This window comes from Oryza sativa, chromosome 5 (assembly GCF_034140825.1).
Source record: "Oryza sativa Japonica Group chromosome 5, ASM3414082v1".
In the NCBI taxonomy this organism is placed as follows: domain Eukaryota; kingdom Viridiplantae; phylum Streptophyta; class Magnoliopsida; order Poales; family Poaceae; genus Oryza; species Oryza sativa.
Window position 1 is genome coordinate 18,671,013 of NC_089039.1, and position 72,089 is coordinate 18,743,101.

Genomic DNA, 72,089 nt, shown 5'->3' on the forward strand with positions numbered 1-72,089 from the left:
CTTAACCGTAGATGATATTTGGCTATAATAAGGTTTTTGAATTATTGACAATATAAGGAAATCACCTTAATATTTGATGTAGAAAATAAGAGAGTAAATCATAACGATGTAAATTTAAATTATGATAGCGTAAATCAATAAACGATGTACTCTCAACAACAGGAATATGAAAAAAAAACATGATATCAGTGTAAACCATGAAAATAGGCATATCTAACTCATTTGCGCATATGAAAGGAACCAACAGAGAAGGGAAGAAGAGAACAATAGCATACAGTGATACAATAGTGGTTGCAATGGTAGCAGAAGGAGAACCGTTGCCGTTCCCACCGTTGTCATTGCCATTCTTGCCATTGCCATTGCTGTTGCCTTTACTGTTCTTGTTCTCGCCACCAGCCATGATTAAAAGGAAGTAGTCGATGTAGTCGCACTCAAGCACAAGCGGGCAGTCGTGCAATGTGCTTGCAAAAAGCCTGATTCGCCTCCTCTCGGTGCAAGATCAAGGATGTGAGGTTTCGGAGCCTTGTTCTCCTAGTGCATATGCACACACACTCGCCAGGATGGAATCACCATAGAAGCAACAGAAGTGGAAGTGGATGGAAAATGTATGTTCTCTCTCATGCGTAGGAGATCAAATCCATTCTCGTTTTATAGGAGAAAAGAAAAATGAAGGGTAAGAGACTCATGGAATAGGAAGAAAAATAGAGTAACTGATTGTCATCAACTAGCCATCAACCTTCCTCCACTGCACTACTATCAACCAACTATCAATTAGATGTAATCAATGAATGGATTAATTCTCAGAACTCTTCATCTTTACCATTGATAACTCATGAGAGAATGAATACACATAAATACTAGCATATGAGCCTTGGAATTTATTTGATATCATTGATTTAAATGGATCAATTGTCCAAGTAAATTTAACAATCTCCACCAAATTTCAAAGCTTACGAAAATGCTCTTTATTCCAATGCAACTTTGATATACCAGTGTTTCGGTGGAGACCGATTAATGAACATCCACCTATAACAAGAGCTACATCTATCCACATCTGAACAATGAACTATACCTTGAATTCAGAATTTCATGTGAATAGGTTTCACTCAAGTCCTTGATTGATACCTTTTCTCATATACTGTGATTAGCAGTTAGGCTCATATCAGTTTATTCTTCAAAAGATACTATGTAGACCAACAGCTTTGCTTAAACAAGCCACTTAGAACACATATATATAGTAATCTCAAGCCAGCGGTAATCCCGACTTTTGATTGGGCCACGTGGCACCCATATCTTCTCAAATAAATCCTGGATTTCATCTAAAAAAATTATAGAAAATCAAGAGAAACAAAAATGGCCGAAGCGTTGGTCTCATTCAAATGCTTGAGTGATCATTCTAGAAACAAATAGGGGGTTGATCTTTTTTTTTTTTGCGGGGGCTGATCATTTGTGATTGCTGCTGCACAAAAAGTAGGGTTTTGCCCCCCCCCCCCCCCCTTTTTTTTTCATATTGCATACATTATGTTACAGGATACATGTATATTTACAGCACAAAAAGACAATCAAAGGCTACAAAGATACGGGCAACATCAAGCAGGCTGTCTAGCCGGCTCACCGGAAGAGGAGCTTATTGGTCTCTGCCTCTCAGCAGAAGTGCGTGCACCGGCATCATCCGCGTTAAGGAACATTGTGTTCCAGTGGCTGAGGATCATGAACGTCACGTAGTCTCTGGCCAACTTGCCCAAGAATCCATAGCCGTCCCAGCAAACATGCCAATCTTCCATGTCGAAGGCCTGATGACAACAACAAAGCCATGAATATGGCCAAAATGATCAGCTTAGACCATACGGCCGGTGTCTTTAAACAATGGTTCAGCCATCTGCATTTGTCTAATCACTTGTCAAAGGTAGCAATACCATAGTTCATGCAGATCCTTTTGGCTGATGTGATCAAAAGTTTCAGGAATGCTGTTAAAAGTATCATAATGCAGCATAAAGTTAAATAAATGAAGCAACAATCTCATAGCTAAATTCAACTAAGCTGGTTCAAAAAGTTTTCTGACAATATAGCAAAAAATCATGTTTCAAGTCATAGAATTCCACTCTATTGGTCAAGCACACGATGGAGAACTAACCTTAAAGCTAAAAAAATCCACCATAATTATTGCCTTTTGTTGCAGCTCAACGATCCTCTTAGATCACTCCCTGGAAGGAAAATTTAAACAAATAAGTACAAGAGTAACAAGACCACAATTTTAGTTGACATACTGGAATGTAAGAGTAGGGCGCTACACCGTTCCAGCAAATATGCTACGAACAAAACAAAGTTCCAAAATATTCCACTTTACACGGTACAGAACAGTAAGATCAAGATCAACTCAAACCTCTTTTCTATGAGTTCCCAACCCATCTCCCTCGTTTTCTGCATACATGTTTTTTAAACTAGTAAATGGTACGCGTTTTGCAAAAAAAGTTATATAGAAAAGTTACTTTAAAAATCATATTAATCTATTTTTTCAAGTTTTTTATAGCTAATACTTAATTAATTACGTGTTAATCTATCGTTCCGTTTTTCGTGCGGAGGGAAGGGGTCTCCAACCCCTCCAAAAGAACACAGCCTTAGGGCCCCTTTGAATCAAAGGATTTATGTAGGAATTTTATAGGATTCAAATCCTATAGGAAATTTTCCTATTTGGCCCTTTGATTCAAAGGATTGAAGCTTTCCAAATCCTATGAAATTCCTATGGAATGACACATTGCATGTAGATTTTGGAGGAAATTTAGCAAGAGCTCCAACCTCTTGGAAAATTTCCTTTGAGTCTATCTCTCTCATCCGATTCCTGCGTTTTTCCTGCGCTCCAATCAAACGACCATTCCTGTGTTTTTCCTGTGTTTTGCAATCCTCTGTTTTACACTTCAATTCCTGTCAGAATCCTATGTTTTTCCTATTCCTCCGTTTTTTCTACCCTGCGATTCAAAGGGGCCCTTAATATGCCATTGTACAGTGAACTTAGCTTGGTCCTTCATAGTTAGAGCAGCACAGAAAGAAACTAAAAGCAATTAGCGCTCGGATACAGGCATCTTAAAATTGAAAGTTCAACAAAGCTTAGATGGATTTACTCTAGCAAACCCCTCTTATTGAGAGCCATAAGTAATTTTCACAGCAAATGTGCTACTTTTACACCTAAATTTTGTAAGTAGTACGTACCTGATAGTAATCACCATCTATTTTTGCATGTAGCACACCAGATCCCTGCAATCTGCTGCAGCAGTAGCACACATAAAACATAATAGTAGGGCCAAAACCTAATGGAACCATTTTCCATTAGTATGCAGGCAACACAAAGATTAGCCATATTTTGCAAGTCACAAGCATAGCAAAATTTCACATTCATAACCATCTTTCAGTCACGGAACCATACGGTCACCTAATCCATAATATGTCAGCCTTAATAAACCAAGTGATTACAATGGGCCAAGCGAACCAATCAGCTGACACCAAAACGTAAGTAGGCATAACAACCTTCCAATTGTGAGGAACCATGGATTCACTGGAGCACTAATATGCCCTGTAACACAAATTTGGTGAAAATTTTAACCCTGTTAGTGGAGTGTGTATACTACACTACAGAACAAGACTTTCAAATTAACTAGGGCTATCACAGAACAATAACTGCTGACTCCTACATCACGAACGATATTGTGCACTGCAAAATCAATCAAACACAAACATAGCTTCAGTATATTCAATTGGAACGAGAAGATCAAAATAATTTATATTGTTACATTCTACTACTTCCCACCATGCAGCTGATGTTACATACCAACTCATTAAGAGGAATTTTACAGTCCAACAGGAGGAGGTACCAAATCCTATTTGTCCATTGAGCATGATCCGACGGCTGATAAACGTTGGTACCGCAAGGTACCGTAATCCCGTTTGGCGGTACCTCCCCTGGGTCCGCGTTGTGGAAGGGCAAATAAGAAACTTCGCATCATACATCTATTTGCGCTGAGGCATGAGGGCTGAAGCTCTTCCTCCTCCCGATCCACTAACCCGAAGGTGCCTCCTCTGCATGAGATTTACTCCCATCCAGCCAAGGGAGGCGGTACTAAATCCTAGCCATCAATTGGGACAAATCAAACGATTGAGATTTCTCGATACCATGCGGTACCATTTTAGCCCATATGGTGGTACCGTCTTTTGAAGAGAGGTGGAAGGGTAGTATAGACTTTTCGCATGTAAGGGCTCTGGGGTGGGCGGTGAGGCCATTGTTGACGGCGGCATTAGCGGACGACGAGGTTCAGGGCCGGTGTTGATGGTGGCGGCGGCGAGCTGCGGGGTTCAAGGGTTCGGGGTGGCATGCGGCCTGCGTTGTTCGGCCCCGGCTTCGACGGCGGCGGCGAGCAGCGCGGTGCGTTGCAGGGCCAGCGTTTGACGGCGACGTGCGGCGAGATCCAATCCCAGCGTCGACGGCACGGGCTGCGGGGTCCACGGCAGCATGCGGCATGTGTGGCCCACGACTCTGCGAGGTCTGGTCTAGGCATAGCCATTGCGAGCAGCGGGGTGAGACACGAGGTGGTCGTGGAGAGATCAGACACCAAGCTATGCGGCGGCGGTGGCATTAGGAGCATTGCCGGCCATGACGTCGAGGTGGCCGAGGCAGCGAGGTGGTCGTGGAGTTGTCGGAACAGGCACCACGACCACTCTACAACCACATCGCTGCCTCGCACCACGACCACCTGTGAATGTTATCGTGGTCAACATAGACAGCTCGTCATGGATGGTCATGTACATCAACTTGAAAAAATGAAGACGTCGAGGTCGCAGTGGTGCGCCTCGTCGGCGCGGATGACGGTGACGACGTCCTCGACGGGATGATTCGTCGCCGCGTGTCAGTGAATCGGAGTCGGGGCCTCCTCCTCCTCCCTTGCGTCACCGCGCGTCAATGAATTGGAGCGGTCGCCGGCTTCGACGCCGGCTTCTACGAGATGAGCTTGCGGCGCTGCATGTCGACGTGACGACGTGTGGGCAGCGGCTCCTAATGCCTGAGGCGCGTTGCGGGCTGCGCTTCCGCCGTTTTCCCCATCGTGCCCCTTGATAGCGAACGGTTAGATGCATTTCTGTACCGCGAGGTACAAGTACCGTGAGGTACGAGCTGATGGACCGGAACAACGCTCTACCATTTAACAAAACACTTACCAATTCATGCCAAACCATATAGTCCAGCTTGGCTGTCGCCGCTAACCAATCGTGGGCAGAGCCAATTTGTTGACCTGACCTGCAAAGGTACTTGTTCTCACCAAACACATTGTGCACATCCATGTCAGGTTCTTTGTTGTCCATTGCAAAATTGTGCAACACGAAGCATGCTACGATAATCTTTGATTGCTTCTCCATACGATAAAACAGTATGCCCTTCAGAATCCACCACTTACTCTTTCAGAACCCCAAATGAGCGTTCAACTACATTCCGTAGACAAGAATGCTGGTAGTTAAAAATCTCGTGCAAATTTTCAGGACCTTTGGTATCAAGCTGCTTCAAATGATATCTTGTCTTGCGATATGGGGACATATAGCCTTCACGTAGAGGGTAACCAGAATCCACCAGATAATAGTTACCTACAAAATAAGTAAAGTCATATCGAGTAATTTAGAATGCTAAGCCTAAATGTTATGCATGATAGATCCTTAAACTACACTTACATGGTGGTGGGTGAGGGAAATGGTCAGCATTGTTCACCGTCTCTCTGAAAACAACCATGTCATGGTGCCTTCTTTTTTCTATACCATTATAATATGAGTCCACTATGATCTAATGGTTAAGTTTTTTTCTTCTTTTTTTATTAATGTGTGAATTTCTAGACTTCACAATGATTATGGTGCCTTCTTTCAAAGGTATCTTATAGTAATGTATAATAGATGGAATAGTACAATATATGTGTTTCACACTTTTATTATCAAACAATTTAAGCGACCAATTCTTTGATCTTCACCTCATTTCTGTAAGGCAAAATTTGCTACATAACACTCAAAGTTTGTGATCTTTGCTGTGAGACACTCAAAAAACGTGTATCTTCTCGTGGATACTATAAAAATATAGTAATTAGTTGTTGGACACCCGCCGCATTATTTTATTATATCTGGTGAAAACAGAGAGAGAAACAACAACAAAAGTAAGAATCTGGCACTATCCATACATCACAAATTCACAATCCACCCTTCTAGTGAGTGGCAAGCTGAGGAACTCCATTGATCACAATCCTCCTTCTTGTCGTCATCGGAGGGCATTGGCTCTTCTTTTATCAAATTCTTCCAACCCAATCCCATCGTTGCCGTCGTCATCGTCCTTGCCCAGCCCACCGCCAAAGCGACAGCGACTAGGACTGGGATGGATCCAACCATGAACCTGAGCCCGTGCCTCATCTCCTCGGCCGGCAATGGGCGACCTCCCGCGGCTGCCACTCTGTTGGCCCGACGACCCCGCCTAGCCCGCCGCCAAAGCGACAGCGACTAGGACTGGGATGGATCCAGCCGCAAGGGCTCCTCGACCCCATCTCTGCCTCTATCGTCTGCTACGTTGCCCGCTGCTGGCCCAACGACCACGCCTAGATCTTGCACGACTAGGTCCACATGGCCGCACGGGACCTCGACCACAATGATGACCTGCCCCCTGACCACGCCCGCCTCTAGATCCGCTGCCACTAAGCGCACCTCGAGCTTGTCATGCGCATGGCCGCCGACCGACACGCCGAGCTCCAGTGCCTCTCGCACCACCGTGCCATCTCCGACTTCCCCCCACAGCAACCGTCATCCACATGGCCACTGCCGTTCCACCTCCACCCACGGCGGCTGCAAGGGCAAACTTGTCTTTCATTGAAGTTTCTTGATCTGTTTTCACCGGAAATAATAAAATAATGAAACGGGTTTCCAGCCGTTAACCACCATATTTTTGCAGTGTTTATGAGAAGATATATGTTCTTTAGGTGTCTCATAGTAAAAGCCACAAATTTTAAATGTCCTATAGCAAATTTTGCCTTTTTTAAAAATGTTAAGGACACGTGAACAGAAAATAGGGGAGCTACACATCTTTGGATTTCAACAAACAAGACTGCTAGGAACAGTATATCTCAGCTCTCTAGTGGATCGGACGTCCGACGCGTAGTCACGTCCCATTTCCCATATACGAGTACTACTTACAACACACACTTATGTGAAAAATCACAGCGTGGTCTTGGCTGCCCTCCTGACCAGCACAGCCCAGCACATGACCCTGTACAAGACGAAGAACCCTAGCATGACCCCGACATTGACCCACCTCATCCCCTCGTCGATCCCTCTCCCCCTCAGCACATCACCCCCCTTCCTCAAGCACACGCCTCCCGCCCACGCCACGCACCTGCCGCTGCTGCTGCCGCCGTACTCGTTGATCAGCAGCAGGTCCAGCGGGTACCTGTACATGGACACGTAGTACATGAACGCCCAGTACCTCGGGATGCTCTCCCTCGGGATGAAGTAGCCGGAGAAGAGGAAGAACACGCCCAGCGACATGCAGATCAGCGAGTTCCCCAGCACGAAGTCGGGGGAGACGGCGCTGAGGAAGAGCACCAGGGAGCTCGCCATGAGCACGATGAGCCACACGGCGAGCGCGAAGCAGGCGAAGGCCTGGGTCGTGGCGCGGAGCCCCGCGAGGAAGTAGACGGGCGCCGAGAAGAGGAGGGACACGGCGAGGAGGCACGGCGCGAAGACGAGGGCGTTGGCCACCACGTAGGAGGAGAGGCGGTAGGCGCGGCGGGACGCCTCGCGCATCAGGACGCGCCGCTCGTGGAGGAGGATCGGGAGGGCCTCCACGGTGGAGGAGAGGAGGAAGCTGAGGCTGAAGGCGAAGAGGCCCAGGCGGAGCGCGACGCCCTCCGGGTCCGGGCGGATGCGGAAGTAGACGCTGCCGAGCCCCAGCCCGGCGATCACCGCCTGCGCCGCGCGCGCCGCGAAGAGCTCCTTGGTGCGGTGCATCGTGCGCCAGCAGCGCACCGCCAGCGCCCCCACCTCCACCGCGCGGCTGCAGTAGTAGCCGTGCTCGTGCTCGTGCTCGCCAGCGCCGCTGCTTTCGTCCTCGTCGTCGATGACCTTGTTGTGTTGGTGTTGATGGATGGTGGTGGCGAGCGCGGCGCCGAACCTGGCGTGGTCGGCCTCGAGCTGCTCGGTGACCTCCATGGCGAGCTCGAGCGGGTTGAGCTGCATGGGGATCTCGTGGCCGAGGCGGGACAGGGAGTGCTCCAGCGACTTGAGCGTGCCGAAGTGCGCGACGGCGCCGCGGGAGAGGAGCAGCATCGAGGAGATGTAGGCGAGCATGCGGTAGCTGGGCTGGTGGATGCTGAGCACCACCACCTGCCGCCGCGCGCGCGCCACGTCGCGGAGCAGCGACAGCACGTCCATGGCGGACCGGCTGTCCAGCCCGGACGTCGGCTCGTCGAGCAGCAGCACCGGCGGGTCGTGCACGATGTCCACCGCGATGGACACCCGCTTCCGCTCGCCGCCGGACACCCCGCGCGGCGCGCCGCCGGCGCCGCCGCACCCGCCGACGTAGCTGTCCGCCACCTCCGACAGACGCAGCTCCTGCATCAGCGCCTCCACCCGCTCGCCGCGCTCCCGCGCCGTCACGGCGGACCGGAGCCTGAACCGCGCCGCGAACAGGATCGTCTCCCGCACGGTGAGCAGCGGGAGGAGGTTGTCGTCCTGCGTCACGAACCCGCACATCCGGCGGAGCCGCGCGCGGGAGGTCACCGCGCGCCCGTTGACGGACACCACCGCGTGCGGCCTGGCGGCGATCTCGCCGCCGGTGCCGCGGCCGGAGAGGATGCGGAGCAGCGTCGACTTGCCGGCGCCGCTGGGGCCGACGACGGCCAGGATCTGCGAGCTGGAGGCCGTGAACGACACGTTGTTCAGGAGGCCCGCGCCGCCGGTGGCCGGCGGCGAGCTGGTCGAGAAAGAACCCAACAACCACGAGAGCAACCCGGCGCCGCCGGAGCCGCGGCGAGGGTCCCGGCATGAGAGGTTGGACACGGCGAGGGTGTAGTTGGGAGGCGAAGGGTGGTAGAAGGAGAAGGACGGCGAGGCGGAGTCCGGCGGCGACGACGACGACGTCGACGTCGAGAGGAGCGCCGGGTCGAGCTCCGACGACAGCGACAGGTCCTCCATGGCTAGCTAGCTATAGCAAATGGGAACGACGATCAAGAATTACGGCCGCTCAAGAGGAGCTTGGAATTAAACACAAGATCGATCAACTCGAAACGAACGTGACGAATATATGCATGGTTGGCTAGCTAAGCTAAGCTAACACACTTTTCTTGAGCGTGTAACGCACTCACGCATGCTCGTCACGACACACCATGCACAGCTTTGTCTGTGATGCACGCACGGTTTCTAGAACAGAGGCTGGCTCTTACTACTGAGATTGTGAGAGAGAGAGAGAGAAAAAGAAGACTCGGTTTAGTGTGAAGATTAATTACTTGGTGAATTGGTGATGATGAAATTGGGGGCCGGAGAAAAAACCATTAGCTGCTAATAAGATTGGAGCAAGTAGCTAGTCATCAGTATTGGGTGTAAGAGTTAAGCTAAGAGTAAGGGCAAAATCGTTGTTTGGGTGAGGGGCGTTGCGACCTGTGAGCTACTGGAACCTAACTGAACGTTGTGTGTGTCGCGGCGGTTGGACCTAACCATCGGACAAATCTATTGCTTGCGTTTCGTGGCGTGTTGTTGGGGTCTTGTTCGTCTGCTGCCGTGTGTATTTTGGAAGGGTGACTATCTCGTGATGTGTTCAAAAACATCTGGTGGGCAGTTAATTCGTTTATTATTATTATTTTTTGTTTTTTATTATGTTGGATGCGCGTAAATTAGTGAACAATTTGACATCACGCAACTCTGTTAAATTCAGTGCAAAATATCAAGGTCAAAGGTAGAGTAAATTGCATATATGTTATATATGATAGGTGCAAATAGTTGTAACAACTTACAAAAAATGTTCATATATACTATTAATACAAACTAGGGTTTCATTTACGTCTAATCCATATCGAGTGACTTAGCACCAGCATATATATCTTATAGGCTTCCACGCTACATTAATATGACCATGGTTTGATATCCCCCTCCCCCCCCCCCCCCCCTCCAAGATAAACCCATGTGTATAGAGATGTTATTTTGCATATCCTATCACCGTCAACCTCCCAAGGTCATCCAACACCAGATATTTTGTCAAAGATAAAAAATAATGATTACTAAAAAAAAGACCATCTGAAACACATGACGAGATTAATTAAGTAACATGCCTATAAAGGAGTATATTGGTGGTGGTTGATGGGACATCTAAAAACTATTAATAAAGACATCTAAAAACTATTAATAAAACACAAAATAGAATCCTAATGACGACTAAAAAGAATTACAAACGGGCAAGTCGTGAAGCAATCGGTCAAGGCGTTTAGCAGGACTTCTAGAAAGTAAAAAAAAAAAACCCAGCGATAATCATATTTGATTTTTACGTTCGCTGTGGGGGCTAAAAATTCCCCTCATTAATTGGAGAAAAAAAAAGAAGAGTCTAAGTAGAAATACAATATAAGAATAGCTGAAATTCCGAATTAAAAGTAAGCAATATTGAAAGAAGAGATCATATAGGAACGCAATACGAGATTAATCAAAATTCGGAATAAAAATAAAATAAAATCCGAAATTAGCAAAAAAAAGAGTCTAAGTAGAAATATAATCTAAAAATAGCTGAAACTCGGAATTAAAAATAAGAAATATTGAAAGAAGAGTCCATATAGGAACCCAATACGAGATTAATCAAAATTCGGAATAAAAATAAAATAAAATCTGAAATTACCCAAAAAAAAGAGTCCAAGTAGGATTACAATTTAAAAATAGCAGAAATTCGGAATTAAAAATAAAAAATATTGAAAGAAGAGTCCATATAAGAATCCAATACGAGATTAATTAAAATTCGAAATAAAAAAACAAAAAAAATCGAAATTAGAAAAAAGAAAAGAAAAGAAGAGTTCAAGTAGGAATATAATTTAAAATTAACTAAAACTCGGAATTAAATATAAGCAATATTAAAATAAGAGTCCATATAAGAACCCAATAGTAGATTAACTATAATTGGAAATAAAAAATTAAATAAATTAAAAAGAGAGTTAAAGTAGGAATACAATTTTAAACAACTGAAATTGAAAATAAAAAAAATATCAAAAGAACACAATACAGAAACTAAAATAAATTCTGAAATTAGAAAAAGAAAAATAAGATATCAGCTAGGAATACAATTTATAAATAACTAAAATTGGTGATAAAAAAATAAAGATTACTAAAAAGAAAAGACCATCTGAAACACATGAAAAGATTAATTAAGTAACATGCCTACAAAGGAGCAGAGTAGTGGCGGTTGATGGGACATCTAAAAACTATTAATAAAACACCAAATAGAATCCTAATGACGACTAAAAAGAAGTACAACGGGCAGGTTGTGAAGCAATCGGTTAAGGCGGGTGACAGGACTTCTAGAAAGTAAAAAAAAATAAACCCAATGATAATCATATTTGATTTTTAAAATCTTAATAATAATAAAAATGAGAGGCAGCAGGTGGGTCGTATAGGGGTACAATGGCAAAGTCGCCGATGGTTGGTGGGTCTTCTAGAAAGTAAAAAAAAAAATGAATTCCAATGATAGTTATGTTTGACTTTTACAATCCTAATGACAACAAAAAGTATGCGGCGGACGGGTCATAGAGGAGTATAGTGGCAGCGTTTGACGGGATTTCTAAAAATTATAAAAGAAAATAAAACCCAACAAGACAATAAACTCCAATTTTTAAAGGTTTGGGCTTCTAAAAAGTAAAAAAAATAAACCGCAATGATAATCCTGTTTGATTTTAAAATCTCAATGACAATAAAGAAGGGCGACAGCAGGTGAGCCGTAGAGGAGTACAGTGACAAAGTCGCTGACGTTTTGGCGGAACTTCTAGAAAGTAAAAAAAAATAAACCTAAATGACAATTATGTTCGATTTTTAAAATAGCAATGACAAAAAAGAGAAGATGCAGTGGACGGTCATGGATGAGTATAATGACAGTGTTTGACGGGACTTCTAGAAATTATAAAAAAGATGTCCAACAGGATAATAAACTCTAAAACTTATAGTTTTTAGATCCAATTTTTAAAGATTCCAAGGAGAATGAATAGAAAACAGTGGTAGATCGAGCAAGCAAATAAATAATAATATGACAGAAGTAAGGGGTAGCAACTGTTGTAACTTTAGAAACTAAAGAAATTAGAAACATGAGGATAATAAGGTTTAGTATTTAAAAATCTTAAGACAACGAGATAACTATTTAATAAATTTGAAGTAAAATCATATTAAAAATATATAATTTTATATGGGTGCTAGCCGCGCAATTGCGTGGGCCACCCAGCTAGTTATATTATTAAAACAGCTTTGAAAGAAGGCATCACATTCGCTGTGGGGGTTAGAAATTCCCACATTAATCGGAGAAAAAGAAAAGGAGAGTCCAAATAGAAATACAATCTAAAAATAGCTGAAATTCGGAATTAAAAATAAGCAATATTGAAAGAAGTTTCCATATAAGAACCCAATACGAGATGAATCAAAATTCAAAATAAAAATAAAATAAAATCCAAAATTAGAAAAGAAAAGGATAGTCCAAGTAGGAATACAATTTTAAAATAGCTAAAATTCGGAATTAAAAATAAGGAATACTAAAAGAAGGGTCTATATAAGAACCCAATACGAGATTAATTAAAATTGGGAATAAAAATAAAAATAAAATCCAAAATTAGCAAAAAAAAAAGTTCAACTAGGAATACAATTTAAAATTAGCTAAAATTCGGAATTAAAAATAAGCAATATTGAAAGAAGAATCCATATAACAACCCAATATGAGATTAATTAAAATTCAGAATAAAAATAAAATAATATCCAAAATTAGAAAAAAATAAAAGAGAGTTCAAGTAGAAATAAAATTTTGAAACAACTGAAATAAGAGTTCAACTAGAAATACAATTTAAAATTAGCTGAAATTCGGAATTAAAAATAAGCAATATTGAAAGAATAATCCATATAAGAACCCAATACGAGATTAATTAAAACTCAGAATAAAAAATAAAATAATGTCCAAAATTAGAAAAACTAAAAGAGAGTTCAAGTAGGAATACAGTTTTGAAACAACTGAAATTGAAAATAAAAAATAAAAATATTTAAAGAACACAATAAGATATGAATTAATTTTTTTTAAAAAAAACTAAATTCTGAAATTAGAAAAAGAAAAATAAGATTTCAATTAGGAATACAATTTATAAATAGCTAAAATTTGTGATAAAAAAATATTGAAAGAAAAGACCATCTAAAACACATGACGAGATAAATTAAGTAACATGCCCGATGATAGTTGATACGACATATAAAAACTGTTAATAAAACACATAATAGAATCGTAATGACGATTAAAAGAGGGACGGCAGGCAGGCCATGAAGCAAATGAGCAAAAAAAAATAAATCCCATTGATAATCATATTCGATTTTTAAAATCTCAATAACAATAAAAAGGAGAAGCAGTGGGCGTGGTGTATAGGAGTGTAGTTGCAGAGCCGCCGACGGTTGACGAGACTTTTAGAAAATAAAAAAATAATTCCAACGATAGTTATGTTTGATTTTTAGAATCACAATGACAATAAAGAGTAGGCGGCGGACGAGCCGTAGAGGAGCATAGTGGCATCATTTGACGAGATAATAAACTCTAAAAACTAGAAGGTCCAATTTTTAAAGGTTCGGAACTTCTAAAAAGTAAAAATAAAACAATGATAATCATGTTCGATTTTAAAATCTCAATGACAATAAAGAAGGGAGACAGCGGGCGAGCCATAGAGAAGTACAATGGCAAAACCGCTGACGGTTTGGCGGGACTTCTAAAAAGTAAAAATGAATCCAAACGATAATTATGTTCGATTTTTAAAATCTCAATGACAATAAAGAGAAGAGACAGTGGACGGGCCATAGAGGAGTATAATGGCAACGTTTGACGGGACGCCTAGAAATTATAAAAACGAAACCCAACGTGACAATAAACTCTAAAAACTATAAGGTCCAATTTTTAAAGGTTACAAGGAGAATAAATAGAAATAGTGGTAGATCGAGCAAGCAAATAATGAAAGAGATGACACAAGGGGTAGCAACTGGTGCGACTTTTAAAAAATTATATAATTAGAAACACGGGGATGATAAGTTTTGTTCTTTCAAAGTTTTAAGACATTGAGATAGCTATTTAATAAATTTTAAGTAAAACCATACTTAAAAAAATATATGATTTTGTTTAGGTGCTAGCCGTGCAATTGCGCGGGCCACCCAACTAGTTAGCTCGACAAAAATAAAGAATACTGAAAAAAGAAGTCTAGAGTACATATAAGAATACAATTTAGAAATAACGAAATTTAAAAATTTAAAAATTATTAAATAACTATCACATATATATACACTACAATATGAATATTGATCAGTTTGGTCAAGTTAGTACAAAATTTATTGTCACTTTTAATATATTTTAATAATAAAATGTGAAAATATATATTTTAGTATGTGAGGAAAAAAAGATAATGATGTAGACACGCAATCTGCGCGGGCCCACCATGCTAGTTTCTATAAAAAAAACATTTCATCCTGATTGTTACCTAAAGTGCCCGTAGCAACACATGGCCACGTGGGAGTTTCACCTAGCTAGTCGTGTATATATGAGTGTATACATCTACTGTGTGCTTGCTCGTACGAATCAGCATCAAAATGATTGGAGCAGTACTGCAGTGCTACGTTTATCGTGGTAAATCTTGCTGCCAGTCGAATGGCTTGAGTTTGAGACCTCTAAAGCTCGTAGACTCTAATTTAGTGATTGCTTCATGCCACGAATTATATTGGTGTTGTGATTTATATATTGAGAATTCGATGTTCCATCACTCTTAAGTTTAGGTTTTTCTCTTTAAAAAAATGTAATTTGGTTCTCATGGTGTGATCTCAGTAGTTTCTTGGTCTTATTTGTGGTAAAAAAAATATTTATGCTAAAATATCTACCATGTAACCTACATAACATTTAAGTCCTGATAATGATGATGAGTTCAGCATCGAGTTAGCTCTCAATGCCAAATGGTTTTTCTGTTTTGAAAAATGAAGAAAATTGTGGCCAAACTATACTGGCTTTCCATGGCATCCATGTCAACGTCATATCATTTGATTGTATGGACCATTTAGCCAAGTTTGCACATAATAAACAAGTTGGTTCGAAATGAGTAATTTACAGGGCACATCATTTTGATTGGACTATTTAGCCTAGTTTGCACATAATAAACAAGTTGTTTTCGAAATAAGTAATTTACAGGGCTTTCTCTCTCTCGCTCACGTCAAGGTGGTCAGGGCGCCGGCGAGACGGAGCTCAGGGCAAGGCGCCGACGCTCACTGTGGAAAAGCCACCGGCGGTGTCCAAATCCGGCGCTGGCATGCACGGATCTAGTCTCCCCATGCTCGGATCTGTTGCTCTGGGCGGCGGAGAGCAGGGTCGGCGACGGCTGCGTGGAGATTGGCGACGACGACTGCGTGTAGGTGGTGGCATTGGCGGCGGGGCTGGACGAAGCGGCCGACCGGCGGCGGGGCTGAGGTTGCGTCGGCGTGGAGTGGGCGGCTTCGGCCGCAACGGCCTCGAGCGGAGCCACCAGATCCGGCGGCCGGCGCAATAGGGCGCCGTGGGCGGCGGTGACAGCTGCTAGTGTGGTGTGGAGGCGCGGCCGGCGGTGTAGAGGCCGACGCAGGAGCGGCTGGCGTGGTGGAGGCGCGGCGGGTGGCGCGGAGGCCGGCACTGCTCGGGCTGGTGGCGCGAAAGCCAGAGCAGCGGTGGCCCGACCGGTGATGCTGGGTGGCCCGGGTGGCTGTTGGTGAGCTTCGAGGTGGCAGCGGTGCGGAGGCATCAGCGAGGCCGCCGGTGAGCTTGGCGACGGGGTCGTCTTCCTTGTGGTTGGCCAGGCTACCACTGTGTTTGGGAAGCTCCTCCCCTTCTTTGTGGGGAGCTTTTAGGCACGATGGAGGCGATGGCCGGCCTACAGGGAAGACTCAGGTTGCCAAGGCTAGGTTCCCGATCCGGTCCCATAGATCGGATTCAACGTGGAGGCCGGCGAGCAGCGTGGCAGAGGCGGCCTGGGTCAGCGCGCTAGGGAGTGGTGGCAGGTCGTCTTCCTTGTGGTTGGCCAGGCTAACCCTGCTAGGGAACTCCTCCCCTTCTTTGTGGAGAGCTTCTTGGCAGGCTGGAGGCGGTGGTCGGTCAACAAGGAAAACTCAGATTGCCGAGGCAATGTTGTTCCTTGTGCGGGCTCCCATAGGTCGGATTCAACGGGGAAGCCGGCAGGCAGCGTGGTGAAAGCGGCCTGGGTCAGCGCGCTGGCCAAGGTGACTGGTGTTGTGGCAGTCTTGTCGTTGGCAGGACTGGAAGCCGGCTGGCGGAGGGGCGTCGGTCGGGTGTGTTGGAGGCCATGTGCCACCGATGTTTGGATGGTGGTTTCGGATTGGGCGACGGACCACGACGGTAGGGTTGTAGGGGTTCCGAGCGAAATCTTAGCCCAAGGTTTCTTTGGGCCAACAGTGACTACTATTTTGAGCATGATAACTCTCCTGAGGGTACTGTTGAGGTACCCCTCCTCCCTTAGCAAGGAGCTCTGGGTGAAAACCTTGTTCAGTCTTTGGATGGATGACGACGGCGTCATTTGGCGTGGCGACCCTCATGAGGGTGTCGTTTTTTAGAGTCTTCGCTCCGTGGTGGTGTTGTTGGCCTGATGACGGCCGGTTCGGTACTCGGCTTCCCTCTCTATAGCGTGTGTTTGGGCAGTTGGCACATGGTTCGAGGCGTGTGCTCTGGTGCACATCCTTCCTCGACAGCTATCTGTTGATGTAAAACTTTTCTCGTAACATTTTCTCCCTATCTTAATTACATTGGATGACCTCCTTCAATCATTCCAGCAAAAAAAAAAAGTAAGTTACAAGTTATTGTGCCTATTTGCACCTACTATGTAAGTTTGTTTACCATTCATGCAATTTAGCCTCAGAAGGATAACTTCCCCTATACATTTTCATTAGGTGTATCTTGAATTCACCTTTTTCAACTTTGAACTAGTATAAGTTACAATTAATATATAAAATTTACACTAATATATTCATATTTTAATGTACTCAAAAATATTGGTTGTATAGTTTACGAGATAAATGTTCAAAGCGTGATCTGAAAACTTTTGCTAAATAAAATACGCACTATTAAGAATCCCGGGGTAATAATGATTAGTACAGAATTTTGCATAAACGGAGAAAACATACCTCATCCAGACCATGTAAGTTCGACAAATGACGTTCAATCTGGGGGAGCAGAGTAATTGGCATGAAATTTTCGCCAAAACAGGCACTCAAGTCAGCCAGAACAAAGCTTAAATCTTTCAAAGCTACTTTGCATCTCAATCTACAATTAGCACCAAATATTCTTCATCATCATCACTTAGATTTTGCACCTATATTTGCCAATTAAAGGAAAATCAGGAAGATCATAGTCTAAAATTGATGCACTTGCTTATGCATTTACAGGACAGATTAGCCAGCTGCCACTAACCATTTACATAACTTCTGCTTGAACACTCTACATTCCACACAAGGGAAATGGAAGAGGAAAGAATCGTGTAAAAAGAATGCAAGCCCACATTTTTCAAACAGCAGGCCCCTCCTCTTCTGGGCCTAACCAAAATATCATAGCCGCGTCAGCACCCATGCTCAACGGTGAGAGCTTTGAGAGCTTTGTAGTGACTGACCAAGTCAAATTTCTTATGTCAATGATGTACATCATTATCAATACTGCCAACCGATTTGTCGACTACTCGAACATTATACTGCTCGTATACCCGTGCCCGATTCTCTTGCCACCATTGTTCTGCTTGTGTCTCGCTGAAACGCTTCCGGCTGCATTCAGAACATAGAATTAGTGAGTATGCGCCATAACAGAATTAGTGAGTGTGAAAAGTCGAACACAGCTCCATAACAGTCTAAAGTAGAAATCTTCAACTCATATAGCCAGAACATTTTTGACCCCCAGGAATATCCAACCTGGTTATCACTTGGTGTGGCACCAATTTTAAGTATACCTCAGTGAGCCCATGTGTCCTCTCCTTTTCCAACTCTCTCGCTTACATACCCAAGCCCAGCATGATCTGGACAGCCACTCCAGCCTACCTTTTACCTGTCTCCAGAAATGGTGGGCATAATCTCAAATTCCTGCACCATCACCACCAACAATCTCCTCCACCATCTCCAACAATCACCTACTTGCCCCCGAAGGATCTGAAATGCTGGTGTGCCCTTCTCACATCCCTGCAAGGCACCCACTAGCATCCCATTCCAACATCTTCACCCCCAAAATCGTCCCCACAACTCTACATCCTGGACTATCATCAAGGAGCAGATGGGACGAGGTCTCTACTGCATCCATGACATGGCTTGTGGAAGTGGGAGAACACAATAATGCCAAGGAGGGCAGAAAAATCAGGCAAGGCATTTTATTTACCTAAACCTCACTGAATGCTGTTACCTATATCTACTCAATGCTAGATGCTAAATCAAGTCAAATCGAGTTGGATGGCTCTGTGTCGTGGACAGGGTGCTACATCAACTCAAACAGGACAGGATTGATTTGAGGCGGTCACATGATCTGGTTTTGCAAGTTGAAGGTTCTATTTAGACAGGTCTGTTGTCAATAGTTATTATCAAATTATTGTAATATTCATTGCATTCTTGATCTGCACATATATAGAGTAAGTTAATAGTGGTTTTGTGTATCAAGATCCTCTCAACTAGAGGCTACTGCCCACTTCATGTTGTTCTCTCCATAAAAAAAGAGTAAACACTTAAAACCCCAAATATCTATATAGGACAAGCAAAAAATAAGTTGATTATACTATATAGTAAGCCAAATAAATGGAATGCCCAAAAGTGTCAATCACTCAATTGCTGTCATTGCTTGTTAGATCTAGTCTCATAGACTACTCGCCAAACGAATAATGTACTATGTTCAAGATTGATAGACAAGATTTTTGCTGACTAATGACTATATATTTTGCCTCTGTGTGGTTGGTGTGTACCTGAACCGGACCCTCTTGAGATCTCGAGTCCCTCCAGGTAGGGCAGTAAGAGTGATATACACCCCTGGTTCATCTTGCTCTACCCATTCAGATTCATGCTTAGAATCTGAATCGGGTAGCCTTGTTCCATTCTTGGGAATTTCAGGGTGACTCAACTTATTTCTAACTGAAGTTGGTCCATTGGAAACAAGCAAACCATTAGAACCGTTTGAACAGGGTTCTCCAGAACTTCTTGGGCTACCCAAACTCTCAGATGCAACTGATATATCAGTTGGAATAGAAATTCCTGGCAGCGGTGGCAGTCTGCTGTTCTTCACCAGTCCTGCTCCTTCAGGTAGCTTCTCTGCCATGCCCTTCAACTATTACACGAACAAAGAATTGTTAGTGAAAATATTCAACATATTGTACAAAATCATTATTTGAATTTGAAGATGATCATGCATTCTTAGTTTCTTAAATACAAAGTTAAGATCCAAATAATGTCATTTTTAGTTTTCCACTTTCCAACTCCACTAAAGCAGCAGACTGTCTTCTATCAAAAGTAATGCATGCACATTTAGTAGTCATAGACTCGAAACCTAGAAAAGTTGTACTCATCAGGGCCAGTTAGAAGGCACCATGCTGCCTTTGACCAATCCACAGTTCCCTTGGTTTTGACTTTTGAGCCATTCAGTTTTAATCAAGGGGATCCGTTTACACATACTTGCAGTTTTTTACTTTGTTAGTTTACTAATGTCTGTACAGTAGACATCCTACTTGAAGTATAGCAATCTTACCTGTGCAGTTAATGATTTGATAACTTCCTTTGCAGCTTTGCACTTCGCAGTTTCCTCCCCTGCAATTGAAATAGCTTCCTTCAACTGTTTAGTTGTTCTCTCCAAATCAGCTTCCAGTAGCTGAGACTTGCGAGTAAGATTTTCCACCTGAGATATTAAGATTGTTAGAGAATGCATTGTTGAGCATGATCTCACCTTAAACAAATGGGGAGTTTAATGATCTATCTTTCCAATGCTTGAATAAGGCAGTCAAAATATTAAGTAGGTGAAAAACAACTAGTGGGTCCCAAAAAGATAGATGGTTCGCGTCCATGAATAGTCACAACTCACAAGGTAATAAGATTAATAAAATCAGAAGAAAAACAGGACTGCATACAAAAACCAGCAAATTTGCCATGTTCGCACAAGATATTTTGATTTCCATTCAGGTGTCCAAAGATTAACAAATGATGCTCAATATTCAATTAAGTTACATGCCTACAATTTACTGAAGGAGAATACAAATTAGAAAGGTAACTGGATAAAGAATATAGTAAGATATGTACCTGAGACCTCAAACTTAGAACCTCTTGGCTTATGCTATCATTTGGCTTCACACCATCCACCACTCTAGGAGAGGTTAGACCACCCAAAGTAGGTGTTGGAGTTGTGGATCGAGGAGGGCTTGCTCTTCTTGAAACAGGTGATGTTGCCCTTGAAACAATTCTAGATCCAGGAACTGATGCTGAAAAAAATTTCTTTGATGAACCAAAGGATTTTGAGATGTTGAGCCCACTCCAATGAGAACTGCCATTTGGAATAGGGGAAACACGACTGCTATTGAACTCAAACTTCTTGTTTTTCTTCGAAGTTCTGCTATCCATGTGCTTGAAGGATTCCAATGATGACAATCTCGACAACTGGGCATTTGATTTTGTCTCCAACTCCTCGTCAACAGAATCATTGAACCCCTGTATAACAGATCCCCGCTTTGCTGAAGAATATCTATCTGTCTCAGGACCCTTATTCAGCTTGCTGTAGCAGCTATCACATACGCGATAAGGCTTGTTTGGGTTTGGTGCTAATGAAGCTTTCAGAGATTTCTTACTGCTGCAGGCATGACAAAATACAAGTGCACAATTGTAGCAATTATGACGTTTTCTCCTTAGATTAAATGGCAACCGACACCCAGAACACATGGACTGATCAACTCCAGAAACCCACTTGTGAATGCATATTGCTGCAGTGAAGTTAATCCCGCAAACAACAGTTCTGACTTGCTTATCTTTCAGAGCTTCAACCAAAGTAGGAGAACTCCTATCGTCCGTATCTCCATGTCCTAACCGACCATTCGCACCTTTACCCCATGTGTACACCTCAGTCCTTGAAGTCAAGACAGCGACATGATAAGCACCACATGAGATCTCCTCCACAAAGTTTTTATGTAGCTTCCCTTCAACACGCACAGGAAGCATGCCATCTGCTTGTGGATTTCCAAGCTGGCCATAGACAGGACTTCCCATTGTATATACATGCCCAGAGGTAGTCAGCGCCACCGTCATACAGTGACCACAAGCTATTTGACAAAAGTTAGGCTCGACCAAAGCAGCTACACATGTTGGGACAAGTCTTGTATCTTTGTCACCATGTCCTAAACGGCCTTTATCACCATCACCCCATGTAAAAATCTTACCAGAAGAACAGTTGCTAGAACTAGAATTGCCGACCATAACTTCAACAACAGCAGCAGTGTGCCAAACACCACAAGCTGCTCGAACAGTCCGTAGCCCTTTAAGGGATTCCACTTCTCTAGGGACTGAAAGACTCTGTCGATCTCCATGACCTAGAACTCCAAAAGATCCATCTCCAAATGTGAATAGCTGTCCTGCAGAAGTTACTATAGCCGTGTGCCAGGGGCCACATGAAATTGCTGAAACATGTATGCCCTCTAATGGTCCATTGACCCTTTTGGGTACCCAGTGACTGACTTCATTCCCGTGGCCTAAAAGCCCAGAATTGGAAGTACCATTTCCCCAAGTGTACAGATCCCCAGAGAGCGTAACTGCACAAGTGTGGTACTCACCACATGCTACTAGCTCAATGTTCATATTAGCAAGAGCATCAATAAGCTTTGGCTGGGGCACATCACAATCTACACCATGACCAAGACGTCCGCCTGATTCCTCACCCCAAGAGTAGATCTCTCCCTGCTTGGTAACAAGTGTGGCATGCCTTCCCCCACAAGAAATGTTCTGTACATCAAGTTTTACAGCAAATTCCAATGGCTTTGGTATAAGACAATCCATGTTTACACCTGAGGAGTTCCCAACTCTCGAATTGCCACCACCAAGAATCCCCTCCCCAGTCCCCTCTCCCCATATGAAAACATCACCTAGGGCATCACCATCATCATGACCAGAACCATGACTTGATGAACTAACAGCACTGGATAAACTAACACGGAAAGCATCCATTGGGATGCCCCTTGAGTGTAAATTTGTGTTATCTGACTGCCCAGAAGACACGGAATGGACAGAACCGGCATTAGAATCCGATGGGAAGAAGGGCTTGGGTGGGGCTGCATATGACACAATGTCAGAAAATGCCTTCTCCAGACCGACCTTTGGTGGGCTCCCAAATGGACTACGAAGTCGGTAATTTTCAACACCATCCTGTTGCAGGACAATTATCAAGATGTTTGTTATATTAATTGAAGTAGACAGAAGAATAAAATAAAACATGGTCAGTAAGATACAATTCTTATTGTGGTGCTGCAAAGCGATAAATATCTATGTAATGAGATTGTACAGACCATACAGAACAAAGAGAACAGCCTAGGTACGACATAAGACTTTTGCCATGTTGTTCAGATCTTAAAGCAGCAGGCCAAAACCAAAAAATGGAAAAGAAAAAAGATGGAACATACAAAACAGGAAGAGATTGGGTAGTTCTGTATAGGTGACGAACACACAATATAGTGGCATAGTGGGATGAGCTGGGTGGGTAGTGGGAAATACCTTGTGGACACTGTCATTGCTGCTGAAAGGAGAACTCAATGGGGAGCTTCGTCTTGTGTAAGTTCTGGGACTAGTTGTACCAGAGGAAAGCATATCACTTCTCGATTCTGTTCTCCATTTCCTTTGATGACTACGTGTTATGAGGGTTTTTAGCCCAGCAAACCACACTTCGGCTTCATCTTTATCCTTGCATATCTGATATCATGATAAAACCACATCACCAAACAAAATCAATTTGCTACCGAGGAAAGGGGTTTAGTGTGCATCAAAAATGGAAATCGAACCAAGAAGATAAACAGCACATATAAAATGAACAGTATATAACTTACAATGTCCAATGATCTATCATGAGATATGAGAGAAAATGACTGGCATTCCTTTTCTGGTCGTGGATACCTCTGAAAAATTGCCTGCATTGGCAAAAGAGAAACAGACATTGTTAGGGGAGAGTTACAGACCTTAAATATAGTTGAATACTCCCTTGTGAATCGTTTTCCATCAGAAAGCGAATGTAAAAAAAAAAAAACAACATGATGGGACAGATCAATTTGTAACTGCCATATGTAGCTCCTTTTCTGGAGGCAGTGGCAAAAGAGAATCATAAATGAACCATCAGAAGTTGCATCAGTTTGAAGTGGTATGTAATTTGTTGTTATGGGGGCAAGACTAATGATTACAGCTATCTCCTAATGGCATAAGTTGTATCAGTAGTAGATATCAGAAATTTGAACTGTAAAAGTTCTTGTCAGTTGTCAGTAAGAATGCAACGAAACTCCTCTTAAGGAGGGAGAATTATGTTAGGGTAAAAGCTGAAGAGACACCCACAGATGTATTCATAAGGAGTTAACGCCAAAACAAACAAGCAAAAGAAATACACTGTTGTTTTACCAGATATGATATGAGATTTGATCACAATGGCCAATTAGACTTAGAGAAATCTATATTCCTGAAATTTGAAGTTTTCCAGAAATGGTAACTCACCGTTCGTTGTCCAGGAATTATTCTGGACACATGACTCAACCTCAGCTGTTTTTCCTCTTTCCCGGAAAACCATATCAATATAGATTCATCCTGAATGAACAAAAACACCATGAATGTCCATAAATCTGAAGGGTAAACAAAGAGGGCTTTACAACTCAGTGAGAGAAAATGCAAACAAAACTCACATTGGAAAGCCTAAATGGGCAAAATTTTGGCTTCCCTCTGCGCCCGTACTTCAGCAAGTATGCTCCTTTCTTGAGAGCAGTGATGGCCTGAGAAACAGTGGAATGTTGTATCGAGCATCAGTAGTTAGTATCACACTACTATCCTAGTAAAATAATAAAACTAGGTCAAGAAATAACTCTGATTTTAGATGCCACAAAGGAGAGGCATTAAATACAATGGAACAATCACATGCATTCTAATTGGCCATCGACATGTTCTTTCAGACAATTTGAAACTACTTCAGAGCTGGAAATGAACATTATATTATGTATAGCACTATAAACTAATCGGTTAATACTGGAGATGATGAAAATAGCGTTCCAGCTATTACATGGAGAAGTGAATTACTAAAGCAAACTCCCTAATGCACAAGAGATGAAATGCTACATGTTACAGCAAATGCAAAGGTCTCATCAATAATCTCTGAAACAATTATCATCTTTCGAAATAAGGGATTCTCCTAGAAGGGTAGCACATATAGGCTATTCTCTTTGAGGTAAACCATAACTCAGAACTTCATTAAAATTATTCATTGTGCCATGTGAGCACAGAGAGAACAAAATGGAAACTCAAAAAAATGGGCAAAGAATTTTACAAGTTCATTCAAGGAGAAAGTATCTGTCAGAAATTACTGCAGAGAAGACGTGTATTGATCCAATTAACACACTGGCACTTCCCCTCAAAGCAATAGGACATAACTAATATAGCAGTATAGCTCAACTCAATCAATTACCGCACGCAGCATTAACCAACAGCAAAAGAAGGTTGGGAAACCGTTATAGCATACCACTCCCAACTCAATCATACAACCTGCACGAGAGCAAAGTAGTAACAACCAGCAAACAGCCCAATTCGATTGGCCTTCCCCAAAAAAAAAGTTAGCAAACACAATCACTGTAGCCAAATCAATGTCTCTGGAATTATCCAACCCAAGAGGCCAAATAACAGTAATTAAATCGGCTTCCACCACAGAACCCTACTTGCAGGCAGCAGCAAAGCCGAGGCTCCAGACTCCCCAAAATTTTGGTTTCTCCGCGGGGGACACGCAGAGCTACTGCTGCGGTAGCAGAATTCAGCAGCCGCACGAAAACGCACAAACGCAAAGCAAATGCATCTACCATCCAGAGACGCCTTCCCCGCCACGCGCGGCCCCGAGACGAGGAACACACCGACAGCCGGGATTTCCTCGGCATTCCCAAGCCGAGCTAAGCGGAGGATCGGGAAGCGGCTCACCTGCTCGATGTCGCGCTCCACGGCCCCGGGCCGCGCGCCGCCGAGCTCCGACGACGCGTCCGCCCTCGCCCCCCCCCCCCCCCCCCCGCCTCCTCTGGCCGCGCGCGTGCCGCCGCCGCCGCCTCACCGCCTCACCACCGCCCTTCTCCTCCTCCTCCCTGGACCCACCGCCCGCCACATCCCGGCATCCCCCTCCCAATGGCACGGGACCCCGTTCCCGCCCCCCCTCGGGGAGAGCGCGCGCGCGCACAAAAAAAAATCTCCGCGGCGGCGCGGCGGAAGCGCGCGACGGGCTGGGCGGCCGCTGGTGGCCGAAGCGAGGGGGGGAATCGGGGGGGTTTGCGCTGCGTGGGGGGGGGGGGTGGAGAGACCCCCAGAGCGCGCGCGAGAGAGATGTGGAGATCGAGGGCTCGAGGGCGAGGGGGGAGAGAGAGAGAGAGAGAGGAATGGTGCGAGGTGGGAGACGAGACGAGACGAGACGGGGGAGGAGAGGGGAAGGGGGACCTCGCTTTTTTTCGCTTTCCCTTTTTTTTTTCTCCTCTCCCCTTTTTTTTTTACAGAAAAATCAGTTGGGCTGGTATGGTTGGTTTGTTTACGCGTGCGGCTCCCTGCCGCGCGCCGTGCAGTGGGAGGGAGCTGGATGGGCGCTGTAGCCGTTCGCCTTTATTACTACTGGAGTCAGTCGCTCGCCTTCGTCGCCGCCGCCGATTTGCGGGTGGATGCGCCGCGAGCGGTGGTGCGGATGGGGTGGGGCCCACGTGGCAGTGAGAGAAGAGAGAGTGAGGCGGCCGGCGAGGGGAATCTCGGCGGGAGTGGGGGATAGAGAGCGACGCGTGGAGGTACGACGCACCACTGCTAGTACTTTGTTGTAGGAGTACGTGCTGCTGCTGCGGTGGTGCTGTGGACTGCTGGTTTCTGGACTTCTGACCCGCCGCGTCAGAAGTTTTTTCGCCTGTTTCTGCCCAGGCGTGGAAGATTTTGGGGCTATTTTTGGTTTTGGTTTGACGTTATTTTTTTTTGTCCTTTCAATTTTCCGGTAGCTTTGAATAATATATTCTCCCGGTTTCGTATTATATAAGTCGTTTGAATTTTTCTCGGTTTCGTATTATATAAATCGTTTGAATTTTTTTTTCTAGTGAAACTTTTTAAGTTTGACCTAGGTTTTTAAAACACAAAATAAATATGAAAATATATTTAATGTTATATTTAATTAAACTAATTTGGTATTATAGATGTTGCTATTTTTTATATATATTAAGTAAAATGTAAAAATTTTTGAATAGAAAAAAAATCAAAACGACTTATAATATAAAAGTCAGGGTTATGGGTCTGGCAAACTCTCTACCCTTCGATATACGTTACGTATCGACATGGCATACCCACGCGTACGCGAACATTTCCTTCATAATCTAAGGAAACTTTTCACGAAATTAACAGATGGGAAGAATCCTTCTCGGACAAGAACTGGGTTACCTACGTATCGTGCTAGGTCTGGTGTGTTCGAGTCCTACTTGGAGAGCATCAGACATATGGTATAAAAGGGACCCCCCGGGGAGGGCATAAGGGATCGAATCTCAGAGCCAACACAACCAACATAACCTACGAAGCCGGAGCCTGCGAAGAGACAAGTCGTCGAGAGCTAGTCGAATCAACTCGATTACAACCTCGCCGGATCTGACAAGTTCCATCTTTTCCTTTGTAAGCTGTGTTTTCCACCGTATAATACCATATCAACTGGATTAGGGCTATTACCTGTCAAGGGGCCTGAACCAGTATAATTCTTGTCTTTTGATTGCTCGATGTCGTACTACGTAGATCCTTGTACCAGCGTACCCCAATACCCTCTATATCCGGTCTACGGGTATCACCCGTCGACAGTGGCGCGCCAGGTAGGGGCACTTGGTACTCAAGGTTCTACTACTATGCCATCAAGCTTCGTCGACAACAACGTCAACACCAGCTCCAGCCAAGCACTCTCGACTTCAACGATGCTGGTATGGACTCAAGTGGGCGAAATCGTCTTCCCGGTTTACACCACGATGCCGATCTCAACCGGTCCTCCAATGACTGAAAACTAGAACGCAGTGGCTACAAACCAAGACGGCTCCATGTCGAAAAATCCACCCGTTGAAACGGAGAACGGATTACCGACTACATCCAAACTTGGGAAGGATTCTGATGCGGCCAAGTCTTGTCCCTCCGACGTAAATCACGGGCCGACAAAGATGACTTCTGAAGCTATCAGGTCTTGGTGTCCTATCCACAAAACCAAGAAACATACCCTTCAAGATTGCTGGGTATTCATCAACGTCCGTGCTGAAATTCGCGCCTGCAAAGAACGTGGAATTCAACGTATTTCTCCAACTCGGGATGTCTATTGTCCTATCCACAAGACAAAGAATCACGATCTCTCGAGCTGTAAAGTTCTCCTCGGCGCCATGAAAGCCCCGTCTCCTAAGTCATACGTCCCCGCCAGGGATAACGGCAAGGAACAGGGAGCGACTCCAGCCTCAGATCGATTCGTTGGGGTAATCGATCTCGATCCTCACGAACCATCGGTCTTACATCTCCTCGAAGACTACGGGTCATCGACAACAAGTGCGCCGCGGGAGGTACTAGTTATCGATGACGTTGGCACGTCAGCGCAAGCCAACGCAGAAGCGGCGAATCAATCGACTACTCCAGCCTAGCACATCAGGGCTATTCAAGCTATACTGAGGGAAACTCCTTACGATCCCGTTCTGAATGACGACCTCGAGCGTTGGACAGAACAATTACGGGAGTCGGTGACCAACCTCAGCAATGCGTTCGAAGAGGTCGCTACCGCAGCACACCAAGATCAGCCACCAATCGGCAACCCCAATGGTGAAGATCCGGAGCGGAGGGAATCGCCTCGACAGGCTACCCCTCCACCTCGTGGCACTGGCGATCTTCGAGATCAAATTAACGGTCGCCGAGAAGCACGGCGCACACGGGACGACGCAAATCGCTCTCGGCGTCATGTTTCTTCACGGCACCATGATCGAGGAGACCGCCAAAACGAGGACCGAGAATGCAACGATCGCGAACGGCGGGGGCCAGACAATACTGGTCATGGCCATCGCCGCAACGACGACGACGAAGGAGATCGGCGCCGAGATAACAGCGAGAGACAACGACAAGATTCCCGGGATCCAGGTCGTCATCCTCGTAATCGTACGCCGGAGCCAACCGACCCATCGTCATCGTCATCATCCGTGTCCTCTTCATCATCAGACAGACATCCACGAAGGTCACGCGACCGCCGGCAACCCACCGCCCCCAGTGCTGGGTGTAGGGCTTTCGGTCGTTCCCTACGTGATGTCCGATGGCCTGAGAGATTGCGACCCGGGGCCATTGAAAAGTATGATGGGAGCACCGACCCGGAAGAATTCCTTCAAGTCTACTCGACAGTGCTTTATGCTGCCGGAGCAGATGACAACGCGTTGGCGAACTATTTACCAACTGCGTTGAAGGGTTCTGCACGTTCATGGCTGATGCATCTTCCTCCCTACTCAATCTCCTCGTGGATAGACCTGTGGCAACAGTTCGTCGCCAATTTCCAAGGAACATACAAGCGCCACGCGATCGAAGACGACTTACACACGTTAACACAGAACTCGGGGGAATCATTGAGGGAATACGTTCGGCGCTTTAATGAGTGCAGAAACACTATTCCTGAGATTACCGACGCTTTTGTAATTCGTGCCTTCAAGTCCGGTGTCAGAGATCGCTACACTACCCAGGAGTTGGCAACAAGACGCATCACAACTACTCGAAGATTATTCGAGATCGTTGAGCGGTGCGCCCACGTGGATGACGCGCTAAGACGCAAGAACAACAAGCCGAAGACCGGGGGAGAGAAGAAACCAGCCGTAGACGCATCTGAGTCAAGCAAGAAGAAAAATCGCAAAAACGGGAAAAGGAAAGCTCAAGCGGAAGTCCTCGCAGCTGAGTACGCGAACCCTCCCAAGCGCCCAGACCCACAGGGCAGCGATACAAAGAAATCATGGTGCCCCATACACAAAACGGACAGACATTCTCTGGAGGATTGCCTTGTTTTCAAAAAGTCGCTCGAGAAGCACATGGCGTTTGAAAAGGGCAAGCGAGTATGCGTTGTCGAGAAGAATGAGGAGACACCTCCTCACGAATCAGACTCTGCGTACCCGGACTCCGACCTCCACGTCTCACACATCTTCGGCGGCTCCACAACGTACTCCTCCAAGCGAGAATACAAGAAAGTGGAACGTGAAGTCTGTTCGACGTGGCAGGGGGCTGCACCCAAGATGAAGTGGTCTGAGCAGAGAATAGAGTTCTCGGAGGAGGACCACCCCAAAACCTCTGTTATCCCAGGATGATATCCGATCGTGGTCGAGCCCACTATTCTAAACGTCAAGGTAGCACGAGTTCTCATCAACGGTGGCAGCTCGATCAATCTCCTCTTCGCCAGCACTCTGGATGCAATGGGAATTCCGCAAAGTGAGTTAACACCAACTGATCAACCCTTCCATGGAATTACTCCCCAATCATCATCCAGACCTTTGGGCAAGATCACATTGCCCGTGACCTTCGGCCAAGCCAACAACTTCCGAACAGAGCATATCACCTTCGATGTCACTGAATTCGATACAGCTTATAACGCCATCATCGGGAGAACTGCACTTGCGAAGTTAATGGCCGCATCACACTACGCATATCAAGTGCTCAAGATGCCAGGACCGAAGGGAACAATCACTATTCAGGGGAACGCAAAGCTGGCGGTGCAGTGCGACAAGCGGAGCCTCGACATGGTCGAGCAAACGCCCACCCCACCCACCACGTTTGAGCCACCCAAGAAAGTGAGCAAGCTAAACAAGACGCCGAAGCCAGATGGCGCCATCAAGATCGTTCCACTCTCTAGTGCTAACCTCGACAAGACTGTCAAAATCGGGGCTACACTAGATGAGAAATAGGAACTCGCGCTCATCACCTTCCTCCGCGATAATGCCGACGTGTTCGCTTGGCAGCCGTCCGACATGCCGGGGGTCCCCAGGGAGGTGATTGAGCACAAACTAATGGTGCGACCCGATGCCAAGCCCACAAGACTCAAGGAGGTGCAGAAGCTAACCGGATGCATGGCAGCATTAAGCAGATTCGTCGCTAGGATGGGAGAACAAGGACAGGCCTTTCTTCGCCTTGTTGAAGAAACAAGACAAATTTGTATGGACACAGGAAGCCGAAGAGGCATTTATTGCACTCAAGCGCTACCTATCAAACCCCCCTGTATTCGTTGCTCCCCAACCTAATGAAGAATTATTCCTTTATATTGCCGCCACGCCATATTCCGTTAGCACCGTCATTGTCGTCGAGAGAGAGAAAGTACAGCGACTAGTTTATTACTTCAGCGAAGCTCTCCATGACGCAAAGACAAGATATCCACAGATTCAAAAACTGCTCTACGCAGTCATCATGACATCAAGGAAGCTACGCCACTACTTTCAAGCCCACAGAGTCACAGTTGTCTCCTCCTTCCCACTTGGCGAAGTTGTGAGAAACAAAGAAGTTGTCGGCCGCATCGCTAAATGGGTAGTCGAGCTAAGCCAGTTTGATATCCACTTTGTGCCGCGAACAGCCATCAAATCTCAGGTACTCGCCGACTTCATGGCCGATTGGACCATGCCAAATAATAAGTCAGATAACCAAGGCGACAATGAGACATGGACAATGGCGTTCGATGGCGCACTCAACAGCCAAGGAGCAGGGGCAGGATTTATCTTAACATCTCCCTCCGGAGATCAATTCAAGCACGCAATTCACCTCAACTTCAGGGCAACCAATAACACTACAGAATACGAAGGACTACTCGCCGGGATACGAGCTGCAGCCGCACTTGGGGCCAAGCGACTAATCGTCAAAGGGGACTCTAAGCTAATCGCAAACCAGGTGCACAAAGACTACAAATGCTCCAACCCCGAGTTATCCAAGTATCTCTCAGAAGTCAGGAAGCTAGAGAGGAGGTTCAATGGGATCGAGGTCCGGCACGTCTATAGCAAGGACAACGTCGAGCCAGACGACCTAGCACGACGCGCATCCAGACGAGAGCTGCTCGAGCCCGGCACCTTTCTCGACGTCCTGACGAAGCCATCGGTGAAAGAAGTAAGCGGCGAAGTTGGCCCGAACACCCCCGACATCAGCTCGGAGGTAACCGAGGCAGAACACGCCGTTGCTGACATCGAAACTACAGACGACTGGCGCAGCCCATTAATCAAATTCATCAGCAGTGAGGAGTTACCCGAGGACGATACAGAGGCTGAGAAAATAATCCGCAAAGCAAAGATCTATTGTATGGTCGGCAACGACTTATACAAAAAAGCGTCAAACGGGATATTTCTCAAATGCGTCTCTACCGACGACGGCAGACAACTCCTCCTTGACATACATGAAGGCATATGCGGGTCACACGCCGCCGGTCGGACATTGGTCGGCAAAGCCTTTCGACAAGGGTTTTTCTGGCCAACCGCCCTTAAAGATGCATGCGACATGGTCCAGCGATGTGAAGCCTGTCAATTCCACAGCAAGCACACTAAGCTACCTGCACAAGCGCTCCAGACAATCCCTCTGACTTGGCCGTTCTCATGCTGGGGGCTAGACTAACTTGGGCCATTCCCATGAGGACAGGGCGGCTACAGATTCCTATTTGTGGCGATCGACAAGTTCACCAAGTGGATCGAAGCAGTACCCACCGGGGAAATCAAGGCCGATAATGCTATCAAGTTCATCAGAGGGATATTTTGCAGATACGGACTACCGCACCGCATCATAACCCACAACGGCTCTCAATTCATCAGCGCCGATTTCCAGGATTACTGCATCGGCTTGGGAGTCCAAATATGTTTCGCCTCGGTCTCTCACCCTCAAAGCAATGGACAAGTCGAAAGGGCGAACGACATAGTACTACAAGGGATAAAAACCCACGTCTACGACAGACTCATGTCACACGACAAAAAATGGGTTGAAGAACTCCCATCAGTACTATGGGCCGTGCGCACTACACCGACAACATCCAATAAGGAAACACCCTTCTTCCTCGTGTACAATTCTGAAGCCATGCTCCCCGACGAGTTACGGCATCAAAGCACACGAGTACAGAAGCATTCCGACGAGAACCAGGAGAATCAGCGAGAGATCGATCTAAACCTTCTCGAGGAGCATCGTGAGCGAGTTGCCATCCGAGCAGCTAGCTATCAACAGGCCCTCCGCCGTTATCATGAGAAGCGCATCCGAGCACGCATACTTTCGATCGGCGACTACGTCCTTAGACGAGTTCAAACCCAAGCGGGGCGAAACAAACTCTCACTAAAATGGGAAGGACCCTACACGATCACACAAGTCTTGCGGCCAGGCGCATTCAAAATCGCTGACGGCGACGTTCGCGAACTAGCAAATTCGTGGAACATTGACCAACTACGTAAATTCTATGTATGAGTCAATACCGCTATACCTGTAAGCACCCTTACAGTATCAATAAAGCCTATTCCTAGGTCTCATATCACGACCAAAGTGTTTTCACCCAATGACCCCTTACTCTGACGACGCCTAGCGTTGAAACCTGTCCTTATGTCCCTTTACGCCGTCTCGACAAGGCCTCCGAGGAACCTAAGGGATCTTCGGCTAGGGACGCCCAGAGCCGATAAGGCCTTGTCAGATCCTTTAGAGACGAAAGACCATGTAAGATCTGGTCGTGTAAGAGTTCTCGCCGTGCGTATTAACCAAGCCGTGTAATCGGAAACCAAGCTTTCCAACTTCACGGCTGGGGGCTAGGATCAGAGCTTATTCAACCAAGACGGGCCAAGGGTCCAGGAGCCTTGTCACCCGAGGAAATCCCTCCTACGACAAGGCTGGGGGCTAGGGAGAGTGTACGACTCAAACGGCTAACTAAAGTCGTTAACTGAGAACACACTCTTACACACACAACATCCAGAGTAAGAAAACATTTGTTAAAGATAGATTTCTTTATTCACATAATAATTCTTACTGTTTTTTTACATAAATCTCCCACTACATTACACTTTTTCCTAAGACATCTGTAACAGGCCACGAGTACTACCAAGAGGGCCAATGCCAGTTCATAGACTGGAATACCTTCTCGGCTAATGGCGACATCGACCTCGCAAGGTGGTCTATCTCCGTCGGAGTCCTCCGAGAACAAGCAAACCCTTCATGGAGGAATTCAAGATCCAGGCGCGGGCGGTGATCTCGCAGGCAAGCTAGTACATGTCCTCCGGCATATCGGCTCGCTCGATGACACTCTTGCTTCAAGGCTTCGTCGATACGCTTGCCGATGCCATCGAGTTGGGGACAGGCCCCGTTGAGCCACGAGATATACCCGGCCGCCGATTCCTCAGGATCGCCGCGGACTACTCGAAGCTCCCTGCATACCCGGGCCATTGAGGTATAGCAATTCTTTAAATATGACGCAAACCACACCTCGCGGCCTCGGAGCGTTTCCACGGCTTGCTCTTTCTTCATGGCTAGCATGGTTCTGTCGAGTTCCGCCACTTCAAATTTCGTCTTCCAATACTAGATGCGATGATCTTGGGTTGCAAGGGCATCCTCGAGACCTGCTAAACATAACGACCACTAAGACAAGCTGGAAACCACTAACCCAACACGGAGTTAAAAAGGCTACTCACTTGAGGTGGTTGTCGCCATGTCGACCTTCACATCAAGAGTTTGGTCCTCGACGTCATGTGGGATGTGTGGTTCAAACTCGAGTACCGGAATTATCGCCAGTGACTCGGGCTGCCCAGTGACTCGGGCTGCCCGCGCTGCTGGACATCCTCGTCATCAGCATCTCTACAATCGACAAGAAAAACTTCCGAGATCAACATTGAACAAGGATGGTAATCACATGCACGAAGGCAACCAGAGTTCAAGATTTACAAATGACAAAAATACAAGAAGTCCTATTCTTCAAAAAGAGGGAGGACAGACTCCCCCAGGTCACTGACTTCTTCCATCACCTCTCTACGCGTGTCGCTTGCCGCCCCCTGATCCAAGATCTCACGCAGATCAAGTTCAGGGCGCGACAACCTTACACACGCAAGGACGTGACACGCCCCGGTGAAGATACCGTTGGACGTCTCCTCCGCGATCCTGGCCGTATGCTTGGAGGGGATTTCCCCTATCGCCGTCGCCAGCTCCGCAAGAGAAGAAGTCAACGAGAACTCATCGGGGTTCACCGGGATCGTGGACTCGACGCCGCACTCCCTGGCGAGCTGGTGGAGGCCGGTGTAGGTGACCCGCAGCGAACCACGGATCTCGGAGAGATTGTCTCCAAGTTCCGACATGCAGACCTCGAGCCCTTTGCGTTGACGCTCGTTCCCGGCCACCAGCTCCCTCATCTTCGTGAGGTCCTCGCGGGCCTCAGCCAGTTCCCGCACCAACCGCTCAGCACACGCGTTTGCCGCTGCCGTCTCCGCCCTCGCCTCTGAGATCTCGCGGCCGATGCCGCGAGCACCGGCTTCGAGAAGGCGCCTCATCTTGGCTTGGAGCTCCTCCCAGGAGAGGACGGTCTCTGGCAGACCACGACCTCCAGCAGGGTCGCTGACGGGGCCGCTCGGCGTCACCTCCCGACTCCCGACCACGGGAACGACATCTGTTGATGCCGTGGCAGGGGATGCACTGGATGTTCCCCCGGCCTTGGCCCGAGCTGCTTTCGCCCGCGCCTCCCTATAAATCGCCATGAATCAAAACTCCACTCGAGCAGAAGACACGAGAATCTAAAAGTTTCTTCACTTACTTCTCGCCGATCGTCACAATGCGCTGACGTCGCGCAGGCGGAGGAGATGTGTCGGAAGCCTACAAGACAACCGACATAGGGTGAGAACAAATCTTCCTCGCTACATAAATGGATGATAAGGTGAAAATTACCGAGGGAGTCTCCGCCTTGCGGCGGTGTCCGAGCACAGACGAGAATTTCCTCGCCTTAGTCGGAGCTTTGCCACCACTAGTAGTGGCAGCGTCAGACGCCTCCTTGACGACCTTCTCTTTCAGAGATGCCGCCACCTGATGATCCGCGAGCGGACCGACGACATCAGTCAAAGGAAGGGCTTACGCTAAATCATGTCATAAGCTGATTTTGAGCAAAAGAAGGCGGACGCTTATCGAATGAACTCACATTGATTGCTTCGTCACGCTCCGCCGCTCCCTTTTCACAAAGGGGCACGGGGATGTCGCTCGCCGTGGTCGGGCCGCTGATCATCACCTGACCAACACGCCGCTCCACGATTTCGCTGCTCAGACCTGTCAAGAAGAAATTAGTTTTTGATAGGTCAGAGGGGATCGCGAGTACAAGCATATCGAAGTGAATGCGAGAAAGATACCCCGAGGAGAAACCCGGGTCGCGTCATCTGGCCCGGAATAGTTATAGGCCGGGTGGGCCCGAGCCTGGAGCGGCTGGATTCACCTACCGACGAAGTCTGCAACGACTTCATATCCCGATAAACCCCGTTCTCGGAGATTATCGATGATGTCGATAAACGATTGGAGAGAGGGGGCCAAGGGGGGCTTGGCGGTCCAGACTGGAATCTTGTCCAGTTGTTCCTCGGGAACAACGAGGACCGGATTTGAGTCCTTGATTTCAAGGTAAAACCACCTGTTCCGCCATTTACTGCGAGAAGAGGGGCACTGGAAGGGGACATAGCGCGACTTCATCCCGTCACGAAGTCGGAACCCAACGGAACCGGACACCCTATTGGATTCCATCCAGCGCAACTCGTAATAAAAGCGGAACAGATCAAGAAAGGGCTCTACCCCAATGTAGGCCTCGCAAAGATGCACAAGGACGCTAAGGAAAGCGATGGAATTGGGGTTCAAGTGCAGCGATGGAATTGGGGTTCAAGTGCAGAAGAGAAAGCCCATAGAAATTCAAGACCAGCAGAAGGAATTCGGAGGGTGGAGGGAGAAACCCGCAGACAACATAATCTTCGATCGCAACCATGCAACCTAAGATGGGCTGAGGATCAGTACCTCCTGCTTCCCTCTCCGCGTTTCCACGGCCAGGAAGGGCGCCATCCTCCTGGAGCTTCTTTAGGGTCGCGCTAGTGGAAGTCGACTTGCCGAGATCCATCGCAGCTGCAAGATCGCCGGAGATGGACCTAAAGCTGACGAAGCTAGGGTTCTTTATGACGGCGGAGAAGGCGAGGAGTGCTAACGGGCGGTGTGTGCTTGACGGAGTGGGCGGACTTCAAAATGCGCACTTAAAATCCCTTTAAATAGGCGCACCCCCGACGGTGCGAATTCCAAGGAACTGAGAGAAATCCCCGAAGGAAATTTCTAGGTCCGTTACGCGCGGCAGTTTTTGACTTTAGTTCAAAATTCACTCGTGACCGTTGGGCTTCAAACGGCATGCTTGACTACAAGTCATCTCCGTGGTCCTCGCACCTGGAATGATAACGTTCTCGACACCCGAAGTCGCAAATGGTCGCACGAGTTCATTTTGAGTAGAAGTCAGGGGCTACTGTCAGGGTTACGGGTCTGGCATACCCTCTACCCTTCGATATACGTTATGTATCGACATGGCATACCCACGCGTACGCGGACATTTCCTTCATAATCTAAGGAAACTTTTCACGAAATCAACAAATGGGAAGAGTCCTTCTCGGACAAGAACTGGGTTACCTACGTGTCGTGCTAGGTCTGGTGTGTTCGAGTCCTACTCGGAGAGCATCAGACCTATGGTATAAAAGGGACCCCTCGGGGAGGGCATAAGGGATCGAATCTCAGAGCCAATACAACCCACATAGCCTACGAAGCCGGAGCCTGCGAAGAGCCAAGTCGTCGAGAGCTAGTCGAATCAACTCGATTACAACCTCGCCGGATATGGCAAGTTCCATCTTTTCCTTTGTAAGCTGTGTTTTCCACCGTATAATCCCATATCAACTGGATTAGGGCTATTACCTGTCAAGGGGCCTGAACCAGTATAATTCTTGTCTTTTGATTGCTCGATGTCGTACTACGTAGATCGTTGTACCAACGTACCCCAATACCCTCTATATCCGGTCTACGGGTATCACCCGTCGACAAGATGTATGGAATGCTAGTAGTTTATAATAGCCAGCTGGATTAACGGAGTCATGTTCGGCTAAACTTATAGAGTGCAGTCAAATCTACCATAGCAACCCACAAATTAATAGTGTAAAAAAAACTTATCTAAATTTTGACACCACCAATATTTCAAAAATGCTTCAACCCGAAATTCTTTATCCTAACCACAAACTAATAGTGCCAAAAACTTATCTAAATTTTTGACACTACCGATATTTGGTAGTGCTTCAAACCCTATACCAAACTCACTTATTTACTCCTAAGTTGGAGTACATGTGAGAGAAACAAAAGTTTTGCTAAAAGTACAGCATTATATTCTTTCTGTTTCAGTTAATTTGTTTTTCACCATGTGATTGTTTAACTATCGTTTGTACTCCCTCCATCCCAAAATATAATAAGTTTTAGAGTTGGACACAGTTATTAAAAAAGTAAGTAGAGTGAATGGTAGAGGGTTGTGATTGGATGACTAATGGAGGTATGTGGGAAAAGTGAATGGTGGAGGGCTGTGATTGGTTGGAAAGAGAATGTTGGTGGAGAAGTTGTTATATTTAGGGACAAATCGTAAGGGTTAAAAGTTGTTATATTTAGATATGGAATTTACATTAAAATATGTTAAGTTTGCGAAGTGAGGTTAGCTAAACTAGTTAGTTTACTTGTGATAAAATTAGCCCATCCTAATTCAAGTCCTATATTCTAAGCTTGTATTTATGGCTAATTATTTTTTTAATGGTAGACGACGTATTGTTGACAATGAGACACCCTGTGATGACTTTGTTGATATCAAGATATGTTGGCCTAGTCTTCAGCGAGGCGTCCCGTGATAATTTCATTGATCTCAAGATATAGGTCCAGTTTTTTGGAGGTGCTTATAGGAGTAGTGTATCCGTGCGTGTGCGTTTATAGGGATGAGTATACGCATATTATGACCGCCCGCTGTTTCTATATATATGTCATTTTTTTTAGTAAAGTTCATCACCGGTCCTTAAACTTGTATCGTTGTGTCATCCCGGTCCCTAAACTCGCAAATTGACCGTTCAGGTCCTCAAACTTGTTCGACAGTGTCATCCCGGTCCCTAAACTTGTAGATCACTCGTTTAGGTCCTCCAACTTGTTAAGTTGTGTCACCCCGGTCCCTAAACAGGACGGTCTAAAGACTTTATATTTAAAAATAATTCATAACTTTTTCATGTGAACTCTAATGAAGACAAACTTTATATCAAACTTGTAGCCCTCGACGCGATCTACAACTTTGTAGTTGATTTTTTTTATTTTAAGTCATTTTTTATCCCAAAATGTAATTTTAAAATTAAAATTTCAAAATCTATAAACATGTAACAATATTTTGAGACCCTAAACAGTTTTAATTCAAAAACTTTTCAACTACAAAGTTGTAGGTCGCGTCGAGGGCTACAATTTTGATATAAAGTTTGTCTTCATTAGAGTTCACATGAAAAAGTTATGAATTATTTTTAAATATAAAGTCTTTAGACCGTCCTGTTTAGGGACCGGGGTGACACAACTGAACAAGTTGGAGGACCTAAACGAGTGATCTGCAAGTTTAGGGATCGGGATGATACAGTCGAACAAGTTTAAGAACCTAAACAGTCGATTTGCGAGTTTAGGGACCGGAATGACACAACGGTACAAGTTTAGGTACCGGTGATGGAATTTACTCTTATTTTTTTATGAAAAAATATGGCATCGTTAATTTCAAATAACTTTTTCTATATATTCGATCACATTTTACCCTTCCGTGGGCAAATTCATGAGTATTCACAATTTGCTCCCGAGAGGAATAGGTCTATCATTTTCAGTATTTGTGTTGCTTTAATAGCATGTTGATTTTGTTTCTCCAATGAATGTAGTCACGTGGGTAGTTCTCTTGTAAGATGCTCCAATTAAAAGCGGGCTAGCACCTTAAGCTTCCAACTAACTTGCCTCTAGCAAAATTATTATTTTCCAAGATAATTAAATGAAAAAGAGAGAGAGAGAAAAAATTTGTCAGCTTCCTATGTCAATGACAATGACATACACTACTAATCTAAATACAGAATATGTCAAAATTCATTGTATTAAGATATGTCACATTGTAGTACAGGATAGGCTTATTTCGTGACAGAGTCGGTATGTATACGTCCGTCAATAGGTTAACTAGGAGTGTTAACTCGGTTATTCGTAGTGGTAGTTGAAGCGTGACATGGGAGCGGTTTTCCCTCTCATGCTATGCACACTGGGAGGAGGGGAGCAGGAATAGACGACTTCTTTTTAAGCAGTAGAGAAACACCGGTACACCGGTTAGGTTTAGCCATTTAGCTTTAGGATGGTGAATGGAGTAGTGAATTATTAACTATATAGGGTAGGGTTACTAGAGAAATGAATAATCACAAAAGAGAGAATTTAATATTATTTGTATGCATAAAGGACAATTGATAGGGATGGTTGGTACACCTTAATTTTTAATTATTAATGAGTAAATTTCAAAAAACTACATATTTAAAGTAATGTATCATAAAGCTATATATTTAACAATAAATTTATCACAAAACTACACTTATAAGACTAAGTATCGCAAAACAATATATTTAATAATAAGATTATCATAAAACTACATATTATGAGTTTAAATCCTTAGCGCTAACATTATTTTTAAGTTATAAACGTTCAAGTTATGTTATTAAATTGACGCTAAACATATCGTTTTGTGATAAATTTGTTACTAAATCTATAGTTTTGCAATACTTTACCTTAAATATGTAGTTTTGAGGTAAATTTGGTGTTAAATCCATAGTTTTGTGATAATTTAGCCAAAGCATGTATAGTTTTGTGAAATTTACTCATTATTAATTATAAACAAGAGTTCTTTTTCTAACTAATTAGAGATAACATTTGAGTTTACAAAAGCAAATAGAAATGGTCACAACTTTGGGACCATTTGGGTTGAGTGAAAAATATACAACTTTTAGATGCATCCCAATTCCTTAAAGAACACTTGCATGTGTGTTTGGCGCAAAGAGTGTCGCATCCATATGTGACGGAGATGAAAATTGATTATATGTTTTTACATTAGTTGCATGTCCTCATGCTTTTTTATACCATCTTTTAACAGCACCCGTCAACAAATTTTGTCTCGTGACCACGACACAATCGATAGTTGTCCTGACCACAGCACATGTAAAAGTTACATGGACAAAAAGTCTACATCCAAAAACCCTTCCTTTCAGTGCACCGGCAGGTTGCCCAATAATTTGTGGAGTGTCCTACCCATAGGAGAGCGAGAGGACCATCGCTTAGCTGCGCCGATGTTGCAGGTTGGCAAGAAGACATCAACACTTTCCACATCTCCCCAATGAGAAAAAGCCCCTGCTTCCGGCTTCGCTTAGGTAGGGGGGACGCCCCTACCAGTTAATTACCATCACCTATCATTCAGCTCCAAATGCATCCCTTCAAGCTCACGCCAAACACATTGTAGAGCAACATGGACATTTTCTGTTCTCTGCATGCAAATCAGGATGTCTGATTGGGATGGTTAAAATTCTCCATCATCATAACAGAGGTTGTCACATGAAAGAACAGCAAGAAAGTTACAATGATCACAGAACAAATAAAGGTTTGTGGCCTGCCATTAGGGGAGAGTCGACAGGGTATCCTACCCAACTAACTTACTACAGTTTGCACACACAGTGCAGTGTGCAGTGCAGCTTATATTATCCCACTTTCACTCTTCTGATCAGAGTTTTGCATGGGACCATTTCGGCGGCAACCCAACCAACTGATATATCTATGTGTGTAGATATGTATCAGCATCTGCTTTGCCAAGCTAAAAACTATTGGGCATGGTCCTCCTGGAAAGGTGGAAAGGTTGGGGTTGGACTAGTGGGAAAAATATGTAGTGCAAACCACATATGTAGTGGAAACTTAGAAACTACTGTTGGATCGAGAAATAGATGTCCGAGATTCGTCCACGTTACCATGAGTTAAAATTTAACTCGCGGATTCACTCATGAGTTAAAATTTTATTGGGAGTTAAATTTTAACTCATGGTGACGTGGATGAATCTCGGGCGTCCATTTCTCGATCCAACGGTAGTATCCAAGTTTCCACTACATATGTGGTTTGCACTACATATTTTTCCGGACTACTGGTGGTGCCAAATGGTAATTGGAGGATGCATATGCTGCCTGGTATGTGCTGGAGGTGGTCACTCATTCGTGGGGCGGCGGCTCTCTTGCAGGCTGGCAAACTGTGGAGACGGTACGGTTAGACCAAGATGGGGCTGTGCATCTAAATGCATGCACTGCAATTGCATAGGAGCCATTGGTTGTATGGCACTCTAATGAAAAAAAAGAACTTTGGGTTTTTCAGTCAAATGTCATGCACGGATAGAACTACATGATATTTCATTATTTCGCATGAATTTTAACCATATAGTGAGGTCATATCTTACAACCTTATTAATGAGAGATAAATTGAATGTACTTCTTTTTACATGACCATGACATCCCTATCCTTCTATATCTTCTCGACGTCTCATTTGTGTTGGTGCGAGCCTAATACTAATACTCTTGTACTCACTCCATATGTTATCTTTTTTTCTTCTCTCGAGTGTGTTCTTGCTTCTGCGGCGATCTGATCTTTTCCCTATAGCATCCTCGGTAACGGTCACGCGTGTGTACAAACTATCCGGCACTAGTTGAAATGAATGTAGACATTTTTTTATTATTTTCAAGTTAAATTGGTGCTTCATGTAAAGTAATTCAGTTCATTATACAAATTTGGGATTGTACAAACAGAAAAGACCAATGCGTCCTGGCTATAGCCAGGCAAACGGTTGCAACTGCCCTGTCGCCTTTCCAGGACACGCACGGGCGTCGCGTAGAATATCAGGGCGTGCAGAAGCTGCTGGTTGCTGCCGCCTACTGCCAGATCTCCGGAGTGTGCCGGTGAGCTAGCTAATCCCAATTAGCATTATGCCAGCTTAATTAGGTACCAGCCAGTATCCCTGATTGCCACTTTGACTCCTAATCCAAACCACATGGAATGGAACGCTAAATTTTCTTTATAAAATGTTGGTACGGAGGTTTATTTGATGACGTATGTATATGTATATAGTTTTCCCCAACTTGTTAAGAAAACATCTACTCAAGTGTAAGTAGAATAGTACTACATTGTTCATGTTATTTGACAGAGTTTGCCGTAAGTTCTAAGGTTATATTTATCGTGCGTTATACTTTGATTATAGTAAATATTAAAATATTAATTAAGACATTAATAAAAGAGTTGTTAACGTGGAACCGCTAACAATGTCATGTAAGTAAGAAAAAATCCAACCAGTCACAAATAAGGAATGATTTAGGAAAAAGTACGAATTATCCCCTCACTATCGAGGTCGACCGAATTACTCCAGAAGAGGAGATATTGCTCACCCTAAGCTTTTAAACCAGATGAATTACCCTCTCGCCCAATCCAGTCAACATTTCTTTTTAAGAAAATGGTGGGACTCACCTATCATATCTCCTCTTCCCTTCTTCCTCTCTCTCTTCACTCTCTCTCTCTCTCTCACAGGGCGGCGCGCGAGACGCGGAGGCGGAGAATGGAGCTAGGTGGCGAGCATGGGGGTGTGGCTGGGTGGCTTCAGCTGGCGGCGAGCGGCAGCGGGAGCAACAGGACAGGTCGGAAGTGGCATGGAGATGGAGATGGAGGTGGAAGGAAAGGTCGGTGCACACGGTAGCGCTCGTGGAGGGCGAGGCAGACGGTGGCCAGAGGCAGGGCCATGGCGGAAGGTGCCAGGAGGCGGCGGCGAGAAGGGGCCGTGGCTGAGAGGCGGGCGGCGGCCAGAGGTGGGGGTGTGTTAATGACCAAATTTGTGTGTGTTTTTCGCATCAACAGGGGCTACCTCATCTTCCCTGCTGATCTCCCTCCCCTCCCAGCCCCCAATGGCTGATCCTGGCAACACCGCCGTGCACGCCGACCTCCCCTTCCACCTCCACCTCCTCCCTTTTTCCATCCACCTCCACTCTGTTGATGTGAAAACACGAGGCTTGGGAGATCTGCTTAACTCCAGTGCAGGTCCAAAATTCACCTTCGGGTATGCTAGCGTGCCAGTTGATTTGATCCTGCAATCAACAAAAACAAAGACAAAAAAACCGTGGTTAAATCCATAAACGATAGCCGATCGGCTAAGTGCCGATGACGTATCATTTATCTTTAAGCCGATGTCATATATAGATCGATCGGCAGTCATGAATAGGTAAGGAAGAGCTAAATCTACTCGATCGGCTGTAGATATTAACAATATATAATCCTCATGTCAATATATGCTTAAATCGAGTGATTGGGATAGATTGGTCGCCATGGCGAGACAGTATAAATCACTTAGATCGAAATATATACTAACAACAAGACTATATATGTTCATAGCATAGCCGATCAAATAGATCTAGCATGTATCGGCTAATACTCCGATACCACTCTAAATTAAGATATTAAAGCAAGCAGAATATACTAAACGAAAGCCTAATATACCTAGGTGCAACAAGATCTTAATATAAAGGGTAGATTTAACATGTCAGTAAAGCATATAAAGCAAATATAGTTAAATCAGGTAAGATCGGCTGAAACCCCGATACTACCCTAATCGGCAACCAAGAAGCAGGCTAGAGATTGAGATTCTAATCACGACTCATAAGATCAATCAACTGATGCAGCTATAAGTATGAAAAGAAGGACAATATCTAGACAATCAAGCCATTGGAAGTTTCATAGAGTGGTGGATATCATATATAATCTAAGCCAACGTCGATATTTAACCTAATCAGCTGCCCTCTATTGATAGATGTCAGCCGATTGTAGATTAGATAGCGATATTGCCAGAGATTATATAAGATATATGATAACTCGACGAATTACATAGACAAGATTAGAGTATCATAAAGATGAAAGCACTAATCCCGAGAACGCAAGCCGCCATAACAAGTTTTACCTTTTGTTGAAGATCGAAACCGATGCAGCTCAACCTGAAAGCAAGAACTCGTCGAAATAAAACGAAAGCAAAAAGGGTGGCGATGCGCCGAGATTATATTGAACGTGTGTTTATTTGATTACATAGGGCTCGGGGTCTATTTATACCCGAGAATTACACAACATGTCCATATCGGACACGACTCTTATCTCTAACAAACTCTAAAATACCATAAGTCTTTGCGGCAGACTTTTGCCCAAACATATTTCTAAGGAAATTACATAAAATATCTAATTAATAGATACAATTGCTTTCTCAGGACTCTATCCATGCGTGGCAATCATCTTGAAGCATATCAACTCAACCTGATGACGTACACCAAGTCGTATTGTCGGAATCGGCTGTATCGTCTAACCCAGCCTGACTCGGACTTAGCCGATCCCGATCGTAGCCGATTTGGACTCCAGCTGATTCTTACTCTATTTCCGCAACAATCTTCATCTTTGATTCCGCTTTGATCTAATCATCGTCTCCGATACTGGTATTACCAAATTTGGTCGTTAACACACTCTCCCTCCCCTCCTCACCCCTTCCCCTCCACCCTTTCCCATCCTGTGTGTGTCGCCATGCGCACCGTCGTGCCGTGCGTGCCACCATGCGCGGCGCCTGCCCGCCCGTCCCCGCGCCATCGCCCGTCCCCGTGCCACCGTGCGTGCCATGCGTGCAAGAGAGAGTTAGAGAGTGAAGAGAGAGGGGAAGAGGGGAATAGAAGGTATGATAGGTGGGTCTCACCAATATTTTAAAAGAAAATACTGGCTGGATTGACATACGTATGCCACGTAGGATAAAACCGCTCTGGATTGGGTCAAGGGGGAGTAAGTCGGTCGGTATTGAAAGTTCAGAGTGAGTAATGTGTGGTTTTTGGGTAAGGGGTAATTCGGTTGACCGCGATAGTTCAAGGAGTATTTTGTACTTTTTCCTTTGAAATATGTACTATCAACAAGTTTATACTTTTGTCCTTAAATAATTCCGATCCTCCCGCAAAAAAAAATTCCGATCCAACTTTTAAAAATTATATGGTTAGATTTGTTTTAAAACTATTTTTAAAATACTATAACTTTCAAAAATTATCTTTTTATAGGTATTTTATTTGTAATTAATAATGAGACAAGTGTGTCTTGGTGACCCACCAATTTCTAAAGGAACCCCTGAAGTTTGGATAAAACTCCATATAACACTCTAAACTTTAAAAATAGACATCTAACCCCTAAACTTTGCAATGCCATTTAAATTATCTCCTAAAGTGGTTTCGGATGTTGATATAACATACCTACATACACAAATCATCAGTCCTTAATTTATACTCTACAGTAATTATATCATACTAGTATTGTGTTGTATTATGTTAGTACTCATTTATATAAGTAAGAGAGAAAATGGGATAAAAAGGTGTAGATTTAACATATGCGTTCGAGGTGTATGTGAAATAGTCAAACTCATTTAACATATATGCAAATTTATAGCAACTATTTTGTAAAACCATCGTAAGGTGTTTTATGTAAAAAGGGTTGCATAAAACAGTGTTAAAAAATTTAGGGGGTGCATATCTGGTTTTAATTAGGTGGACTTTTATGTAAAGTTAGATAGTAACTTTTTTTTTCCATTTCCGGAACGACGGTTATTTTGTGGTCGAAGGGAGTACCACATATGAACAGAACAGGGAAGCTGTAATTAGCATGCTAATTAATCACGGTAGGCTACGACTTTGATACTCGTACTCCGTAATTCGGTAGTACTATGATTCATGATGAGTCCTTAATCAGTTTTTGTCGGTACACGCGACAATCCGGCAGATACAGATACCGAACTCCCCTGTCGTAACAGGTACTAAGCGGTAAGCCTGGAAAGCGATGCCGATCGGGGGGTGGTGGTGGTTTGGTGGCTCGGGCGGCCGTGTAACCCGCGAGCTGCCGCGTGAGCGCAGCGCAGGGCGTGCGTCGTCTGATCTGGCCTTTTGTCCACTGATGCATGCGTACGTTTGTGGCTGTTAGTATTGATGTTTTGTGGACGTCGATGCTGATGGCAGATATGCGCTGTTATGCTCTACTGGACGCAGTGGCGCTAGTGCTTGTCAGCGTCCAATGAACGTGTACGACGAGTCGACGACTGCATTGCGGTGAAACGATTTCAAAATCAATCGTTTTGATAAATTGGCAATATTACTAAGTTTTAGTAGGATAGGCTAAATGTGATGTTGTCAAATTCTCTAAGTATTAGTACCAATATATATGCAAGTCATTGGGTAAATGCTTCTAGTAAGAGTCATTAATTAACTTCTGCAGTAACGATGATGCGCAAAAAGAAGAAATTAAAAGACTTGCTTGTAAACAAATTGTACGGTACTTAAGAGGGTAACTGTATATACTAAAATTTTGCACTAATTTTCTTTTATCTTGCGTTACTTGGTATCTGAAAATAAGTTTTATATTAGAAAATATGATATCTGTTGGTACCTTTCCAAAAATATGGTAGAATCACTCTTGTTTTCATTATGCCTGAACTAATTAATCGGACTACACTGCGTCCTAGACGAACAAATCAATTTCTATACGTGAATCTTGATAAACAACTATAAATCTTCGATAAACTTTCATCAACAATTACGAATCCATTGATGATTTATCATTAATAATTATAAACTAGCATAATATAAAATACTTTTAATCATGAACATATCGATAACATATGCATATGACACCACACACCAAATATATACGATCTTAACTTAACTGTTAACAAAAGTACCCAAGTTACAAAGTGAGTGTAGTTCAACTGATTAGATTCCTTATGATAGAACCAACCTACCCGGTTCAAGTCATAGACTTGACATGGGTGCTCGTATTTATAGTTAACTAAAATTTCAGTGGTAGACGATATACTCTTCAAGATACATATGACTTCGTCAATCTTAATACACGGTGGTCCATTCTTTCCGATATGTTTATAAGGGTATGGTGTGTATGTTTATATAGAGCTGAAAGAGCGCGCGTTGTGAACCTCAACGTTTATCATGTGTTTCTAAAAGAAAATTTTTACCCAAGATGATCGAATTTCCTAAATACATAACTTTAATAATCCTTTGGAACATATAAACTTTACAGGATCTTTGCATGAAATAGTTCAATTCCTCCTAATCAAATACTCCCTCCGCCCAAAAAAAAAAGAATCTAGGACTGAATGTGACATATTCTAGTATGATGAATCTGGACATATATGTTCAGATTCGTAGTACTAGGATGTGTCACATTCGGTACTAGGTTGGTTTTTTATGGGAGAGGGAGTATTACCTTATATTTTAACGGAGGAAAGTATATTTGAACAGTCACCGATAACGAAACTTTTAAAATTGGATCTCATCCAACACATCACGTGTTTAGGACCAAACGCCCTTGACGCACGGCTTTCCTGGAACACGTCGGAAGTACAGGATCTATCTGCTACATGAAGGCTCCATTGAAGCGCTTTTCTACGGGAGTGAGGGCTAGCCTACTGCAGGGGCCCATGTGTCAGTAGCTCTGGCCAGGGCGTTTGTTTGGATGGCCCCGCTGTAAGTAAAAGGATGTTGTGCTTCGGTGGAGTTTGTGTAGCTAGCGGCCAACGCCGGTAGGCCGGCCGGCTTCCTGCCAACCCATACTAAAGGGCCTACATGTGCAAAGGCTTACTCCCTCCGTCCCAGAAAAAGACAAACCTTGATTTTCATGTCTAACGTTTGACCGTCCGTCTTATTTAAAAAAAATATGAAAAATTAAAAAGACAAGTCACGTATAAAATATTAATCATGTCTTATCATCTAACAACAATGAAAATGCAAATTATAAAAAAATTTCATATAAGACGGACAGTTAAAATTGGACACGGAAATCCAAAGTTTGACTTTTTTTAAGGACGGAGAGAGTATCTCGTACTCCTCCGATAATCTACATGTGTTGTAAGTAAACATCATTATAACTTTTATTTTTGTCTTTGATGTCTAGTCAAAAACATGTAGGACTTCCTTGGAACAAAGGGAAACTGTAGAAATTATTGATTAGAAAATATTTCTACATGATCCTTTGGAGCAAAGAAAAAGCTCTGACAAAATCCTTTGAAAATCTCATGGAATGGCTCATTTCATATGAGTTTTGGAGAAACATTAACATAAGGCTAGGCCTCATGTTTTCTCTTCTTTTTACTAACTCACAATTCCTATACTCTTCCTATACTATTACCATACAATTTTTTTCGAAATCATGTGGGTTTCTTTCAAGTAGGATTTATTGTGGTACGACATTCTATTACTACATTTTTCTTGTTTTTTGTGTTTTCAAATTCCTATGTTCCAAAGACGCATGTACGTACATCCCCTGACTTTGTTAATTGGTTTCGGGTTTCATAGCCTTTGTTATGAACAAGCTACGAAATAAATGACGATCTAGAATGCATATAGTTAAACCTCAGAAAAAAACCTTAAAATATTAAACCTGATATATGAAAAAAATTGAGATATGAAATATGAGACTGACAGCATATTTTTCATGTAAAAAAAAACTGTCATTTTGGAGTGGATGTTGATTTTTGGAGAATTGGCATGGTGTTCCTATGAAAACTTTCCTTTGAATCCTACTAACTGAATGCATGAATAGTGTTTATTCCTAAGGAATTGAGAAATCCTTTAGGAATTCTTCAAACCGAATAAGGCCTAACTTGTCCTTCCTGAAAGATGGAATTAGCTCAACATTTTTTAAAAAGACAGTTGAGCAGTTGAGCTGCTCTGAAAATGTGGAGAGACTGTACTATTGTATGAGCCATGAAACAAGGGAAGACAAATCTTTGCGAGATTCATGAGCCCTGCAATCATGCCGTGCTGATTGCAGCCCGGAAGAGACAACAGCGTCGTGCATACTTGAATGAGTTCACCGCAGAAAATTTAGTTTCGATAGCGAGAGGCACTTACGCACTTGTCACTTGTCAGGCTTTGCCATGTTTAATTCGGAGCCTTCCTCCCGACAGTGTGACGCATCAACTTCAGTTTCATATACTTTCGTGCAAAAAAATGTTTTGTCTATTCACTCGCCAATTTGTCATGCTTGGATTTATATACAAACCGAATGAATCCAGGGAAGGGACCCTCTGTGGATTAGCGGATATGCACAAATAGATACAGATCAAAAGGACAAAATGGAATAAAAAACATACTCCTAGCTAACTGAATTCTTTTAGACATAATGGCCAAAGGCCAAAAATTAGAGGACATGTCTAATCTGCAACTATTTGCCACTTTGCTTCCAATTGCCATTGCCTCATTAGTATGCCCAAAGCTGCATATACTTCCATTAGAATGCAGCCCAACAGAAAGCCCAATTAGTACGGAGTGAGGGAGAGAGAAGGCCCAGCTGCTTCGACTCTAATGGGCCAAAGCTCCAGGGTCCTAGACTATGGTGTGTTACAGAGTGATAGATAGCCACCGGCTATTTACTAGTTACGGATGGTGTGTATGATATAAGGATCTAAGCAGTGGCATGCTAGGTGGTACTGTGGTCCATGAACTACCTAAAAATTTAATCGAGATTAAAACTATATTATATATGCAAGTTAATATAATAAAAATTATATAGTGGACCATCCATTTAATTGACCTTACATATAGATGGATCACTTTTACTCTAAATCCTAACTACGCCACTGGCTCTAAGCCTGATTTGCAATCCATTTTTCGAATTCGTTTTAAGTTATTGTTTTTAGCTGAATCTTTGTGAATGTACCATAAATCTACTGAAACCAGCCTGCAGTTAAATCCGTTGAACTTTACCTTTCAAACTTGGTTCTTCAATTGATTTTACGACTATCAGGTATTCATGTACACTTAGGATCGATGAATAAGCTAGCTACCTTGATGTTTTATTCCTTCTTATGAATCTTCTTTTTTATGCGATGGCCATGAATCAAGTGATTAACAATTCAATAAACTTGGAACTCTGATACTCTACACACACGTTCAAATTACTCCCTTCTGGACAGGCATGGACAAAACATGACGAAACTCTGCTATGTTGTTCCCAACGTGATATCCCCTTGTTTATCACCACACTAGTACACTGCAGCACACATATTCTTTCCAGTGGAACATTAACCAAACCTTGTACAAGTACGGAGTACGACCGATCGACCGGCTCCGTTGTCCTCTTAATATATATCCAAAGCAGCATTCCAATTTTTTCCAAGCATATACTCCTACTACTCGCATCGCATGCACTGGTCTTCTCTGCCCTTCAACCACGTTAACGTTTTGGTCCTCGTGGGCACACGGAACACGTGACCTAATTAGCACGCTAGCTCTACCTACTACCTCTACCTGCCTAATGCACGTGCTAATTAGAAAGACCAAAAAGGGGAGTGGTACGTACATTGCTTTCTGTCCATCAGGTTTTGCATGTCAAATTAAGTTAGCCAACGCCCTTCTCAGCGCCGCTCTTTGGTACTTTTGACCGACTGACTGACGACGAATGAGTACTACCTTCATCTAAAAATATTTTACCTTCGTTCTAAAATAATTGTTGTTTTAGGATTTAAAATTTGTTGCAAAAAGTTTATCACTTTAGATAGTGTTTGGTTACAAGGATGGGATGTGACACGATGGGACGAACCCACTTTCAGGGGTGTTTGGTTGAGGGACGAGTGGGATGGGTTGGTTCCTGGAGAGGAATATTCCTCTCAGACCCGGGACCAACCGATATAAGAAAATCTCGCGGGCGAACTCATCCCACCTGGGACGAGCGAACGGCGTGACGACGCCTTGCTCGCGCGCTCGCCCTGCTCGCCCTCGGGAGCAGTGGCATACGGCTTGGGCGACGGTGGCGGTAGGGGGCTCGGCGACGGCGGATCCAGTGGTGGGGAGGGCGGCAGCGGCAGATCCAGTGGTGGGGAGGGCGGCGGCGGCAGATCCGGCGATGGGGAGGACTGCGGCGGCGGATCCGGAGGCAGGGGACTGTTACGGAGGAGGAGCGGCGGTGGCGTGCGGGGAGGAACTCGCGAAGGTTGAGGGGCAGCGGCATGCCATGGTCATGTGGGAGGTGAGCAAGCCATGGTTCTCTTCCTCTTGCTCTTACTCGCCGCTGGCTTTCTCGTCCACACGCCCGCTCGGAGACCATCTCTTTCTCTTGCTCGCCGCCGGCATGCTCGCCCGCACGCCCGCCCGATCGTTGACGGTGGTTGCAAACAGCGTCCATCCCATCTCTCTCTTGTCCCTTTAATCAAACAAAAAATTGGGATCATCCCATCCTACAAACCAAACATGTGAGTGGAATCATCCCAACCAAAAAATCAGGGATGGTTCCATCCCATCCCACTTAGTCCCGAAATCAAACACATGCTTAGAGTAACTTTTGTCGCATCAATCACCTTCAATTCAATTTTTTTTTCATTCTACTCCCAATTACTCCCTCCATTCCAAAATATAAGGCATAACCACCCTGACCCAAACACCAAGAAACAATTATTATCACCTCTTTGTTTGAATCAATCCAATTAATACAATACATGCACCCAATAGAATTAAACATCTTGTGAGTGTATGATTTAAAAAATACTCCCTCCGTACTCATAAAGGAAGTCGTTTAGGATAATGTTTAAGTCAAACGTTGGGAATATAAATCATGAATAACTCTCAAGTTGTTGAGTTTGAAAATATAAAAATTATATGAATAGATTTGTCTTGAAAAATACTTTCATAAAAGTATATATATATATATATATCACTTTTCAGAAATATTTTTATAGAAACAAGAAGTCAAAGTTGTGTTTTAAAGACCGTGTCGCTGTTCTAAACGACTTTCTTTATGAGTATGGAGGGAGTACTAATTTAGGAGAGAAGAGATGCTAATTAATTGTTATGCATATATGCACGCCTTATATTATGAAGCAACTTTAAAAAGTAGTTGTGCCCTATATTTTGGAATGGAGGGAGTATCTTCTTATTTACATTCCCATAACATTTAATAGGGGGTGCTGTAGTCATTTTTGCTCTTGAGTTTTAATAGATGACGCCGTTAATTTTTTCTCACATGTTTGACCATTCGTCTTATTCAAAAATTTTATACAAATGTATAAGATATAAATCACACTTAAAGTACTATGAGTGATAAAACAACTCATAACAAAATAAATTATAATTACGTAAATTTTTTGAATAAGACGAATGGTCAAACATGTGAGAAAAAGTTAACAGTGTCATCTATTAAAAAACGGAGGTGGTATTAAACAACCTATAACAACAACTATTGTGGACGAAGGGAGTAACATTTTCGGACGGAGGAAATAGCTGACGAGATTCAAGATGAATTATATGTTGTGTTCAGTTTAATCCCTCGCGCACGTAAAACGGAATAATTATTAGTATATAATTAATTAAGTATTAGCTAAATTCTTTTAAAGAATGGATCACTATGTTTTTTAAATAATTTTTGTATAGAATTTTTTTTAAAAAAATACTATTGTTTAGCCATTCGGGAAATATGCACGTCGAAAACAAAGGAGAAAAAGTGGGAGCCAAACACAGACTTAGCATTAGTTTCAAGTTTCAACCGTGATTATTATTTAAATTGTTAGTGCTATTATTACTCTTTCCATCCCAAAATATAAACATTTTTAAGCATAGTGACAAGTACTCTCTCCGTCCCAAAATATAAACATTTTTAAGCCTAGTGACAAGTTAAATGTTTTTAACTTTGACCATTATTAGAAAAAAAATTAAAAAATCAATCATATAAAATTGATGTTACTAGATTTATCATTAAACAAACTATCATAATATATAACTCTTTTTATTTAAAATATTTTTATTTTTATAGATATTGTTCGTCAAAGTAACATCTCGAAGACCGTATCAGTATCTAAACATGTTTATATTTTGAAACTCTGCAAGGACGTCGTCCTAGTTCATCGAAATGGTCATCGAGGTTGACATGTAATCCGTACATTTTGTGCTTAGCTAGCTCATCAAGGGCATATGTACTTATTTTCCCTTGTTTTGAACGGAATAATTCGGTTGGGGTGTTTAGGACGGTTTGGGTATTGTCTTAATGAACCTTGACCTGTTCCAATTACTGTGTATGCCCAAAGGTTGATGACTTGATGTGGCGTGGAGAGATTTATCGGTTCATATGGATCACTACGAGCAGTGGCGAAGGTAAGGGGGTGCCAAAGGGTGCCAACACCCCCCTATCCAAACACTACCACCACTACACCCTCATGTATTTTACTCTATATTAAGTTAGCTAAGATAAGTATTTATCTAGTTTATTTTGTGTAGCTTGAAAGTATTATCAATTTAATTAGTTAGCAAGTCTAAAAAATATTAGCAAGAAACATGATCTACAAAATTAGTTTGTGATTTCTCATATTTTTCAAAGTAAAATAGATGATACTTATTTGTGAGATTATTTAATAGTTTACATTAAAAGAATTTAGCAATAAAGACTAGTTTTAAATTTCCAATGATATTATTAAAGAGCTAAAATTTAAGTTTTTCTTAAAGGACTAGTTTACGCATTGCTTGTTATTGACGGTGACTATTCTTAAAGGACTAGTTATTCGGTCTCATGGTTTATCTTCACCCCACACCCCCCTAATCTCAAATCCTGGCTTCGTCCCTGACTACGAGTGCATGGTTCTCCTAAGAGCAAGGCCAGTAATACAGCCGACCTATTAGCTATAAGGTTCTGTGTAGTCTTCTCTTAGCTTACCCATATAATAGTTAGCTCTTTATAATTAATACATGGCCCACTTATCTCTCTCACAGAGTTTCTTGGTTCTTATGTCCAAGTCGGCTGTAAGTTTACAGCCATTTTCTCCTCTCTCTCCTCTCTTCTCTCCTCCACCTCAGCATTTAGCCGGCTTATAGCCTACTATTATACTTGCTCTAAATATTAGTAATTCTCTTTTTTTATAATGAACAACACTTTTGTCAGGGTTATGGATACCACGTACCTAATAGTAGTTGACTAAATCTCGGCAGGACCCACCACGTACCATGTCTTATACGGAAACAACCTTCGGATATAGGAGGAGTTCTGGATAAGGAAAGACAACTAGAGTTCTACATGGAAATGACAAGGACTACTCGGATTGTATCCATATTGATTTCCCTAGTTCTATTTGTAAAGGGGACACCTATAAATATAAATACAAGGCCTCCTAGGAGGAGAGGGGAGACGAAACAATAGATCAATATACAAGCCAACATACGCCAAGACAAGCCGCCAGATATCAACATTGGAGATAAGCCTAGTAGTCTCCATACGGTACCTACGACTACCGTCAAGAGGGATCTAACGCTATCTCTGATCTCGCCGGACACGGATTTGAGGAGGAAGACTACTCTGTTGTCGACTACGTGTCAGCACTTCAGACAGCCATGTTGACAATAGATAGATAGGCTACCCCAAATATTGTACCGGTGTGATTATGGTAAATAAGAGCAACGACCGGCTACGGCCAACAGGAGTAGGGTTATTACCTGACAATTCAAGGGCCTGAACCTGTATATAAATCATCGTCTCCATCTTTTTTACTATAATCTCGCATATATTCTAGTACCAACGATCCCCATACTATGCAAATACCGGAATCGCGACATCAAACGTCGATAACCTTTTAAATAACATTTAACTATTTATCTTACTAAAAATACTATAAATATGCTAAAATATATATCATATATACTTAAAGTTTTTTAAATGATAAAACATATCACAACAAAATAAATAATATTATATAGAATTTTTTAATAGGGTGAATGGTCAAACATAATAGGTTAATCGTGTCATCTATTATAAAAAAAATAGAGTATATGTTTTAAAGAAAGGTTGGTATGTAAAAGTAACCTATGCGCTTGTTTATTTCCTAACTTTTTCTTCAAACTTCCAACTTTAATTTCCATCGCATCAAAACTTTTCTACACACATAAACTTTCAACTTTTTTCTTCAAACTTCCAATTTTAGTCAAACATATAATTTTGGTATAGAACTAAACACAGCCTATTTGAAATTCCTTTTCCTTACAACTGTACTGAGATCTTGCGTCAGACACAAATGGGCGGCCGACATATGTGAGCACAAATGGGACAAATCCAATTCCTACTCCTCCTGGGCACCTGGGCCATGGTACGAAGCCTAGGAGTAAAAACCAATTAGCCTAACAATATTCCTATTACAGAGAGAACAGATATATCATTGGAATGAAGAAGGGGTCGATGCCTGAAGAATGTTGGAGTACGAATCATGAAGTTAATCAAATGGAACAAATTAAATTTGGTTGGAACACGGAAAAATAGGCTCTCCACAGAGGCACAAGTACCCATTTTTTTAGTGTTCACTGTTATACAAGAGACATATATTGCGTAACTTGAGTAATTGTATTGAGCCTCAAGAGATGACGTATAACAATAGAGATAAGAGAAAAAGATTAGATATGATGAATGATTCTAAACAAATCATCAATCGTATCCTAATATTCCTATAACTGCCATATCTATACTCATTTAAAAGGTCCCAATAGTTGTGGTGAGGGGGGAATTGTCACCATCCACCACCACGGCCATATGGATCCCCCAACCTCAAGCCATAAAATAAGAATTTTTTTAAGTGAAGCAAAATTGATGAGAAATAATATGATGTGAAGATTTTATAATGATAATATTTTTTTAGGCTTTAAAGTCTTGTTTATAGCCCGTTAAAATAAATGACCATAAGTACTATCTCCGCCCATAAAGACTTCATTTCAATTGATAAACATTAGTAATTCCATTACTTATGACATTCTTCAAAGTTTGGTTAGTGTGACCTGTGATTCTGTGTGATTCTACTAGTACTAGCTAAATGTTTGTGCGTTGCAACAAAATTTCAATCTTAAACCATTTTCTATTATCTAACTATAAGATAATACTTGCATTAGTTGAATGTTAGAAATTAGGCTGACATACATTACATAAAATTATTTTTCATTGTCTAATCGAAGATGCCATCATATTTTCCAGTTGTTAGTTTGAGATACATCCCACCAACCCCATTGTTTGGGGCCTTGGGCTCATATGACAGTGATAGTTGACTATTACAGTCACTGCATATGGATCCCACCCTGTTGCCCCACACGTAAGTATCTATAATGGTAATGGCATTACGATAAAGGATGAGAACCCGACAGTGATGTTGGATGGCTGGCAGAACTACCATCAACATTTAAAGTAGTATAGATAAATCAACTTAGGAAACAAGAACAAAGATGTTGCATCAGTTAAAATAATAATCCACACCATGGTTGGGCCAAGTGGTTTAATTTCTTTGGTAAATTGGTTACCTTAGATCCTTAAAAAAATGCCTACCTTTCTTGAATGCGACAGTCAACACCGACACGGGTTTAGCTTATGCAGAAAGTATTATTGTTCAAACAAAAAGGTATTATCGTTGTTTCTATGGCACAAGAAAACGTACACATGCACGAAATGAGGAAATCTCTGCTCATTTTGATGCAGCTGATGGTGACGCAGGACCATTCATCATTCATGCGATATGCAATTCCATTTTTTTCTCAAGCATGTCGGCCAGCTGATAGCTAGCTTGTATTGGTTGATACACCGCTTGAAGAAGGAAGCTGATTGACGATTGACTAATGACCTAGCTGACAGATATCAAAACAATGGATGGAAAATTTCCTCTACTGAACCGTTGTCTACACAAGGCACCAGCTAATTGTAATGCAACGCAGTCGTACGTAGTAGTCTAGAACTGAAAGAAAAGTCATTTCTCTGTTTTGAAAAACAACTACGAGTATTGTTTTCTCTCTTTCAATTTGCTGTATTAATTAGATGGTTCAGTTTGTCATGCATAAACTTTATTTAAATGTGTGGAGTCTAATTTTAAGTATTAGATTATATCTGCAGGAAGTACTCTGTTTCTGGCTTTTTGGGAAGACTTTCTCACTATTGATATTAGTGTAATTCGTATAAAATATGCATCCGTTTTTAAATATGATAAATCACTTTGAACATAATGTTTAACCATTTGTATTATAAAAAATATAAGTAATATTTATTTTTTATGACTTGTTTTATTATTAAATACACTTTAAGTATATTTTTTATATTTGCACTATTTTTTTAATGCCCTATTCGAAAGCAATTGCGATGGTTCCAGCCGTTGCAACATTGCTTGTATTGCTGCTATTATTGTGGCGTTGCGGCTATAGCTGCAATGTAGCCACAACAATCACTATATAAAACATGAGGGCAGCTACACAACGGGATACCGTTGCAACGGGATATTTTAAGTGACTCTCTCTTTTCCTTTCCTCTGTCCACATGTGCTCCCTGGTACCTGATACCTAGTATATCCACATGTGCTCCCTGGTACCTGATACCTGGTATGTCCACGTGTGCTCCCTGGTACCTGATATCTGGTACCTTACCTACCTGGTACCTGGTACCTTTGGTACCGACTAGGTATCGACCGATACCTGATACCTGATACCTGGTACCTTAGGTACCGGTTGGTACCTGATACCTTTGGTACCGACTAGGTATCGACTGATATCTGATACCCGGTGCCAAGGTATTGGGTGGTACCTAGGTATCAGCCTGATACTTGTGGGGTATCAGAGGGTACCGTCAAAAAGAGGAGGAGATGTGGGGGAGGGAGGGCCGCAACGGCGAAGGATGGCATCGAGGAGGAACGGCGAGTTGAGGGTCGAGGCCCGAGCCAGAGAGCGTGAGAAGTCTCGAGGAGAAGCCGAGGAGGAGGTTGACAGCCATACCTGTTGTAAGTTGACGCAGGCTGCTGGCGTCCATCCCGGAGGCGCAAAGCGGCAGGCTGCAGCGGGGACGACGGTGACGCCGAGGCCGAGGGCGAGGACGAGGGGAGCTCCCACTTCTGCCCTCCCCGGGGTGACGAGTCCCCGGCGCAGACCCGACCGACGAGGGCGGCGAGCCAGAGCGGCGCAGCAAGGGGAGGCGAGCTTGAGGGCGACCCCGCTGAGGGTTGGCCGACCTCGCCGACGCAGTGCTGTCGTCGTCCTCCTCGGCCGCCGGAGACGACGACGACGACCCCTTCCTCCCGGCCGGCTTCGTCTCCACTCGGCCTTCTTGAGAGAGAGAGAGAGGAGGGGAGTGAGATGAGAGTGAGATGGGGATTGCGTCGGGTGGATGAGGATGCGGGTGGTCGGATGAATAAGGTTGAAGAGCTATCCCGACACCACGGGATACCGGGGAGTAGATTTTCTCATAATACATAGTTTTATAAAATGAATGGACAAATTTCATACCAAAAGTTAATAGCGTTTTCATACAAATTTAAAGCGGAGGGAGCACTTTACTCACACATTGAAAAGCAACAAAATAGTGGCTAGGTAACACATCTCTATATTTGATCTGCAGGTACCATCGTCTTTTAAGCCCAATATAGAGTAAATAACTTTTAATTTAAGCTAATTTTATTTCTGCCGGACATCGCAATTACAAAAGGAGCTCTTCCCATTTATGTGTGGCATATACTACTACTCCATATAGCTTATTGACTTTGACATATAAAAAAAAGCTGAGCGCTGATTGTGCTTTGGATCAAAAGCAATTTTAAACTTTAAACATTGATTTTTAACAACATATCTATATTTTTCAGCATTTTTTTCCCTAGAAATCATGTAATTGTGCTATTCAAGGAAAGTAAAAGAGCACCTAAAATTAATAAAAAAACAAAATTTAAAAAATTTAAATTAGCTTTAGGTTACAATTATAGCACAATCAAGCGCAGCCCAAGAGTATATATAACCCTGCTTGCTAATGATGGACCCGGGGATTTGACCCAATTATCAGCACCCCCACCTAATTAAGCTACTTTCCACGAGAAGAACCACTCACTAAGCACGATTAACGCTAGAAGCTTCCATTCCAAGCTCCAATCGGTCGTTGACATGACAAGACTCACCACTAATTAATTAATGACACACCTGGTTAGATTTTTGAACACCCATCTGGTCAACCCCACGTAAAACTAACCAAAAAAAAAATTCAAACCCCAATTTTTGACTTTTTAAATGTCAACCCCCACGATTCCATTTTTTTATTCAACGCTCCCCCTATATATACATCTTCGCACCAACAAATCCTCAAATCTTGTGGAAAAGAAATCGAAGAGAGAGCGCCTCTTCCGCGACCTCGCTTCTAGTCCAGAAGCTTCTAGAATATTCTAGATCGTGGTTAGTGCATCCATGGGCAACGGCATGTCTCCGTGCCTGTGCTCCCCGCCCGTGCACGGCGAGGAGGCGGCGGCGGAGGCGGCGGCGGCGAGGCTGGTGTTCTGGGGCGGGGCGGCGAGCCAGCTGGTGGCGTCCGCGGCGACGACGGCCGGCGACGTCATGGCGGAGCTCCCCGGCCACCTCGTCTGCGCCGGCGACTCGTTCTTCATCGGCCTCCCGATCCCGGCGCTGCCGGCCGGCGAGGAGCTGGCGGCGGGGCGGACGTACTTCGTGCTCCCCGCCGCGCGGTTCTCGTGCCAGCAGGCGCTCACCGCCGCGTCGCTCGCGTCGCTGTCGCCGTCCCCGGCCGCGAAGGTGTCCCTCGCCGGCGGCGCGTCGTCGCCGTTCGAGTACGTGACGGGCGACGACGGCATGGCGCTCATCAGGGTCCTCCCGGAGTTCATCGAGAGGGCGATCACCTGCGTGGCCCGCGTCGCGGGCGGCGGCAAGGCGGGCGGCGAGGCGGCGGCCGACGACCAGCTGTGCAGCACGCCGGAGCTGAGGAAGCACTACATGCAGCTGGTGGGCGCGCGGCAGCAGCGGCCGTGGTCGCCGGGGCTCGAGACGATATCGGAGGCCGAGAAGCGGCGGCGGCGGCGGTCGCCGGTGAGGCTGGTCGCGCTGGCGAAGGCGGCGTCAAGATAGCATTGGCGGCCGCGCCAAAAAAGAGTTCGGATTTGTGCATAGATACGGATGGAGACAAGTATACGGATTTGATTTAGTTCTAGCTCATTTTGAAGACAGTCAAATTAGATGAAAATTTGATGCAAAAATTGGCAAATTGAAGAATTAATTGACCGTCCAATTTTGCCGCAAGGCCGATGATACTTCTTGCAGTTCATGTTCATTTGTTTTGACTCCTGTCTCCAGTTGGTCGGTGGAAACGAAATGGCACCATTGGAAACTTCAAAATCCTAATCTCCCTTTCCGAGAGGAGGACATTCACATGATTTCTGGAGAAATTTCACAGCAAGATCAATTTCAACACGAAAAGAGGAAAAAATTTGCATTGTGGCATTAGAATTATTTTATAGTCCAATTTTCCTCAAGGCCGTCAATACTTTCTTAAATTTCATAGTTCCCTTAACCTCAAGAAAGGAAATGGCATCGGAGAGCTCATGTTGATTCCAATTTGATTTCTATCTGAAACTTAGCCCCGTTCCGAACGAAAATTTTCACATGATTTTTGTAGGAATTTTATCAGTAGTTCATTAGTAGGGGAACAGAGAAAATTCTTGTGTTCTCTTGATCTGAATTTCCTACCTGAAAGTTGAATTTTCACATCAGTCGCCAGTTCATCATAATTATTGGTTACTTAGCTAGAGATGGATCGAGTGCATCGAGTAGAATATGGCAACTCTTAGTTAGGTAATTAGGTCATTGCATTACTCCATGTATAAAGCTAGTGAAAGCTCAGTTCCAGACCAAATTGACATCAATCAATTGTCCCGATGAGTACAGTGGGCATAACCAACAACGTTGTTTCAGAAAATTTTAGAGGTCAAAAGCAAAAAATCTTGCATGGTCTACTAAAAATGTTGGAGCTGAAAGGGGACAATGATGCTGATAGAATTAGGGACTGATGAGAAAATGACCGAAATGAAGGGACAAATAAAGATACCAGAGAAGGATTAAGCCATACACTTCAGGCCGGGTGGTGCATGGTGATTTAATAAGATAAATTTCGTCTAATTACAGTCTTCTTTTGACAATAGAATTCATCTCAACAATTTGATTTAGCTGAAAACACCAATAACAAGTTAAAAGATGGTAGCATAAAGTATAGGAAAAATAATTTGATACACCAAAGATCAAGCAAGTTGCACACGAGTATGCCTTCACCATTCGACTACCAACTCTTTCACGTAGTTAATCTCAATACTCTGGTGCTCCTAATGAACCCGATATTATGCTTGCATTATTTATATGTAGGTACCGAAATTTCACCCTAAAAATTTTAATACCTCGAGAAACCTTACTATCTGGAGATGCAAAGTTTTACAGTAGAAAAAAATATGGTACAACCATGTATATATCTTCTTAATGATGATAAGATTACCTCTATCTTTATATAAAAAGTTTTCACACAAAACGCACCGTTTAGCAGTTTGAAAATCGTGCCACGAGTATCCAAAACAAATGTGTTTTGTGTGAAAACTTTCTATATGAAAGTTGCTCTAAAATATCAGATTAATCGATTTTTCATGTTTGTAATAATTAAAACTCAATTAATCACATATTATTACCATATCGTTTTGCGTGAAACACTCGATCTTTATCTTCATCTTCATCTTTAGAAGATTCAAACACCACTACTTTCGACGATTTCTCAACCCTGATAAAGTGATAAATACTCCCAACCTAAGAGTTGACCCCTTGCGATCACCCTCCCGGGTCAAACCACACTTCTCCTCATACCTTGCTCACGCTACACTAATTAACGGAAACAAAAGCTCTAGTACTAGTACTAACCACACTTGTAATGCTAATCAGTGGCAGCGAGAGGTGCCAGGTAGACACCGTGTCAATCACAGCAAGCCGAGCAAAAGATTACGCGAGATCCGCGTCGCCTTTAGCGAAAAAAAAAAGCAGCATCCCGAGTGGATCCCCGGCCATCGTCGTCGCCGAGCCGAGCGTGCGGTGATTTCACCGGCAAATTGCGGCCGGCAAACGATGGGAGTTAGTGCGTGGCCGGCATGCGGGCAGGGGAGGCTGATTGGCCCGGCCGTCTCGTCAGTTTCGTCGTCAGACAAAATAAAAAGCCACTTCGATCGCTTTGAGAAAGTTGTGCATGAATTGACCTAACCTGGGAGAGAAGAAAGATATATCTCTGCATGCGTAGACCACTCTGTGGCTGGTGATAGTCGCTGTGATAAGGTTAGCTACTCGTGTCGTAACTCGTAAGCTGGGCCACACGCTAGCAGTGTTCAAAATTTTGAAAATTTCTACAAAATTTCTCGATTTTCCAATTTCTTGGCCCATGGAATATTCTATTCATATATGTACGTATATATACAAACTTTATACCTGTATGTATAAAGTTTGTGTGCGTACGCATAAAAACTTTATACATATACAAATTTTTTTTATAGGTGTGTATACAAAGTTTATACGTATATAAAGTATATATGAAGTACATATGCTATAGGGGATGGACTCACCTCGAGCCTGCACTCGCGTGCAGTCAGTTGCATGGTAGGTCGCCCCCTCGCAGTTGCCTTACATACTCAGCTGTATGGCTACACCAGTATGTACCACTACTGGAGAAACCCTCTTCTCTCCCAGTTCGCAACCCCTTTACTCCCGGGTAGCGAATCGGGTGGGAGAATCCGAGACTAAAGATGGCGGTCTTTAGTCCCAGTTCAAATACTCGGGACTAAAGATCTTTAGTCCCAGTTCAAATACTCGGGACTAAAGATACATCTTTAGTCCCAGTGTAGCCAGGCCAGGACTGGTTACTACTTTTTTTAATTGTTTTTAATATTGAATATTGATTTTACTCCATCTCCACATCATCCCCAAATAGATCATCATAGATCACAGAACAAAAGAAATCTCCAAATCTTCAAATCGATCATCTCAAAATACATCACAAATTCTAAAAAATTACATCACAAGTTCTAAAAAAATCATCGCAAATACATCACGTGAATACATCACAGACAAACCAAAATACATCTCAGATCCAATCACAAATTCTAAAAAAAAAATTCGCTGGCCCGCCGCCCACCGCCCTCCTAGCCTCCTCCTCCGCGCGTGGGCCTCCGCGCCCCGCCGCCGCCCGCTGGCCCCGCTATCGTGCGCAGGCCGCCGCCGCGGCCCACCCGCTCCTCGCCGGCGTTGTGAGAAAAAGGAGAGGATAAGACTGTGTGAGAGAGGAGGAGTAGGAATAGGAAGATAATGAGAGGATAAGAGTGCGTGAGAGAGGAGGAGGAATAGGAGATGGAAATTTTTGAGGATAAGTGCAAAGGTATTATATACGGTATATTGATTTTTAGTCCTGGTTGGTAAAAATCTATATAAATTTTAGTCCCGGTTGGGAATAACAACCGGGACTGAATTTAGGATCTTTAGTCCCGGTTCATGTTACCAACCGGGACTAAATATCTCTGAGGACCTGACAGCCTTTGACACGAGTTGAACCGGGACTAAATATAGTCCCGGTTGATAAAGATCACATAGTCCCCTTGCACAAATAAACCGGGACTAAAGATGATCTTTAGTCCCAGTTTTTCGAGCAACCGGGACTATTGTGGAAATCGGCCGACCCAGTAAAGATCATTTCTCCAGTAGTGTACTACACTCGATCGAATCAGTCCGGTCGGTGAAACACGATTGAAACGAGGGGACGCGATACCACGCTGCGTGAAAGATTTTGATGAGCCGCTTTAATCTCTACTTGTTTTACTACCATGGCATAGCCTCGTGTCCTCAATCTCCAATATCACAAGATCTACACTAGTGATTGCATATCCACAGATGAGTTAATTGTTGAAGTGGGCAAGGGCACCTCTGTGCTCTCCCTCGTCATGAGGACAGAGGTGACCAGTGGCGAACCCAGAATAAAAGTTACCGGGGGTTTAATACATACTAATTATCTAATTATTGACTAATATATTAATTAATATAGTGTAATTTATATAGGATTTGAATAATCTACCCGATGTCCTGTGACACCGGGTAGTATAACCTAGGCACGCCCCTAGAGGTGACATCGCTTGTGCGCGACGTTGGCTCCTCATTGGGGCAGAAAAGGAAGATGTTCCCCATGGATCAGTACGGCGATGAGGATAAGTTGCTGAAGCTATTGCTCAGTCTTGTGGTCTACGGCGACGCGATAAACATATCGACAACTCTTCGGTGACAACAACGGTGCCAGAGAACTAACCACTGGCATCGGTGGTGCAACATACAACTGTGGGAGTGTTGGGTGCGGTGCTTGAGCCGCCATCTACACCTGCCGCCAATGCCGATGATGTGTTGGCTCCAACTTTTGTGGTCTCGGTAACCAGTGTGGGTGATCGACCATGGCAACAGAGCTGCTCTCATGGCAATCAATGTTCTGTTGTTGACGGTCGTTAAGTGTAAACTTTAACCATCAACTCATGTATAAAAGATATCAAAACTTAGTGGTAGGAGTTTACTACTAACCACTTCCGCTAGTTTTGGTAATTATATGTATGCAGGTTAATTAAGGAGAAAATACACCCGACATAAGACGAAAATGAACCTCTGGCCAATTATGTGTGAGTACAAGGATTGGAGGGCCCACAAATTAGTCAAAACCAACTTAAAATGGGGCCAAACCATCTAACCGCCATAAGGGCCCACCAGTCAGTCTCTTGGCCAAAGGAGAGACTAGGACCTAGGGCCCAGGGTTCGGCCGAACCGTCACTAGCGCCTCTGATCCTGGTCTTCCACGTGTACATCCTAGATTGTCTCTAAATGAAGGTGGTGGGGAGGGGGGGGTGTTAACGACATTTTCAACCGTCATAACCATCATGAGAGAATTTCTTATATGCCACTCCAAATTAGTTAGTTACCTTTTATGCCACTAAAAATGGCATTGGTTTAAGTTTGATTACCCTCTTATACCACTACTTGTTGACTGTTAATAGTATTTAGTCCAATGTCACTTGTCGACGCCCGCATGTCCCAAGCCTCAAGGCTCCAGCTCGTCTTTTCTACCTCCCCTAGCAAGCTCACCCATCATCCCTCACTGCCCCAGTTCAAAGAGGGATTTGGATCGTCTGCCTTTGTAGAGTGAAGGCACGAGCATGCAGTCAGCCCCTTATCCATCATTGAAGTAATCCAACGGCTCACGTCACATGTGCGCTTAAACAGACGAATGAATTTGTCTGTGAAAGACCACGATGGTTCTATCGCAAAAAAAAAAAAAAAAAATCCCACGATGGTTGTTTTGGTCTGGGAAGTGTACGCGAGCTGAAGAAACTTACAAACTATATTAGTGCTAATACACATGAAAAAAATGGATGATATCACCAAATTAAAAATACAAGAAAACCGAAAGTTTCAAATAACAACACTAATTCATTACAAAGTAGTTCTCCATCTTTTTTCATATTATAAGTCATTTGACTTTTTTTCTAGTCAAAAATCGTTAAGTTTGACTAATTTATATAAAAAATAGTAATATATAAAATATCAAATTAGCTTTATTAAATCTAACGTTGAATATATTTTTATAATATATTTGTTTTGTGTTAAAAATTAAAAAAAAGAAGTTGGACTAAAAAAAAGTCAAGCGACTTAGGCCTTGTTTAGTTGGAGAAAATTTTTGGGTTTGGTTGTCACATCGGATATACGGACACACATTTGAAATACTAAATGTAGTCTAATAACAAAACAAATTACAGATTTCGCTAGGAAACTGCGAGACAAATTTATTAAGCCTAATTAATTCATCATTAGTAAACGTTTACTGTAACACCACATTGTTAAATCATGGTGCAATTAGGCTTAAAAGATTCATCTCGCAATTTACACGCACACTGTGTAATTAGTTTTTTTTCTAGATGAAAAGTTTTTATTTTGGGAACTAATGGAGGGAGTATGACGCAATGTCAAGTCACATCATAAAAAGCAAAAGAAAAATTATGATTAGAGCATAGGATTGATAAGAAAAATTACGAAATTTATAATGCAAACATCATTGGTATTCGGACTGAAATATAGCAGTAGTACTTCGTGGGCTTTGACAGACAGATATCCATTCAGACGTGCACAGGCGACGTGAGCCATTGGATTATTTGAACGGTGGATGAGGTGCCGACTGCACGCTCGTGCCTTCAAGCCGTGAAGGTAGAGGATCCAAATCCGATCAAAGAGAGCGCTCTGTCATTCTCGTCTTCACTTGCTTGCCGTTAGCCATGGAGAGCAAGCCGCTGCCATTTCTCGATTCCTCTTCAAAAGCTCCTTCTTTCAATTGATTTGTACCCAAATATGCATGCTAAGCATTTCTCCCTGTGACCTCACTTTGCTTCGTCATTTGTAGCGTTGGGAACGCCGACGCCCCGTGGGAGCTCAAGGGCACGCCCAGCGCGCGGCCTTGGCATCGAGCTCGTGTTCCTGCCGCCATGGACCATCTCGAGTCGACCTGCCTCGCCAACACATTTAACTCCCCTCCAGGTCCAAAACGCCCTAAATAGCCCCAAGATCCATGCAGCGAGGTGGGAGATCAGCGTCATCTTTCCCGGCTATGACTGAGCTCCGCCCCGCACGATCCTGTCGACCCAGTGAGTTTCGATATGTTTCCTTCCACCTGGAGCAACCTGGACCACCCTTGACGTCGTGCATATGATGGATGTCCATACATCTAACCGATGGTGCCGTTCGCCATTGCCCTGTTGCTGCGAGACTAGTCCACCGGCGCTCGAGCTACCCTGACCTCGCCGGACCTGTCTCGGAGCTCGGTAAGCTTCCTTGGGGTCCGTGTTTGCTCCTGCATGCATTGCCTTGCTCACTCCACAGACGTAGCCATGCAAGCATGTTCAACCCGACTACGGCCACCGCAAATCAAAGTCGCTAGCGAGCCTCCAGCCAAATCCGACGACAAAACCACCACCGGAGAGTTCGCCTTTTACTCCTCTGTGTTTTCTCTTTTGGGACCAAACCGAGTCGCGCCGCCGTTCGCCGCCGGCGCCGGCGAGAAGCACTGGTGACCAAGCCAGCCCATGCCTCATCTGGTCTGGGCAGCTGACAGGTGGGCCCGACCAGGTTGGAATAGTAAAAGATGAGAATATGATAAAATGGTTTATTCTATAACTGAAGTAAGTTTAAACTTCAAAAATTCATAACTGATTCATTTTGAATCCTTATTTGAGTGAACAATTTTTTTAGAACCAGTGAAAAATGCTCTTTGTACTAAAAAATTATTGAAGAGATGCATGTTTGAATCTATTCTATACCATTGAGTTTGTCCGAGTTTAACAATTTTACACTAACATTGTCTCTATCTATAATATCTATAATATGTCAACGACTTCATCAATTGTTCTACAATATGCCACTGGATCGAACCTTCTTTTCAAAAATACCCAAAATACATGGTCATACAAGATTAGCAATTGATTTATCTCATTAGAAGTTTCAAAAAAATATGAAAATTTTCATGTAGCCTCCTTACACAACATGGACGTTTGTATTCAAGTTTCAAGTTTTTTTGCATTTCTACTTTTTTATAAAATATAAATTATCTATTATATGCTATATAAAATACTTAATATAAATCATCTTTCATACACTACATAAAATATTTGTGTATTATCTTTTGTGTAACCAAACTGTCTCTCATATACCACACAAAAATATTTCTTCTAAAAATAAATATATTAGAAAAAACTTGAAACTTATATACAAGTCCCCATGTTATGTAAGGAGGCCACATAAAAATTTTCAAATTTTTTAAACTTCTAATGAGATAAATTAATTGTTAACATTGTATGTCTATAAGGTATTTTAGGTATTTTTAATAAAAGTCCAACCCAAAGGCATATTGTAAGGAATGGATAAAGTCACCGGTATATTATAGTAAGAGACAATGTCAGTGGCATGGAGTAGATTCTCTCTTTGTTGAAAGTTCATTTCTAGTGGTGATGGCTAAAATTGCACGTGATCCAAAAAAATCAATTTTCATATGTAGTAGCTATATTAGTAAAATGCTATATGCATATACATATCAACCAAGTTCTCTATCAAACGAAAAATACCTATCATTGGTTGTATACCAACTCTCAATGGAAATGAGTCTTTTTACTATAAAGTTAATGGTCACCTAGCGATGGAGTGAAGGCAATGCCATATAAGTGAGGGTAAACTTGAACCAGTGGCATAGAAGGGAGGAGCCAATTTGAATTGGCATATAAGAGAACCTGTTAATTTGGAGTCGCATATAAGGGATTATCTCAACCGTCATATGAAGGCTATATAAGGAGGATGCCTCACACACTTCAATAAATACAACTTTGAGCTCAAGTAGAGTACAACTCACTTGTAGTTTCATATTTAATATATTAGTTTGGTAGAGAGTGAGGGGAAGCTCCAGAAGGAGTGCCTCGAAATATCGGAGTTCCTACGAGAATTTTATGGAGGAGTGCGGAGTGTCAGCATTCTTTCAATGGAGTTCCAGAGAAAGCCAGGATTGTCGGCCTTTTTCTCTCACTTGTACTTCGGCGGATGCTTCCTTTATTCAAGCAAGTGTTCGAGTTTCTTTATGTTCATTAATTAGTTATTTAAGTGAGATATATTCTCATTAGTGCGGGTTCGTTGCTTAGTGTCCAATTGAGTGCTCTAGTACTAGGACTATGGATAAAGAGGGAAGTTCCTGCGCAAAGCTAGAGTAGTAATTAATAACTTAGTTATGGTATCTAGGTTAGAAATTACTTTAGTTTGTTATGTGCTCCACGGAAAGTGAGGTAGGCGGTAGGTAGTGTCGACGAGAAATCTGCGCTTGGCCTATGGTGCTAGGTCTATGTTGGCGCGGGCTAGGTCGACAACAGCAACGCCCTGGAGATCTGCTTAGCTTCAGTGCAGGACCAAAGGTTGATGAGATGCGGGCGTGCCAGTCAGTTTGACTCTGCAACCGACAAGATATACAAATAGCAGATCAATGAGCCGATCGGCTGACAAGCCGATAGATTAATTCCAGCCGATGCCGATACCAGCCGATAGTAATAGGGTTTTGAGCTATCGGCTATAATTCTGATGTAGATTTTGACGCTTGATGTGTAAATAACAATATAAAGGTAAACGACTGATGATAATGCAAGAAAGCAACAATATAATCCAATAGAAACCAATCGGTAAACAATGATATAATAGAACAAGTATTGATCCGAAGGTTAAAGCATACATCGGCTGGAGATCTGATGTCATAAAATCCACATATTAGATTAAACGGTGAAATCTTTGTTATCATCGGCTAAATCCAACTTATATGCAATCCTTATAAGCTGATGTAACATCCAGATACCTCATCGGCTGAGACCCCAATGAAACCCTTATTGGCAGTCAAGAAGCAGGCTCGGGATTATAGTTCTAAACATGTCTTAGTAGATAAAACTTAATTGATGCAACACTAGGTATGAAAAGAAACGCAATATCTAGACAATCAACCCGTTGACTGATTTTTAGGGTGGTAGATGCCTTAGCTAATCTAATCTAGTAAAACAATTTAGCTGATACTGGTAGAAACCCTAAAGTGAGAGACAACCAATATAGCTAAATTGATATACTAAGACTAGATTAACTAGGACATATGATAAATAGCCAGGCAAATATATCAACCAAACCAGAGCAATCCAGGAGGTCGAATGTACTAATGCAGCCTTGAACGACACCGACGTAGATGATACAATTGCCTTGGCCGGCGGAACATTGGGCTTACCCCTTCGACGGAGATCGAAAACCAATGCAGCCCCACGTCAGGTGCCAAGTCCCGCCGGACGATAAAATAAAGTAAAAAAGGTAAAAGGTGGCGATGCGCCGAATTGCATTGATCGTGGAGAGATAGTTTACAGCGACCCCAGGTGTACATATTTATACCCATGGGAAGATACTAGTCCTTCTAGGACAAGAAAGCAACTTTCCTAAAGATAAAAGGAAAACATAATGTCCTTATAGGACACTAAACACACTTTCCTAAAGATAAAAGGAAACTAACAAACTATTCCAAATTAATAAATAACTTGCCATGCCACATCCTCCTTAAACTCGGTCACTTCTGGATAAGCTTCCTTTAATAGATTAATTTCCTTAACCGAATATAGCAGGAATCCGACTATTGGCGATGCGATAATTCTCTTAGGGACTTTCCAAATTTCACTGTTAACAGAAATACCAACATCTTTTCACACGTGATGCAAGAGGTTCGATCCCCATTCCAATCCTAGTGTCTTGGAATGTCAATGGTGCCATCCAAGTAGCCTCACGCTTCAACTTTCTTGCACATTCAATGTTACCAGGCTCGTCGTTGCAACTCCAACATCATCACCAATCCTCCACAGTGCATGTGTGTCACCCACCATGTTCCAACCAATGACGTTGCAGCAACGCGTCCACCACAAACTCTAGTGGTAGTGCAGCTGATACACCTGGCAATATTGGCAACGGTGAAAATGGTGGCAACAACGACAATGACAAATGGTGTTGGCTCTATAAATGATAGAGCCCTCATGAATCAACGTTATCCTTGGGCTACCAAAAAAGCAGCCATACATCACTCTCTCATCGAGCTTTCTCATTGTGGCATCACCACACTCGAAGGTGAGGTTCAGCACAGGCACACGACATGAACAAGTGTTCATCTACAATATTATGGCCAAGTTTCGAGAGGTGGCCAACTATTTCCTCCTAAACCACATGCCCATGCATGACATGCACCAGCGAGATGGATGAACCCGGCCATACCAGATTGTGACGACTATGACCAGAAGAGTAGAACCCATCTGGTTATTACGACCGAGAAGGAGACAAACAGCTGGTAGCTCCTACTGCTTGGGGAGACGTTAGGTTTGTGCATGCTTGGTTAGCTCAAGTTTTTCTATGTGCTTAACAACCGGCATCGCATTGGCGCAAAGGATAGGTGTTGTATTCTACTTATCTAGACCTTTGTAACAAGTTTTTCTTGGGACAACATGTCGTTGTAGTCGTGGTTGAAGTTGTGGCTCTGTCCCATGGTCTACAAAGACGCGGCGTACGTCGACTCCGAATACTCATGTGCTCCAGTGAAGACATCGTCGAAGGAGCAGACGCCAACCACGCATGTGCTGCTTCATGCCGAGAGGGTGTTGGTAGTCAATGTAGTCTCCAGATCGGCTACCTAGCCATCGCCTGTACATGTCCCCAATACCAAGGATGCGGTAGTGGCTCGGTTTTTTGTGACCTTGATGACCGGTTTGCTTGTATATCACCATGGCAATGACTGAGCTGCTTTCATGGCCGCCAGGGTGTTATTCACCGATGGTATGAGTGGTTCGATCCCTAGTGAAATAGTTTCGGTAGCTCCATGCTTCAACTTCCTTGGACCTTCAACGTCACCAGTAGGCTCATCACACCTCCCATATTATCATCAACATCGCACCAACACATTCATAGCAAGCAGTAGCGGCGACGATGTCTCTGCACCACATGCCAACATTGGGAACGCCACAAACGGTGGCAGCAACGATGACAACAACAACAATGGTAACATTCTTTGCAATCCATCGTATCCTTGAGCCACCAAACCAAAAGGCCAAACACTACTCCATCTTTGAGCCGTCT

General features: G+C 43.6%; 4 protein-coding genes across 5 annotated transcripts; 2 read left to right on the forward strand and 2 right to left on the reverse strand.

Moving 5' to 3' along the window:
* Positions 1 to 7,068: 7,068 nt before the first annotated feature.
* Positions 7,069 to 9,517, reverse strand: LOC4338652 (ABC transporter G family member 23). Its single transcript, XM_015784231.3, has one exon. The coding sequence runs from the start codon at positions 9,196 to 9,198 to the stop codon at positions 7,222 to 7,224; it is 1,977 nt and encodes a 658-aa protein (XP_015639717.1). The 5' UTR covers positions 9,199 to 9,517; the 3' UTR covers positions 7,069 to 7,221.
* A 7,983-nt stretch (positions 9,518 to 17,500) lies between these two features.
* Positions 17,501 to 25,884, reverse strand: LOC4338654 (PH, RCC1 and FYVE domains-containing protein 1). Of its 2 annotated transcripts, none has more exons than XM_015784230.3 (9): positions 25,426 to 25,884; positions 24,153 to 24,239; positions 23,968 to 24,057; positions 23,316 to 23,396; positions 22,987 to 23,181; positions 20,536 to 22,641; positions 19,991 to 20,137; positions 19,215 to 19,573; positions 17,501 to 18,039 (listed from the first exon to the last, which is right to left on the reverse strand). In XM_015784230.3, exons 5-9 carry the CDS (start codon positions 23,077 to 23,079, stop codon positions 17,910 to 17,912), a joined length of 2,835 nt encoding a protein of 944 aa, XP_015639716.2. In that variant the 5' UTR covers positions 23,080 to 23,181; positions 23,316 to 23,396; positions 23,968 to 24,057; positions 24,153 to 24,239; positions 25,426 to 25,884; the 3' UTR covers positions 17,501 to 17,909. The 2 variants fall into 2 exon arrangements, with proteins under 2 accessions (XP_015639716.2, XP_066166632.1); XM_066310535.1 differs by lacking the exon at positions 25,426 to 25,884 and adding an exon at positions 24,926 to 25,130.
* A 5,007-nt stretch (positions 25,885 to 30,891) lies between these two features.
* LOC136356668 (uncharacterized) lies at positions 30,892 to 33,676 on the forward strand. Its single transcript, XM_066310912.1, has 2 exons — positions 30,892 to 31,765; positions 33,516 to 33,676. The coding sequence occupies exons 1-2, from the start codon at positions 30,892 to 30,894 to the stop codon at positions 33,674 to 33,676; spliced, it is 1,035 nt and encodes a 344-aa protein (XP_066167009.1).
* Positions 33,677 to 59,686: 26,010 nt separating this feature from the next.
* On the forward strand, positions 59,687 to 60,629 carry LOC4338655 (uncharacterized). Its single transcript, XM_015783419.3, has one exon. It carries the CDS (start codon positions 59,781 to 59,783, stop codon positions 60,450 to 60,452), a length of 672 nt encoding a protein of 223 aa, XP_015638905.1. The 5' UTR covers positions 59,687 to 59,780; the 3' UTR covers positions 60,453 to 60,629.
* Positions 60,630 to 72,089: the final 11,460 nt, after the last annotated feature.

Bases quoted from the DNA above. Each gene is read 5' to 3' on its own strand.
- LOC4338654 (XM_066310535.1), bottom strand. From the start codon at position 24,997: ATGATTGAGTTGGGAGTGGTATGCTATAACGGTTTCCCAACCTTCTTT. The intron at 24,240-24,925 runs GTAATTGATTGA...ACTGTTTCTCAG, and splicing joins GTTGGTTAATGCTGCGTGCG to GCCATCACTGCTCTCAAGAA. The intron at 23,182-23,315 runs GTAAGTTATATA...TCATGATATCAG, and splicing joins ATGATAGATCATTGGACATT to ATATGCAAGGATAAAGATGA.
- LOC4338655 (XM_015783419.3), top strand. From the start codon at position 59,781: ATGGGCAACGGCATGTCTCCGTGCCTGTGCTCCCCGCCCGTGCACGGC.
- LOC4338652 (XM_015784231.3), bottom strand. From the start codon at position 9,198: ATGGAGGACCTGTCGCTGTCGTCGGAGCTCGACCCGGCGCTCCTCTCG.
- LOC136356668 (XM_066310912.1), top strand. From the start codon at position 30,892: ATGACATCAAGGAAGCTACGCCACTACTTTCAAGCCCACAGAGTCACA. The intron at 31,766-33,515 runs GTATGGTCGGCA...CATCTGTAACAG, and splicing joins CCGCAAAGCAAAGATCTATT to GCCACGAGTACTACCAAGAG.